This window comes from Saccostrea echinata, unplaced genomic scaffold, assembly GCF_033153115.1.
Source record: "Saccostrea echinata isolate AGI-Se365-2 ecotype Australia unplaced genomic scaffold, CSIRO_AGI_Sech_v1 ptg000001l, whole genome shotgun sequence".
NCBI classification, from domain to species: domain Eukaryota; kingdom Metazoa; phylum Mollusca; class Bivalvia; order Ostreida; family Ostreidae; genus Saccostrea; species Saccostrea echinata.
The window spans coordinates 52,565,169-52,637,257 of NW_026889750.1; the positions used below are offsets into that span (position 1 = coordinate 52,565,169).

Sequence of the window (72,089 nt, forward strand, 5' to 3'; positions counted from 1 at the left end):
ATTCTTACTTTACCAATCCCTAAGTCAGAATTTTTGAAGATGTTTGAGACAGAAATGTATTATTTTTTATGGGGTAGCAAAATTCATATGAAATTTCAATGGCTACAATTTCAACTATTACATAGAATCATTCCAACTAATTATTATCTATTTAGACTTAAATTGATTGATTCTCCAGCATGTACTTTCTGCAGAAGTGATATAGAAACAATTGATCATTTATTTGTAGAATGTTTTTATGTAAAAGAACTCTGGTGTACCATTGAAGAATGGATTTTCAACAAGTTTAACATCCATTGTAGTTTTGATAGACAAGCAATACTATTTGGTAAATTTGAAAATATGAATGTTTATAAATTTCAGAATCTTTTAATACTTATTGTAAAACAATTTATTTTTGCTAGTAAATATATGAAGGTCCCAAAAATAAATGTTGACGCTGTACTAAAGGGGATCACAGATAGAATTTTTATTGAAAAAGTTTTGTTGTTTAAAAGTTGTAGATATGAGGAATATGAAAGGCATTGGCAAAATATTTGTGATGCACTGTAATTAATACATATATTTATATTTCCTATTATTTCCTATTACCTATTTGATTTAGAAGAAAAAATTAGATTGATTATTTATCATTTTGTATTATTTGTAATATAGAATAATTGTTTTCTTTGCTGACCCCCCTTTTTTTTGTTTCTGTTTGTTTTTTTTTTCTCTCTCTCTAAACAACTTTCATAGTGTATAAAAGTTGATCTGTGTAAATATGATTAAAACAAGACAAAATATGTGTAATCAGATGTTAACTTGTACCAAATGATGAAATTTATGTTGTATACATATACCTATGAAAGTGTTATAACAATAAAAAAAATAAAAAAAAAAAATAGTGATATGATGAACTAATAAACACTACTCTTAGATAACCAGCAGACATCATGCAATAGCCAATTAGACTTGCATATTAACATAATTATACTAATGGAAATGTAAACAATAAAATCTGTATGTGCGCAGCCATATTGAAAATGCCCGTATGTAGAAAGTGCGGGAATCATGACTTTGAATCAACTGCTACCTGACTCAACTAAATATTATGCTATGAGTAACATTTTCTACATGTGTTTTATAAATCATGAACTAAAACATGAACAGGCATAAATGTATGAATTTTGGCTACTCCACTATAAACTGTTCAGCACGTGATCTTAAAGCACTTGGTTTTGCATTGATTGATTCGATAACAAAATATGCGCAATTAACCTCAAATGCATCTAAATGAACATGTACACAATTAGCAAAGTATCTAACATATCATCTCGTACAAAATCATTCAGATAAAATATAAAATAATCTGTTAATTACCTGGAAAAAGGAGGAGACAAAGTTAGCTGATGTTTGTTTATTGGCGCCGACTCTCGAATACAAAAATTAGGACGTACCAAGAATCGTCGACAACAATCCGACTGTACTGCAACATCGCTAAAGTGTTATACATAAAAAAATAGATGGTAACCTCTTATTTTCCATACTATCACATATATTGCTGCTGCATGAGTAAGGAAAGTTGGCGATTGAAAAGTTAGAGTAATCACGTTTATCATAAAGCTTGGTTGTTAGGTTTCCATTAACGTCTTTTACAAGTAAAATATCCAAATATGAAACAAATGTGTCAGACTCTGTGGTATCTTTTATTTCAAACTCACTGGGATATATCGTGTCGTCTGACACATCTGTTTTATATTTGGATATTTTACTTGAAAAAGACGTTAAGGGTGATCTAACAACCACGCTTTATCATAAACGTGATGACTTTAACTTTTCAATCGTCAACTTCCCTTGTAGCAATATACCTTCATCACCTGCATACGGGATTTTTATCTCTCAATTGATTCGATACGCAAGAGCATGTTCTACGTATGTACAATTTCTTAAACGAGGTAAATTATTGACAAACAAGTTGATGAAACATGAATATCAGGAGACTCGTTTAAAGTCATCAATTCGTAAGTTCTATAGTCGATACAATGACTTTGTCAGCAAATACAATTTATCATTGAGTCAAATGCTGACTGACTTTTTCATACTAATTGTTAGGCCATTATATTTACACACTGAATTGTAGACGAATGCCGACGGATTTTTCCGTTATTTCGCGATCATGACAAGGAGCATACGGCTGGTATGACCGGTCGGCAGTGGATGCTCACTCCTCCATGGCACCTTATCCCACCTCTGATGTTTTGGAGGTCCGTGTTTGCTCTGCTCCTATTTTGTAATGTTTTATGGACTTTGGGCTTGAATACTGTTCGTTATCTCCATATATTTCATGAATGGAAATAACTATTGTAAATGCATGATACATCGTCGATATATTTAAATGTCGAGTTGAAAGCCACAGCAAGAGATTTCTTTTTCTCATGTATAAGATTTTAAATAATTTCCGCTTCATATGAATACAAAAATAGGTCTGCTAACAACGGGGCGCCATTGATTATAAATATTAGTTATAAATATTAAGTTCAGGTCACTTCTTGTGCCTGAGTAAATAGTAATAAACAACAGTGAGTTCAGGTCACTACTTTTGTCTGAATGAAACTCGTAAAATTCAGAAACAAACAATAAAGGAATCAAAAGTTGCTAACAAATTCAGTGTTAGATTAGGAAAATTATAATTATCCATCTATACTCCTCAGTACCATGTTCTGTTAGCGTCATTTGACTAATTTATGTCTCCCAGAACCTTTCTGTTGTTGAGATTGCAGACTTCTGTCTGACATAGCCCGCGGAGTTCGTATTTAAACCTACCCCTCTATGACGTCTAATGTATGACGATTTGGAGCCATAACATCATATAGCCAGAAAACATCTAGCCTGGTTCCCGAGGCCTTCCGATGTGCACGCAAAGAAGGCCTGGCATGCACCTAGCAATGTCAGCGTCCTAAGTAACATCCAAGATGGCGGCCGATATGGTAAGTTTGTATGTAAATGATAAATCTTGCAGGATTAATCACATTTTTCACTGCGTCATGTCGATTTTTTTTCACTTATTTGATTAGAATTCAGTTCAATGAAATTATATAGACCGCCATTTGTCCACGAATCACCTGATTTGATCTGCCAACCTACCACATATTTGCCGACATTCATCGATCAGCTGTTCACTTGTAAACATGAATGACATATCATAACACACTCAGATTTAGCAAACCTCTGAACACTTCATCGAAAGCAGAAAGCAGCAACTTCTGATAAACAAGTATTTTCTCTATTTAGGACATTAGCAGTGATTAGTTGAACTGTAGAGTAAAAAAAAAAGAAAAGAAAAACCTACCGTTTCCTTCAATGTACAGTGTATGATATAACCTACATGATTTGATTTGCCAACCAACCTTATAAAGAAAAACTATGGTTTCCTTCAATATACATAACATTAGCATAATTAAGCACATTTGAAAAGAAATACCAAGTACAACTTTTCATCTTTTTTGCAAGTGAATTTACACACACACACACACACACACACACACACACACCCTCACATGCATCACCGACCATTCGAGGACTATGACACCCCACCTTCCTCCGAGGACTATACTTTCTAATTGAGATATTTTTTCAAGATTTGGTATATTTATAAGGTTTGGCACTAGTTACACGATGGGGGGTTGCATTATGTTGTATTTTGAAAATTAAAGCATGATTTTTTCACTATGCTTTAGAGGACGTTGTGTTAACGTGAGAGGACGGTGTGTTGACGTGAGAGGACGGTGTGTTAACCTTGCGAGGACGGTGTGTTAACCTTGCGAGGACGGTGTGTTAGCCGTGAGAGGACGGTGTGTTAACCTTGCGAGGACGGTGTGTTAACCTTGAGAGGACGGTGTGTTAACCGTGAGAGGACGGTGTGTTTAGCTTGAGAGGACTCTGTGTTAACCTTGCGAGGACGATGTGTTATCCGATAGAGGACGTTTTGCTTATCCCCCACAAAAGAGATGTAAACAAAGTTAGGAAACATTTTTTGTTTTCAATCATTCTTACGGTGCGCTGTATGAATGTGCGCCATGTTTGTTGACAATAAGGGTCATCATTCGTCATACACAGGCGGGGGGTGGGGGGGGGGGTGATAGCGTCGGACATAAATCTTAATTTACATAGTTTTAATCAAGACCTTCTTCGACCCTTCAAACACATAAAATATTCATGTAGACCTCAACATTGTTCCAACCAGCAAAAGTACCGACTTTGTACGGTAGACCCCCCCCCCCCCCCTCCCCCCTCAAGTATTTCCCTGGAAAATGGTTTTAGAGGGGGAGTCCCCCGGAAAAACTGGATCTAGAGAAGGATTTCTACTAAAGAAAGCCAATATTTTCGAGAGATCATACACAGCTTAAAAGCTATAAAGTGTGACTACCCCTCAAGCCAATTTTCTCTCCACCTAAAATTTAGTTTTCGGCTTTTTCTTTTATATTTTTCATAATTTTTGCCGATTAAGGAAAATAATAAAAGAACTTCAACACCCTTTTTTATCAACGCCGTTCCTTGATAGTACTACTTTAATAATAAGTGAACTTACAAAGGCTGATGATTTTAATGGCATTTGGCCCAACAAAAAGCATTATAGAACAGATATAAAGAGCTATAGGTTTCCACAGTGTTCTTTTTCTTCCTTTATTTACATTCATGAAAATAGATATTATTAGATATTATAATTCATTACATGCATTTTATAATACAAAAGCAAATCTTTGAAAAGAAAATATAAATCTTTTATGGACATGCACTGCCATGTTTATCCTCGCAACAAAAGTCCATACACAACTCCCCATGGCAGTACATTTTGTCATTACAAAAAGTACTTTATAACAATAACATAGGTTTCCATAGTTGAATGTATTTACAATGTAGAATTGTCATATAATTTAATGCGTTATATTTTCTCCTTTTCTATATAGATTACAAACCTTTCTACGCATAATTAAGAGAAATCATGTAAAACTGATTTATTAATTACTGGTTATCAAGTGACATGGATTGATTTTTACTCAAACTACACGTATACTTTGGCCCCATGTTTTTTGAGAATTTTCCATCTTTTAAGTTAGGATGAACTTTCCCTCAAAATGAATAAATTATAGTTAAATAAATAAAAAAAAAAAACACCAAGGAAAGAAAGAAATAAAAATTAACCCCCGCCCCACCCCAAAAAAGTCTTTCTTAATATTACATTATAGAAATTGATAATGTGATGATAAGAAGCGATGCGTAATAAACTTGTAATAGGCGTCAGAACCGGAGGGAGGGCTAGAGGGGGCAGCCTCCCAAACATATTTTTTCAAAGATAGACATAATATAGGCTTTGAAAATTGGGGCATAGTCCCCAAACGTTTTTTGGGGGGTGGGGGTTGGTTTAGCCCCCCTTTTCAATTTTTCAGTAAATATACTATTATTCTAATCTTAGTTTATTTTTCTTCATTGAAAAAAAAGAACAAGGCTTCAGTAAATATATTCTGAAATTAATATATGTATATATAATTTAGTATACAAATGATATAGAACGCTGTATATCACAATACAGAACTATACATGTACATGAATGTGGGGGTAATGTGGGCGTCAATATTCAAAATTACGTTCATTCATGCAGTTGCTACATATAAGAGATATTTCCATGCAGGTGCTAGATGCTAATTCCATGCAGGTGCTATGTGCTATTCTGAGTGCATATGCTACACTAACTTTTAAAAAAATCCAAAGATTAACAAATAAAACATGTGAATAAGTGCAAGCAAGGATGCATATTTATAAAATATGCCAAAGAAGATGCAAAAAAAAAAAAAAATAAAAAAAATAAATAAATAAATACATACTTTTGGAAGAAAGGCCTACATGTAGGTGTGAAATCATGTACCCCATAAAATTAGACAGAACGCCTCTTTCAAGGAAACTGAAATTTTAGCTTAAACTCAAAAAATTCATGTGACTGTATATTGAGTGTATATATGAAGAAAGAATAAGGAAAAATGACAAATGGTTAACAGAAATTAAGAATGCATTTGATCAACCTTGTTTATTTTTTTGTCAAAACTCCTATAGATTATGCTATAATCAAGCAAAGATTTTTTTTTAATGTGTACAGTCAAAACTCTTTAATAGTATCAAGCAAAAATGTTTCTGGCAGATTGAATTCTAAGAGAAATGTTATCCACCGGTCGTCACATACATGTACAGTATTCCTGGATCGAAAGTAAAACAAACAGAATCTGATGAAAGAAGAGGGAGGAAGAGTAAAGAAGTAGCCAAAGGCAGATCCAGCACATACTGGCGCGCGTCGGGCATCAACCCCCCCCCCCAACTTTGAGTTGTTCTTTTTTTCTTTTTGGCTTTCGTAAATTGTGTTTGCTTAACTTGTGTACACTTTTAATTTAACCACACGTAACGACCAGGCACATAGTTTCAGGACTAATGATGAGCTAGTATCCCTAACCCAGGAAATACGATTTTAGAGTTTGGACAATTTTTTTTCTTTTCTTTATTTTGTCAAAGAAAACTATCCGTGAACTGCTCTCCTCCTCCTTCCTTTCTAAAATTTTGGATCCGCCGCTGTTCACTTCTATCCTAAATTCATCTAAAATTTTGAGTAAATACGTAACAGCGCTGTCATGTAATTTGAATGATTCATACAGCTTTCCATCATCGCTAAAATTAAACAGTTCTGTATTGTTAATATTTTGTAGTTATTGTACAGTTTCTGCTCATTTACAAAATGAAACGACCACGAAGTGTTTGTATCGCAGTTATTGTATGTTACTTCAAAGGAAAACTCACTGAGTAATGTCAAAAGTCTATTATAATTATCATACATTATTGCTCATGTTGTGCAATTAAATTAAAAAATAACATCTCAAACGTTTTATTTTATTATACCTCTACTGATTTTTCCCTAAATAACATTAGATCATTAGATGTGACTAATTCCCTGGAAATCGTTATGAATGGACTAATCCCCGTGCGTTAGTCAAATGAGCTAATCCCTCCTTCGAAAGCTAATTCCCGGTTATCCGATATGATTTTACTTTTACATTGGTATGATATGTGAATGGACATATCTCCGTGTGTTAGTTCAGTGAGCTAATCCCTGCTTTGAAATCACACCATCCGAATCCTCTAAATTTTACGTTTGTATCGGTATAATAAATCAGTTAAAAGTATATCATTGAGGGAGTTAGCAAGATCCAGTTACCCTCGACCAGGACTATTTCCCTCGGCTTCGCCTCGGGAAATAGTCCTGGCCTTGGGGAACTGGAATCTTGCTAACTCTTTCAATGATGTACTTTAACAGGAATTTACCAACCGTGGCAGCATACTAATACTTATAGATTCAGTACTCACTAGGCAAAGGTGATTGGTGCATGCGGTGCATGTTACTTTGGATTGGTTAGCAAAAATTACAAGATGTTGCGCTTAACAACCCAAATCTTAATATAAATCAAACTATTCTTAAATACATTGATTTGATATAAACTGGGACAAGGACTGAGATATGAGCGCAACAATTTGAAAAATCTCCAAATTTAGTATTTAGAATTTCCTTATTTACTACGAAATATTAATTGCCGGCAGAACTTTAACACTTTTATTAATGTTCTGAACTAGATGTTTTTTTTTTTCCAATATCAAGCGATGAATGCAGTGCACATGTAATAAAAAAGGAAACATCATACAAGACTTTGTAAGGGACTAGAGAAATATTATACATGCATCTAAAAAGAATTGAGCATAAATCAAATGAATGATACAAAATTAACTAGAAAAGGGGTTACACTGACAGACCCCTTTCCTTCTTGTAAATGCATGTACATTTTATGAATTCCGAAAGCTCTGCGTTTCCTCTCCTTAGGGGGTTGGGGGGAAGGTTATTTGACTCTATAAAGCTTAAGACTGAAAATCCCAGGGGTAGGTGTACGGATTCCCTCATCAGCTCTAAATCCTAACTGACTATTGATCAACTAACTGATAACTAATTACAATGTAATTCCGAAACCAAAAGTAGATATAGTTGAACAGGAAGAAAAGAATTAATTTAGGTACGTGAAGATGAGTCAAAAATGAGATACTTAGCCCCCTCCATTTCCCGGATTTCATACAGGTATAAACTTTCATGTAATTTAATTTAGTCATTGAATATTTTTCAAGAATTAGATGAATTGTGTGCTGTTAAGGGGTTGAGATGATTAAAACCTCAGTGCATGTATGACGTAATGAACATTCGAAATTTGCAACCCACATAATTATATTGAGTGCAAAAATTAAAATTTTACATGCATTTAATCAGATTCTCTTTCGCATTCCCAAAAATCATGTAACAACCACTATTATAATGACGTATATTATTATTACATTTTATTCCATGCCTTTATATAATAAATACAGCATAGTTAATAAATCAAAACTGCACTATGTGAACACTTGGTTATATATAGTTGCAGACTCACGTCCCTAATCTCCTCCCTTCCTCCAAACATTTTGAATCTGTCGTAAAGCAGAGAGAGAGAGAGAGAGATCTAGAAGGAGAGAGATGTTGGTCAATTGGTGACAAATGATGGAGAAAAAAAACCTCACCCCCCCCCTTCTCTATTCTTCGAAGATATAAATTGAATTATTATGTTAATTCAATGTTAATTTAACGAAATGCTTAGCAATATAGGTGTCTCGTTCCTCCTAGTTAGTCTTTTAGCGTAGGCTTTTCCTCTCAAATCCCCCTCACCGCGGAAAACTGGCTCTAGAGTAGGAATCTCCCAAGAAAAAAATGACTATAGAGTTGTGGGATTTTCTCCACTGAAATAACTAGAATGGTAGGAATTCCTACACAGGATTCAATTTGCCACTCCTTCAACCTATTAAAATATTCATCTAACCAAAAGCGCATTATTGGCTAATTGAAATTTAAAAAATGCCACCTACAAATAATTTCGCTTTAAAAGTTCAATATTTTTTTTCTAATTTTGTTTTTTGATCAATCAGAGAGTTTAATTATTTTAGTCACTATATCTTCGAAGTTCTAATAGCTATCAAATAAATTTATCACACTTCATTTATGAAATCAATGTTATTGTAACATGATATCGACATATATACATGTAACAATAATTGATTTATTGTCTTTCCTAGAGTTTTTTTTTATTTTTTTTTATTTTAAATAAGTAAATGGGTTCCTATTACATGTAACTGAATGCCTGTAGGAACCTATCTATATTTGCAATTAAGAATAGAATTTTAAAATAGATATTTCCGATATATATATATATATATATATATATATATATATATATATATATATATATATATATATATATATATATATATATTTCTTGCACTTGGCGTCATAAATTTCTCTCTCTCTCTTTGTCTAGAATGGTATGTTTTTCTAGAGTTGCAGGCATGCTTTTGAAGCTTTCCTGGGACGAGCTTACGGCATATCATAGGGAAGAGAGAGATGGGGGGGGGGGGAGGGGGCAACGAAGCTATCCTATCTTAGGAGACTTCCTTATCTTTGCCCTAACTTCAAGACGACGATGTGCTTATCCTAAGACATATCTAAATGATATCAGAAGCGCTGTTGCCAGGAAAACAACTAGAATATTTTGAATTTACAGAGCTTATATAATTTAATCCAATAGTTTTTGTAAAAATATTAATTTCTTTTATGAATTAAATCAATTAAGTAGACACTGTGCCGTGTCACTGTATATGTATGCATTTAACCGTACAAATAGAAAAAGAGAAAGTGATAAATGTAAATACATTTATTAATTGATGAATGAAACATGTAGCAGGTTAAAACGTTCACAAGCGTGACTACGGCGCGGATGCAGACGGGCACTACCTCCAACCTTTCTACAGAGGGGGGGGGGGGGGGGGGGGAGTCTGTTACATCTGGGGACGAACAACCACAAGAAGTGATATTTTGAAAATAAATCTTATTACTAATCTCAATTGTTCTTTATATGTGAATTATAAATATATATCATAATGTTAATTTTTATTGTTTATCAAAAAGGGAATGCTTCAATTTTTTTTTTCAAATTGACTTATCCATTAATATAAATGTTTTAAAAAAAATGCATATAGATTTTCTTTTCTGTTTTTTAATTTTATTATATCTGTTACAGCTCAATACATGAAAACGGGATAAGAATGGACAAACCTGATAAAAAATTTGAAAAAAAAAATCGAGGAATAGCGATTATTTATAAAATTTCTGAAACATTTTATTATTACCAATACATATCAAGCGCGGATACAGGCATTTTCCGGAGGGGGAAGGAGGGTACACAGCTGCGCACTCAAAAAAAGAGGACTCAGACATTATTGTCAAGCAAGGATAAAAAACCATAAACTTATCCATACCTTATATAGCTATTTCGTTTTGGAGGGGGAGGGGGTGTTAAATCGCTTTGCCTTTATAGATATACAGACGATGTATAAATGTATGTGACTTTCTATGCCATTGTAACAGCTAGGGGTCCGTGTTTTCTAGAGGGATTGGGTTTACTATTAATATCATTTCAACAACTCTAAAAATCCCAAGGGGAACTGATCCCATGACCACGCCCCCCCCCCTCCCCAATTACGACATCTTAACTAAAGATATTCCTAAGATGCTTTTGTTTTACATCCAAGGACGTATCTTAAGATAGTCCTAAGATATGTACAAAGTATGCTGCTGATTCTGAGTTGGTTGGAGAAAAAGCTGCATATAATTTGGTGATAGAAAACGAATTCGTGTCGGACGTCTGAGAAAAATTGATTGCAATTCTAGCTTGAAGTTAATTTTCAATCCAAATTTGCTTTTCTCATACGCTTGATGCAGAAGACAAATAATAATTTCAATTTCCGAATAGGCTGAATTTAATTCAGATTAGAAACTTCTAACCAATCTATTCTTTTAAAGAAATCATCAATATCTTTTAGGGTACGACAATTTTCATTCTATGGGGGGGGGGGGGGGTAATTAAGAGGGGGACGCTGACAGATTTTGGAAATAAAGAATCTGTTCTTGAAAATACATGTATAAAAAATCTCTCCTCCAGTGACCGAAATCAGTGGTATTAAGCCGATATCCGTACCAGTAGGTACGCATACATGTATCCTCAGATGTCGAAAAGCTCCACAGCTTCGAGAGTTTACATCTCCCTTCAATCTGTTGGTGAATTAAAATGATTTGAATATATATACATATAGTCTTTAAACATAGCTTTATGCAGATTAATCCAGAAATGCAGAATAGATATTTAACGCGTAAATGGAAACCCTGATGAAAAAAAGATATATATGTACCATGTCATTTTGTGATCGAGTTACTGGATATGCGTTACATGAAATATAATCTCTCTCTCTCTTTCTCCAGAAAATAGAAATAATTGTTATCCGATTTGATGAGGAAACATTTTTTTTTCTATAAAGCAGAGAGAAATTTGCAACATATACCTTTATACGATACATTAAATCAAAGGAAATGATTATAGTGCTGAAAATCTGAATAATCACCAAAGAAAACCCAAAATTTCAAGAAAAAGAATATGGGTCACAATGTAATTAAATATTGGGACTTTATCAAAGATTTAAGCATACACTTCGATATTGTGGTAGGCGAAATAATGTACGGTCGAATCTCCAAATATGTTACGGCTCCTCGAATATATCTGTTTTTGCATCTCTTCGTAGCATACAAAAATGTATATAATTATTATTTTTGCCTCATTTCTAAACTGTTTTTACAATGTATGGATTATTTCCGTAATATATAGGGTGGAGACCGGTCCTTAGGATAAGACCGTATAAACCGAAGTCCCTTGTCGCAGTAGATGCTGGCACGAAAAAGGTCTCTCTCTGCTCAAAAGCCGCAAGTGTCGAATACAGGTCTAAATTTGCAGCCCCCACCAGCAAGTGTTGGCGTCTCAATATGATTGAAACATTCTCGAAGGGACGTTAAACAACTAAGCAAACAAACAAACAAACATTTTTATACATTGTATTTACCGGTACATGTAAAAGTATATGTATTCTTTCTCTACATAAGATTTGGATTTGGACCCATCCGTCTTTTGCAGATACACCTGTATGCATGGTATTATTTAAACTGAGACACCCCCCCCCCCCCCCAAACACACACTTTCCACACTTTTCTGTGGTAGCGTTGAACCGCTTGCACCGTATTGTAGAGATATTTCGTGCAGAAAAGAAAATGAGAGTATTACAACACCCCCTCCCCCTCCTTTCTCAGTTTTAAGAATTTAAGTTTTGTAAAATAGTCAACAGCCTATTTCCCTTTATTGCTTGTAAACATTTTGCTTTTTTAACATTTAAAAAAAATCCTGAATGTTTTCCTGTGGCTCAACCCCTCTCCACCTTAAAAAAAAAACATTGTTACAGACTTGAAACTACAAACTTTACTTTTCACGATTGAAAAGGTTCATTGTCGACGGATTTTTCCGTATTTCACGATCATGACAAGGAGCACACGGCGGGTATGACCTGTCGGCAGGGGATGCTCGCTCCTCCATGGCATCTGATCCCACCTCTGACATTTTAGAGGTGCGTGTTTGCTCTGCTCCCGATTTGTATTGTTTAATGGACATTTGAGCTTGAATACCGTTCGTTATCTACATATATTTCATTCATTGAAAGGGCAGCTCCCCCTTTTTTGTTGCAGTATAGTCAATTCAGGGTAATGTATTAATAAAATTTGGTACTGAAAGATGGAACACCTACCCTCCCCCACTTACACCTCCCACGAAATAGGATTTTCGAGTATGTTGAGTTTTTTTTCTCTTGCTGTCCCCCCCCCTTTTTTTTTTTTTTTTTACAAATATTTTTGATATAAACAACAAATTTAAGCATTTGCTGTTAATGTATATATAATATGAATGTGTAATAAAATATCTAAAGAAAACCTGGATAGACATTTAAATATTTTAAGTAAAAAATTTATTTATGAAAATAAAACACATTATTTGTGAATATTTTTTAAGCCTATGGATAAAATCTTCATAAAACTAGTCAGAACTATGGAGAACATGTTAGTCAGACATATTTGGGAAACTATTTTTTTTTCAATATTTAGACCAATCCCGATCAAAATTAACACAAAATAAATAAGATGAAATTATTGCCTTCTTTAAGTATTTACCACTAAGAAATTTATTTATTTATCAAGTTCAATTACGTTTTAACGCGTATTACACCTAAACAAACTTGTATTCCTTGTGAAAATATTATCTATTATCAATTATTATAAAATTCTGGTTGGGATCAGTTTAATTTCGATCGGGATCGGCTAAAATTTGTAAAAATAATTTCTCTAAAATTTCGCAATTTCGTTTCAATTTTTTTTTCAAATATGATTGTCTAACATATCCTTTGTAACTGTGACTTGTTTTTTGAATATATTATCCATGTGTTTTGAAGATATTCACAAATAATGTACTTTTTCAAAAAAAAAAAAATTTAGTAAAAGAATTAAAATGTCTATCTGGCTTTCCTTCACATATTTTATGAGATATTTACATTATGCATTCATTAACATCAAATTTTAAACTATAAAGCATCTTATTTGCAAATAAAACATTTTTTTTTTCATTTTCTATGAAAAATTGGAGAAAATTCTTATAAAATAATTAAGAGCTAGGCCTTTCAATGCTGAAACCATGACTTAAGGAAGCTCTAAACACTGCACACTAAAGAGTTCTATTCGTAGGGTATTTTTATTGAGTGATTTGCCCTTAGAAGAAAAATAGTATAAATGGGAATCTACAGTTAATGACACAATTTCTTATGAATTAAAGTATTCTTAATGTTATGTTAGACCAAGATTAAGTAATTGAATACATTATTTTCATTAATTTTCCTGATGCTAGTAAACAACAGTGATTTCTGTTCATAAATAGTTCATTGTCTTTGAACATTTTTTTCTGAAGAAATAAGGCAGGTACCCTATGTTGAAAATGAACTTGATACACTGAATATGTGCACCTTTATATGATATATTTTTCTCAAAGCCCAAAAAGCATTTTTCATTAGTGTTTAGAGCTTCCTTAACATGGATTTCTTAAGACCAATGGAATAAAATTTTGGTGTGGCATTCCTCCTTAAGAAAGTAATTATGGGTCCAGTTCCTAATGAATAGAAAGCCTCATTTGCATTTTGTATAAACAAGAGCATAAATTATCGATATAAAATTTTATTCAGAAGATAAATATCATCAATGTTCATTTTTGCATACTTAAACATACATCAATAAAAAGAATTGTTATTACTTTAAAAATATATAACTATATAAATCAATACTAAAAAAGTCTAACATTTCCAATGTTTTACTGAGCGTTCATAAAAAAAATGATGTTTGACTGCAGAGTGAGATATTGGACATTGGACTGCTTATGTCACAATGTTGGCAGGATCAGCTAAATCTTATTTTCATCTGTTGGTAAGCGACAGTAACAGAATTGACCAAGTTTAACGCAGTGCAGGTAAAGGAAATTAACATCATAGAAGCCAGCACGAGTACAGTCATAACTGAGGTAATGTGTAGTAGGCCTCTCGGAGCAAATAGAGAATAAGTATCAGCTGTCAACATGCAGTAGACCTGAAACAAAGTGAGAAAAATTATTACATCACTTATGTCAGCTAAAGGTACTGTGAGCAATTTCACAAAATAATAAGGTTATAACCCTGCTGCAATTCTTTTATTTAGAATGTGTAAATGTGACCTTGAACTTACCAAAATGACTTTGGTTAAAAAATGACAGATCTTTGGACATGAGTAATCTAAGAGTGAAATATGGACATCCAATTTTTCTCCATTAATACAAAATAATAGACTTGCATTTTTTTTCTGCCAGAGACCTTGAACTTGTCACAATGACCCTCAGGTCAAAAAAAATTTTTGTAGCAAATTAAAGCTCAGTAACAAAGTTATTGACTAGACAAGAATGTTATCTCTTATCTGCCAGTGACTTTGAACTTGCCAGAATGACCTTGGTCAAAGTCAAGACAAACTTCCAGGTCATAAACAATCTTTGTAGCAAGTAAGAGCTTCCAATGATTCTCCATTACAAAGTTACAGCCTACACAAGTGTTTTATACCTTTTTAAGCCAGTGACCTTGAACTTGCCAGAATTGCCATGGGCCAAGGTCATGACACACTCTCAGGTCTTCAATAATCTTTGTACCAAGAATGAGCATCAATGATTCTCCATTGCAAACTGATATCCTGGACAAGAAGTTTATATCTTTTCTGTCAGTGACCTTGAATTTTGACAGACTGTTTGATGGGATCCTGCCAATCAAGTCGGGTTCATCAGGACATTTGAGCAATATAAGCCTTAAAGATTCAACAAACTTTCATAAAATAATTATCGTTAATATTAATAAATTAGTTTAAAACTATACTAAACATAACTATTTACATCATATTGAAACACTGTACTGAACAAAAGTAGTTTTGACCTCGACTTGTTAATAACAGCTGTGGCTAAAAATAGTGATTGGGTCATGTGGGGATTTTTTCTTTACACAGCAATGACTGTTTACAATCTAACATATAAGAAAGGATAAGATAGGCTAAGATCCCTTTTTGGCCCCTGGTTTGGGGTGTCTTTTAGAATGTTGCAACAGTTTTTCAGTTAAAAACCTGATGTCACCCCTGCCATAAATTGAGTATTGTTTCTAAGTTATGGGATACACAGAGGCCACAGGAAGGTTAGGAAATATGTCAGTTTCCGAATTTTCTCATTTTATGCAAATTTTCATTGATTTTACAGCACATTTTGGTTCAGAAAACATAGAGCACAAGCTTGCCTATCTACCAAATTTATATATTTCATACACTAGTATCAGATGAATCTTATGTATAAAAATCTCAGATAGGCAGCCTTGTGCTCTATATTTCCCAAAGTGAAAAGTATCTCAAATTTGACGAAATGCGACCAGAATTGAGGAAATTCTGGAAAATAACCTACTTCTACACCCTCTTGTGGCCTCCATGTAAGCTTTGAATCAAAATTAGTGCTGGTTTTAAAACAAGCATTATTTTTAATTCTTACCTACAAACTATCACAATTTTAACTGTGTTCTGATTTTTACATCAAATAAGGGGCCAGATTCGGCCGTTACCATACCTTGTCCTTTCTTTGAAAGTTTTTAGATTATTTATTTGAAGGACTGAAATGGGGGTTCAACAGTTATTTTATCAATACGACCGATTGGTCTTTTACACGACTGGACCACTCATTTACTAGACTGGGTCAAACATGCCTTAGTGTCAAACCCTGTTGAACTAGCCGGAATGACCTTGGGTCAAGATCTTGACACACCAACAGGTCATAAACATTCTTTGTACCAAGTTTGAGCTTCCAATGACCAACAAGTTGGCACCGATAGACTGACAAGGTGATTCTTATATATTCCCCCAACCTTTATTGTGGGGGTAGAAGACCAGCATGATGAATATAAGACAGAACATTCAGGATCTAAATGAAAAATGGGGACTCCTGATACACGTATCAGAGTGGAAGGAGATGCTCAATACAAAAATGCCACCTTCAGTGCCATTGGGAAAACCCAATTCTAAGGTGCTACCCAAGTGACATATACTGTGTTCTTAGAGGAAGAATATTGTAGCAGTGTTCTATGGAAATAAATTTTGTAAGAAAGGTGAAAGCTGAGAAATAAAGGAAAGGAAGTTACCTGCCCAGCCATGAGGACTGCACTGTCACCATTCCTCCAAAGACAATGATTGTGGATGAGAAGAGATGGGCTGCAGAAAGTGAAAGTGAGCTGCAAAGTGATGACCATCCACTAGTCATCTTCTATTTCACCAGTGATGGTTAAGGTGCCACTCTATACGGATTATCTGAAAAACAAGGAAATTTCATTGAAAACCTAAAAGACTTGCTGCAATTCTTTGATTCTCAAAGAAAACAGACAGCTATGGCTTAATTAGCAGCCACACATTTCTGAGAAGAATAAAAGAATCCACACAAAGAAAACTTGCTGTTGACCTAAAGCTTCAATGCAAAACAGAGTAAAAAAAAAAATATCAGTACTATTAGCACTATTCCATGAGATTTACCTTTGATTACCGTATATACTCGCCTATAAGTCGGTCCGCCTATAAGTCGGTTGTATGTTTTTAGATTATTTTGGAGGGATTTGCCAATGACCCGCTTATAAGTCGGTACAACATTTTGCCAGAATCAGTTGACAGTTTCAAATCAATGCTCTAATGTTTTAACCGGGTTTCGATTAATATTTTTAGAAATGACGCCGATATTCATTTTTAAATCATTAAGAAAAATACATGATGCACAATTAAGATAAAAATAAAGTTATTAAAATAAGTAAATACTTGTACTTTATGTATAATCTTAGAATACATAAATGATATAATATATCCAGACTTTGTTCAACCATAATCATGGGACATGTTTATAAAATACTACATTTCACCGTCCAGAAAAATACTAATCTTTTTATGACTCGCCTATAAGTCGGACATAGAGTTTTGGACCAAAATTTATCTCCCAAAAAACCGACTTATAGGCGAGTATATACGGTAAGTGGGCCATGTCTTCTACCATCAATTCAATCATAAGCTGCTACCAGAAACAGTGTGGAAAGTCCTGTCAACTTACCGGTAATTCCTTTTCCTGTTGATGACTGAAAAGCAATGAGTAGAAATTTCAGTGTTGCCTAGTGACTATGAATTAAACATGACAGAAGAAAATGTTTGTTAGAAGATTATTGACTTGACTTTTAAGTCCAAATAATCTTGCTAGCTAAAATTAAAAGACTGTTCCAAGGAACACATGTGTCGCCTGATGAACAGCATCATTATTTAAGATTAAAAGAAAATCTAAGGGTGGTCAAATATTATTTGATACAAGCATTATGAGGGTTGTTAAGAGATTATTAGTACATAGTGTTTATTTTTCTTTCCAAGTAATGCCTTTTGGTGAAAAATGGCATATACGTTTGACAAACACTAAGAATTAATAAAAGCAACAAATATTTTACAAATATTTTATTTCTTCTTTTCAATGGTATATTAATGGGTAAATAGAAGGGGTACCCGGTGCCGTCACGAAATCATATATTGAAATATGTTATACCTATGTTCCAACTCCCAGTGGACCCATATACAGCAAGAGCGAAAATAATTCAAAATATATATCGGTATTTATTTTTTCAATTTCATTTCAATTCATTTTGTGCAAGCTTCTTAGAATTTCAATCAGAAATACGGAGATCATAAAAAAATCTAAGCTTGGTATAGATATCTGAATACATCAATAAAATAGATTTTGATGTCAACACGACACAGCAAGCATACCTAGAATTTTACGTAGCTCTGTGGAGAACTCTTTTCCAGACTAAAAGATCTTCTAAAACAATAACAACTAGTGCTAACTGTAACGGGAACTGTTTCAGATGTTCCCCAAACACTTCCCCATTCTCTTATGGGCCCCATTCATTACAGGCTTCATTTCATTATGCAATTCTTTTGTTTAATAAATCTATACTTTATTTTCAGTAGTATTTATTCGAAAAACAACACTGGTATAGTTATTCGAGTATTAACCAATTGGATTTCAGCGCATGCTAGGCCTGAGTATCGCAAACTACCTAACGATACGATACATATCATGATACGGTCATGTGATATACAACATGTACCATGATACAGCTGTCACCAATTGAATTAAGCTTTATCTAAACATATAATTCTTTGCTAACTCCACAGTTATAGAAAATATACAAAGAATATCTTGATAACCCTTATCAAAGTTAATAAAAGGTGGATTTATAGTCTTGATATTGTATTTTTTCTTTGCTACCTTTTTTAGCCATTTTAAAACATTAAAATTTGTTAGGTTTAATGTAGAAGTTACAAACAAAACAATGAAAATTATCTTCTACTGTATCACAATACATACATGGCAATACAATACGCGTATCGTCAGCCCTTGCGATCAATACGATCGATGTATTGCTGTATCGTTACACCTCTAGCGCATGCACATGCCCGTATTTTCTAAATATTTCATATTCCTTCCTCGTGAAGAGACTCACAATATATAGCTATGTAAGAAATCTAAAGATTTTCATTGAAAACTATGAGAGGTACAGCCATATAAGTATTAGCAAATCAGAATCCATGTTCTTGCATTCAATTTTCATAGTAGCACAATGTAGGAACCCATTACACCTATCTATATTCTGAATTCCATCCAGTTTTGTTAAAAACTAAGAAAGTTACTACTGTAACAGCCATTTAAAGTTTAAGCCAATCAAATTGCAGCACACTTGCATGAGCATGTTTTCACAATATCTCATACATTATATCAAAATGTAGAGCCTTGTTGTGTATGACTATGTTTTAAATTTCAAAGCATTTCATCAAAAAACACAAAGGTTACATGTATTGAGATTTTTTGTGTCAGTCAAACAGAGCAAAGCACACATGCATGCACAAGCTTTCTTGCTAATTCAACCACCTCTTCTTGTCTACACCACTAATATAAGTCTATACAATGAAGTTCAAAGCATATCATAAAAAAACAGGAAGGTTAATGGTGTTTCAATTGCTTCAGTAATTTCACTCCTTGCACGCGCACGCATGTGCATGTAAGTGTGGGTAAAATGACCTTCCTTCTGCACATCTACACAACATGCCTGTTAACCCTAAAAAGGTTTCATCTCAATCAGTTGATTAGTTTCTGTGATGACAGAGAAAGAAGCATTAAAGCTTCCAGACTGTCTCAACATGGTAAAGATCTATGGCTGGCATGAGATGAAAATGAAGAAGCAATGCTGCTTTAGGTCAATAGACATATGCAAGTTTATAATTCCATTGGGACATGTCTAATTATCCTATCAATTAGAAATTTTGCATAGCTGTTTTATTTGTTCTTGTTAAAATGTTGACAAATTTTCATGAATTTATGTCTTTCTTTTATGGAGTAAAAGTAAATGTCTCATTAATTTGGAAATAGCCCTTATATAGCAAAGAAAAAAAAAATCCACAAATAGTAAGAACAATACAGAATAGCATTTATCATATAAAATCTGACAATAGATATATGATTCCCCACCCTTCAAAGCTAAAGTGAATTATAAAATTGAAATTAACAAGAAGTCTGTGAGCCAATGTTCACTAGTAATACCCCTGCTTTGATGTGAATATACATTCTGATGTGAATATACACAAGTTCAGTTATGGACAGACACAAGGGTGAACAAGAAGTTGACATCGGATTCGTACAAAAATGAATCCCACCATATGACATGCCTAAACAAAGAATGTGCTAAAATTTCAAGCATCTGCAATCAGTAGTTGCTGAGAAAATTGGGACCAAAATTTGTTACGTATGGTACGGACAGACACACGGATAAACAGGAAGTTGACATCAGATTCGTACAAAAATGAATCCCAACATATGACATGCCTAAACAAAGAGTGTGCTAAAATTTCAAGCATCTGCAATCAGTAGTTGCTGAGAAAACTGCAACCAAAATTTGTTATGTATGGTACGGACAGATGCACGGATAAACAAGAAGTTGACATTGGATTCATACAAATATAAATCCTACCATATGGCATGCCTAAACAAAGAATGTGCTAAAATTTCAAACATCTGCAATTAGTAGTTGCTGAGAAAACTGCAACCAAAATTTGTTATGTATGGTACAGATGCACGGATAAACAGGAAGTTGAAATCAGATTCGTACAAAAATGAATCCCACCATATGGCATACCTCAACAAAGTGTGTGCTAAAATTTCAAACATCTGCAATTAGTAGTTGCTGAGAAAACTGCAACCAAAATTTGTTATGTATGGTACAGACAGATGCACGGATAAACAGGAAGTTGAAATCAGATTCGTACAAAAATGAATCCCACCATATGGCATACCTCAACAAAGTGTGTGCTAAAATTTCAAGCATCTGCGATGAGTAGTTGCTGAGAAAACTGTGACGAAATATTTGTTACGGACAGACAGACAGACACACAGACAGACAGACACACTAGGGTAAAACAGTATACCCCCCTCTCCTTCGGAGTGGGGGTATAATTAAAATAATTATTTTTAATAAATATATCTTTATCCCAGATGTCTTCCAAAAGAGATTTCAGTCTCTCTTCAGTCTGTATCGATACTTTTGGTATACCCATCCTGATGTCTTTTCATTGTATTTAAATTTCAGTTTGTGTGGTTATATTGCATACAGTTTCAAAGTACAGTGTCATGAGCTCATATACAGTAACATGTGATATAAATGCTAATTATCAAAATCCTGCCTCTCAAAATCAAAAAAAAAAAATAATAATAATAATAATAATAATAATTCATTCAACCGCCAGAGTGATTTTATAAAGCCAAAGGTCAAGGTCAACTGAATTGTAATGTAACGAACTCACTTGCATTGAACTCTCTTTGTTTGAAAAATCAGTTTGTTTGAAATGAATTTGGTTTCTCCTAAAATGCTGGTGCAGTTTCTTTGCAATAAATACTCGTTTAGATTGAAATCGGTTAACTTGAAAAACTCTGTTAATTTGAAGTGATTTTGGGGTCCACTGAACACAAAGCTTATAGCAGTTTTGATAACGGGTACATTGAAGTTGCCAATTGCGACGAGTGGACTCGGGTGACTGACTATATACGACTAGCACGTGTTAATTTTTCAAAGGTGATTTGATGTTGGTGGACCTGTACAAATTTAATTATGTGTTGTATAGATAAAACAATAATCATTGAGCATTTCTCACCGGAACATATTAGTCGCCATTTTTATTTTCTAACTATGGCATTTAGACTGACATGGATAAAATATGCAGGGGTGTCATGTGTAAATTGGTGTGTGGAGAATAGGGCTGTGTATTGACCAAAATATTTCGATAAGATATTTTATAAAGCAATACTTTTTTCGTGTATAAATAGTCTTGATAGTTTTCTAACACAAATCAAAAAAAAAAAAAAAAATAAAACAGTAAAAAAAATTTAGGACTTTTTTGAAAAATAGAGATAAGTACATTTCTGAAACACTGCATGTAATGTTATGTAAAAATATGAATTCTCACATGTATATTTTTTTTTACTGTACAGTCAAGCCTCGTTACCTTGAACTTGAAGGGACCGAGAAAAAACTTCGAGATATCTGAGGATTCGAGATATCGAGGGTAAAATATTTAAAGAATAAGTGGTTGGGACAGCAAATCACTTTGACATATCCATGGTATTCAAGATTAATAGAATCATTCATTACTACGAGTGTGGGATAGTGAAATTCCACCAAGGGGACAAGATTCACGGTCTAGGACGAGGCTTTGCCGAGTCCTAGACCGTGAAACTTGGCCCCGAGGTGGAATTTCACTATTCCCACACGAGTATGTAATGAATGATTTTTTTTCTCGCATTATTTTATCCAAAATAACGGCCTTCAATGACGTCGCCATAATAGGGCTAAAAATATATTCTTTTAATTTTCCATCTAATTAAAAATCTAAATACACCATCGGAGAGAGCGTACCTGAAAATGGTTTACACATAGTGTAAACTGATAAAATGAATTTCAGTCCATGTAAATTAATTAGATAGATAAAAACTGGGAATAAAAAAACTTATCTATCCGATAGCGTACACATTCATTCAAGAAGAATCCTTCCGCGATCTAAAAATAGTGCCATTTAAAAAGTGAAAATACGACAATATTTTGAATGAAAATAAGTTTATCTTAATAAGTTAAATGACAACATTTTAAGTATATGTAATATTTTTTTAACATTGTTACAATTTCTTTATATAAAGACGGAATGTTTACGTTATCGTTCGCGGCGTAGTAATACACAGTGTAAGACAGAAAAATCTCACACTGCTGTCTCACACCAGACAAGTCAATCTCACACTGGTAATTATGCGAGAAATCAGTGTTCCAGATAACGAAGTTCAACTGTATCTACATTTTTTATGTAATTCATAGCACACAGATATAATGAAATTCGGTTAATTTGAAATAAATCTCAAAGTCCCTTAAATTTCAATGTAAACGAGTTTGACTGTATATGGTATTTTACAAAAGCAAAAGTGCCAAGCAATGCAAGTGCAAAGTATCAAATCCATTCCTCTTACAGTTCTCAGGATCTAGGGTATGACAGACAGACAGACACCATGTAAAGTGATCTCTAAGTGTCGCTTTTACCAAAATTTTTTTTTCATAATTTGTTTTCTTACCTCTCTGAAGAGCATGACAAAGGTTACATAGGTGATAGGTAGAAATACATGCATTAGATGTATTGGTATAATCCTTTTAGTGAGTAGATTGCATCATGCATTGTTTACCTGCCATTGCTGATCTTTAACAAGGGAGACTTCTCCTGAAATAAGAAAAATTCAAAAGTGAAATTACCTGTTACTCTTAAAGGGACATAGACACAGATTCGACATTTTGAAATATTTTCTCAAATTGTCTGTATTATATCATGACATATATGTGGCTATAGCATTTCACATGGAAATATAATAAAAAACTTATTTTATCTGTGAATTATTGAAACTATGAATTTCGGGATGCGTTTGATTGACATATCACATAAGGATGAAGTTTACTTTGTGAAAGTGCAAGGATGTGTCAATCAAATGCATCCCTAAATTCGTAGTTTCAATAATTTCCAGGTAAAATAAGTTTTTTTATGATATTTCCCTGTGAAATACTATAGCCACACATATGTCATGATCTAGTCGAAAATTTGAGAAAATATTAACTTCAAATCTGAGTCTATGCCCCTTTAAAGTTCATACACAAGGAAATAATTTCACTACATTTTACTATAAAGCCTTGATTAAATTAATCAATTAATATGACCCTCACTAGATAAAAGATGAACTTCAAGAAAAAATGAATGATGCTTGGACAAAAATTTGAGATAAGAAATAAAATATATTCCTTATGCAGCTTTTAATAGAAAAAATTGATATTATTGATAGGTAAGATACCTTCAATCATGTGGATTTCACATGCTGATAAACAGTTTACACACCATCCAGGAAGTTGCATCATGAACACCTAAATAAAGAGTATTCCTTAAATTCATTGATTGCCCACAAGTATAATATTCCTAATATTTGAGTCAAAAATAAATACTGTAGGCCTAAAATGAGAAACCGAAAAAGAAAACCTGAAAAAAAATTCTCTTTCTACAAACAACAACAACTGACTAAGTTCATTTTGATTTGCTATTCCTGGCTCTAAGCTAAGCATGGCATAACAAGGGTCTACTGGAAAGAAAGGGTAAATTATTCATATGGTAAAAAATTAACAAATCAAACTTTGTAAATAAATACCCAAGCATTTGGTTTTGTCTTTGATTTCGACAAAATGTTATTGATCTCCAAAAATTTCTGTTTATGTGTGCTGAGCCACAGTAAAATTTTAAATGTTGTAGAACTGTACATGTGTATCCATATCTAGATTCAGTAAGAAATTTCTAGTCATTTGACAAGTTAATTTCAAAGTTATACCAAAGTTTGATTAACAATGTTATGGTTAATAAAATATTATCCAATTTATGCTTATAATTATATTATCAAAGTGCAATTTGTCAAAGTAAAAGAACAAGTGGCCATGGGCAACAATGCTCACCAGAGTCACTATGGCCTTGCTGTTCTACTTTTCTTTTTACTACACATGATGATGTATATTTATTCATATGTAAAAATTTGATTGTCCATTGTGGCCCCACCCTACCCTGGGGGGTCATGATTTAAACAAACCTGAATGTACACTAAGTAATGAAGCTTTCAGAGAATTTTCATTATCTGGCCCACAGTAATGAAGCTTTAAAATTCACAGAAATTTCATTTTCTGGTCCACTGATTCTTGAGAAGAAATTTTTTTAAAGATGCCATTAAATTTACAACAATTCTTAATTATTTCCCCTTGAAAGAGGGTGTAGCCCTTCATATGAACAAACTTGAATTTCCTTTACCCAAGGATGCTCTGTGGCAAGTTTGGTTTAAATTGGCAAAGTGGTTCTGGAGAAAAAGATGAAAATGTGAAAAGTTTATGTGGCCGCCTCCAACAACAACAGTGACAGACAACAGACAAATTTTGATCAGAAAACCTCTCTTAAGCCTTTGGCTCAGGTGCGCTAACATAAAAGATGGAGAAATAAAATTTATTGTTAATGACAGTTTCACTTATGTATTTTAAAACTCTTTCTCAAATACCATGGATATGTCTAAGTGCTCAAGTTCAGTGAGTTTATGAACTTTACCCTCTATTCTTGAAACCTCAATTATCTGTTTCTCAAAGGGTTTTTTTTTTTCAGTCCCATCTATTGCCATAATAGGCTTATCTCCAGGGGGTCCTCATGACTAGCAATTACATAAGCAATAAGGTTTTTGGATATAAATATATTAAAATAAATAAAACTGAATAATTAAATGACAAGATATGCATTCGACATTGGGTGACACAATTAGGGAAAATATTCTGGCATGTTACCCTCGAAGTAAGTGATGTGAAATTTACTTGTCTGAACATAACTTTTACTTGTATGAAAATATTTCATAAAAGACCTATTTAACAATTTGAAAAAATATTGTTACAGTACATTACAATAGTCTATAATACATTCATGGAGTCTGTTTTTGAGATTTCGAGTGGACACATCTATTGCAAATTACTAAACTGTATCATCCTATCCTAAAGTAGATGTAAATCATGTTATATAATTACATGTATGAAAGAAAAATAGTAACAACAAGAAATAGCTGACTATATGACTTCAAATTTTTCTTTGCCTTCTTTTGCTTATCCTTTGTAGCCTAAATTGTCTTTTGCTAAAGCTCTCCTGCCAGATAATAAAAACCCAAATTTCCTTCAGTAAAAGTACACATTTCAAAGTTACTGTAGTTCTAAGTAGTCAACTTCATGGTACTTAAAATATTAAAATTAAAATTGTGACAAATGCCTGAAAAACATCAGATATTTCAAACAAGTTTCATAGTAACATTGTTCCTGATCAAGTTTGACAACCAGGGCCATCATTATTACAAGCAGGATCAACATTTAACTATTTACAACCACATGCATGGCATGTTTTCATTTTGAACCTCCAATAAAAAGTTGACAACAAATTTTAATTCTTTAAGTTTTCATGCTCAGCTATAAAAAATTCTTCCTAGAAAAATATCCCTTGTCAAATCGGACAAGTGGTCAGCAATTATCACTTGTTCATGAAAAATTTTACTGGTACATGTACTGGACAAGTGGATGAGCGTACAATGTCGAGCCCTGGAACTATGCCCCATTTTTTGTTTACATTTGCTTAGCAACCAACAGCATTAAATCTCGAACCCGAGCTATTATAATATGTAGCATAAAAGCACATGAGGATGATCAAGAGGGTGTTACAACTGTTTCTGTTTTGTTGTATTTGTTTCTGGCATTTGTTATTAACTGTTTCTGATGTGATGTGAATTCTTCATGGTATATATAGTGAAACTATATTTGTGATAAAAACATGATAAAAAAAATTATTAAAAAATGTATTTCAAAAATGTAATTACTAAATGATACTAGTAGTATAAAAAATCATTTTTAAGCATTTCAGTGTAGATTATAAACATCGCACCTAATGGGTCCTAGAAAAAACTTTGTGATATCCTACAATTCAAGATACTGAAGTTAAAATATGTACTTGAAGCATAGCATAAATTTTCCATCTTTAACGCTCAGTTATACCTTGATAAATATTGCTAATGAGAGGAGGAGTGCAATTAATATTTCTATCTTCATGATAACACAAATCTAAATAAGTCAGTTAATTTTATAGCTAATTTAGCCTTCATTAAGTTCAACAAATTTCTTTAAATCTGTTCAGAATCAGACAAGTAAAAAATATTTATGCATTCGGACACAGGGTTTAACATTTATAAGGCATGTCTGATCGACACTGACTAGTAAAAGTTTGGTCCTGTCTTAAAATTGAGTGTACGTCTGACATGTAAATATAACAAGTGTGCAGCATGTATGTTTTATTCATCTGCTCTCATGTACACACAGGATTCGAAATACCCCAAACTGTAGGGGTCTACAAATACAGTCATGACTTTAATGATTTTGGGTTAAAATCAAAAACAAGTAATTGTAATTGGAAGTATTCTATCAATACTAATATGTCAAGTTTCATCTACCAATATAATGCTACGACATTGACGAGAAAATACCATGCGTTTTCTACATGGGCATTTCTTCAATCAATTTGTTTATGTACCAGTATAAATTTATAAGAATCTTCTTGGGTTTTAATGTGATGAAGGAGGGTGCATTTAGTCACCAGGATGTTGTAACACGGTCTTAAAACTCTTTAATAGCTTTGGGGCATGAACTACTTTTAAATTAGTTAAATAACCTAACTGCGTCTCCAGACGAGCTCTCACCACACCTCTCTTAAACCGGGTCTGAAACACATTATTATTTTAATGATTAGAAAATTCTATCTACAACTACTTCCTCTTCCAGATGACTCCAGTCTATTGCAGTGCAAACAAAAAATGAGTTTTTATATTTTTTGGTTTTGGTGTTTGGTATCTCCACTGCTTTACTGTTGTTACAAGGATTACAGCAAGTTAAACTATGAATTAAATTTTTTATTTTATACATACATGTGTACCATGCATGTTCATGACTTGTTGGTTGTCAAATGTGTGGATATGTCATGCGAGGAACAGACGTAACTGTGCAAGGTAAAATACCATTAGTCGTGAAGCGCGGGTTTGTGACATTCGGAATACAGATGTATTTCTGCTGTTTGAGTAACCATACACCACTTTGTGTGCGGTTAGGCATGGATAAGTATGATTACTTCACATTGTGCTGAATAATTACCAATCAATTATCAAGTTTACCTGAACTGATCTTCTTTGTTAATCATTCAAGAAGTAACTGTTTGGTCACAAATTAACTGAGTGTTGTATATAGCCCTAAAACTTTTATAACTTTGAGTGCAATTGCGCAGAGAAAGACACATTTTCAAGAGAAATTTTTTCATGAACATGATGAATTGTTTTCAGACGAGCTAAAAGTTGAAAATTATCACTGCACGAAAGTGCGATTTTCTGCACATCTTGAGAAAAAAGCTAATTAAAGAAATAAGTTTCATTTAGTAATTAAATAAAACTACTTCAGGTAGGTAAATAAAGCTATGTAGGTAATTCAAGCTACGTAGCTAAAACTAGTGATTGTACCAGCTAAATGACTGTGTATCAGTGTATCGTCCAAGTGTAGAATTGTAGATATCTTTTCACTAAAACTTTGAATTTGATAGATTTGAACTTAGGCGACTAACCGTATGTTTCTTACACATTCTTCTAATACTTCCACAACAAAACACTCGCCGCAACCATTCTTATTAGTCATCCTAAGCTTCCTCAGTCCTCGGTCGGAGCCTGTACTGCCATTTTGGTTGGCTAAATAACCCGACCCACTATTGTTTCGTAAATTGCCAACCCGTTTTTTTTTTTTTTTTTTAAATACAGAACATTTAATTCTAATAAATCAGATCTTATTTCCTCTGGTAATCCATCACATTTTTTCAGACCAGCTGTACAGCATTTGAAGACAGAATAAAAAGATAAATATTTATTTATAATTGCCATGTCGAACCTCGTATTAGTCGATGCTGAAGAAAGAAGGTGATGAGGACGGAAATGCACAATTCATTTATTTTATTGATTAATCCTATTGCAAGTAATTTATGATAGTATCGTCATGATTTTTTCATAAATATGCAATACAGAATTAAAAAGTTTTGAAATTATTGGTAAATAAACATGATAAATGGCAATATTGATAATGTATTTTTTATCACCCTGTACACATACTGAGTTAGATATGGCAAGAAATTGGTACTGCGTTTTTAGGTGATACTTTTGTACCCTAGGGTACACCCTTATGAAATGTATGGACAAAAGGTTACAAAAAGGGTACACTATTAAGTCCTACTGAAATCGAAAGTAGATGTTCCACAGTAGTGTGTAAGAAATAGATACAAAGGTTTAAAAGACTGAAATTTTCTAAGTTAAAATTCCAAATAATTGAGCTGATGCTCAGGGTACAGTGGTTACACAGGGTACACTTGGGTACAGCAGGTTACAACACTGTAAGAAATGGATACAAGGGTAGATTTTCAGAAACGCAGCTGAAGCTCAGGGTACAGTGGTTACAAAGGGTACACTTGGGTACAGCAGGTTACAACACTATAAGAAATGGATACAAAGGTTTAGAGGACTGAAATTTTCTAAGTTAAAATTCCAAATAATTGAGCTGATGCTCAGGGTACATTGGTTACACAGGGTACACTTGGGTACAGCAGGTTACAACACTGTAAGAAATGGATACAAGGGTAGATTTTCAGAAACGCAGCTGAAGCTCAGGGTACAGTGGTTACAAAGGGTACACTTGGGTACAGCAGGTTACGACACTATAAGAAAAGGATACAAGGGTTTAGAAGCTGACATATTCTAAGTTAAAATTCCAAATAATTGAGCCGATGCTCAGGGTACAGTGGTTACACAGGGTACACTTGGGTACAGCAGGTTACAACACTATAAGAAAGGATACAAGGGTTTAGAAGCCGAAATATTCTAAGTTAAAATTCCAAATAATTGAGCCGATGCTCAGGGTACAGTGGTTACAAAGGGTACACTTGGGAACAGCAGGTTACAACACTGTAAGAAATGGATACAAGGGTAGATTTTCAGAAACACAGCTGAAGCTCAGGGTACAGTGGTTACAAAGGGTACACTTGGGTACAGCAGGTTACGACACTATAAGAAAAGGACACAAGGGTTTAGAAGCTGACATATTCTAAGTTAAAATTCCAAATAATTGAGCCGATGCTCAGGGTACAGTGGTTACACGGGGTACACATGGGTACAGCAGGTTACAACACTGTAAGAAATGGATACAAGGGTTTAGAAGCTGAAATTTTCTAAGTTAGATTTTCAGAAACACCGCTGAAGCTTGGGGGTACAGTGGTTACAATGGGTACACATGGGTACAGCAGGTTACAACACTATAAGAAATGGATACAAGGGTTTAGAAGCTGAAATTTTCTAAGTTAAAATTCCAAATAATTGAGCCGATGCTCAGGGTACAGTGGTTACAAAGGGTACACATGGGTACAGCAGGTTACAATACTATAAGAAAGGATACAAGGGTTTAGAAGCTGAAATATTCCAAGTTAAAATTCCAAATAATTGAGCCGATGCTCAGGGTACAGTGGTTACACAGGGTACACTTGGGTACAGCAGGTTACAACACTATAAGAAATGGATACAAAGGTTTAGAGGACTGAAATTTTCTAAGTTAAAATTCCAAATAATTGAGCTGATGCTCAGGGTACAGTGGTTACAAAGGGTACACTTGGGTACAGCAGGTTACAACACTGTAAGAAATGGATACAAGGGTTTAGAAGCTGAAAATTTCTAAGTTAGATTTTCAGAAACACAGCTGAAGCTTAGGGGTACAGTGGTTACAATGGGTACACATGGGTACAGCAGGTTACAACACTATAAGAAATGGATACAAGGGTTTAGAAGCTGAAATTTTCTAAGTTACAATTCCAAATAATTGAGCCGATGCTCAGGGTACAGTGATTACACAGGGTACACTTGGGTACAGCAGGTTACAACACTATAAGAAAAGGATACAAGGGTTTAGAAGCTGAAATATTCCAAGTTAAAATTCCAAATAATTGAGCCGATGCTCAGGGTACAGTGGTTACAAAGGGTACACTTGGGTACAGCAGGTTACAACACTTTAAGAAATGGATACAATGGATTAGAAGACTGAAATTTTCTAAGTTAAAATTCCAAACAATTGAGCTGATGCTCAGGGTACAGTGGTTACACAGGGTACACATGGGTACAGCAGGTTACAACACTATAAGAAATGGATACAAGGGTTTAGAAGCTGAAATTTTCTAAGTTAAAATTCCAAATAATTGAGCCGATGCTCAGGGTACAGTGGTTACACAGGGTACACTTGGGTACAGCAGGTTACAACACTGTAAGAAATGGATACAAGGGTTTAGAAGCTGAAATTTTCTAAGTTAGATTTTCAGAAACACAGCTGAAGCTTGGGGGTACAGTGGTTACAATGGGTACACATGGGTACAGCAGGTTACAACACTATAAGAAATGGATACAAGGGTTTAGAAGCTGAAATTTTCTAAGTTACAATTCCAAATAATTGAGCCGATGCTCAGGGTACAGTGATTACACAGGGTACACTTGGGTACAGCAGGTTACAACACTATAAGAAAAGGATACAAGGGTTTAGAAGCTGAAATATTCCAAGTTAAAATTCCAAATAATTGAGCCGATGCTCAGGGTACAGTGGTTACGAAGGGTACACTTGGGTACAGCAGGTTACAACACTTTAAGAAATGGATACAATGGATTAGAAGACTGAAATTTGTAAGTTAAAATTCCAAACAATTGAGCTGATGCTCAGGGTACAGTGGTTACACAGGGTACACTTGGGTACAGCAGGTTACAACACTATGAGAAAAGGATACAAGGGTTTAGAAGCTGAAATTTTCTAAGTTAGATTTTCATAAACACAGCTAAAGCTTAGGGGTACAGTGGTTACAATGGGTACAGCAGGTTACAATACTATAAGAAAAGGATACAAGGGTTTAGAAGACTGAAATATTCTGTTAGATTTTTCAGAAATACAGCTGATGCTCAGGGTACAGTGGTTACACAGGGTACACTTGGGTACAGCATGTTAGAACTCCGTAAAAAATGGATACAAGACTTAATTTGAGTTTGATTTTCATAAACACAGCTTAAGCTAAGGGGTACAGTGGTTACAATGGGTACAAATGGGCACAGCAGGTTACAACGCTATATTAATATTCATCAATGTTTTGGATTGCTTGGTAATACTTGAAATGGACTGTATAGGAAACAATTTTTTTAAAGCTATTGGGCAAAGAAAAAAAAAAAGAAAAAAAAAAAGAACCAGATTATTTAGTAAGCCATATTGAGAATGTTTGCCGGTATCCATTTATTATGAAAAATTACTAAAAAATTATTGATACCGTTGCCCAGCTCTTGCCACGTGGAGGCCTTCTCATCAAGAGCCATAATTTTGAATGAAAAATTTAAACCCAAACTACCTAGAATTATGCTTTAAAAAAATTGCTCATTGAGTTAAATAAACCAAATGATATCGAAAAATATAATGAATAAAAAAAATTATAAAAAATGAAAAATTTAGAATTAAAAAAATAAAACTGTTTGGTCTATTAAGGCAAAGTGAAATTTAGTTAATTTAAAAAAAATAATTAAAATCCAATTATATTTATAATTTTAAAAAAAAATGTTTGGCCTATTTAATAAAGGAAAGTGAAATATTGATAATTAGACAAAAAAATCCTGGAAAAAAAACTGTGTTATTGATCAAGAGCACAATTACAAACCAATAAAATCTCTGAAGGCAATGTTCTACCGTTCCTTACTTTTAAAGTTAAAAAATTACATAGATATGATTTGAAAAGGAAAATATGTAACAAAGTTAAATGAACCATGCATGCAAAAAATAGTAATGAATCTAAGTAAACTAGTATATTTACATATTTACAAAAAGAATGCCAAAAATAATATCTTAGCTGTCAGGTTTGCATGCTGCACAATGCCACACTGAGTCTTCCTTCAGCTGGAAATACTCCTTGTTGGTCATACTGGTGCATTTTCGATGAAACCATTTCCCACAGGAGTCACACCCAATCCAATGCAAGTATTTGCTGCCCACTTTCTTGCATTTGAAGCATGTCTCTGTCTGGAAGTAATAATTATATTAGCATGTCAATAAAAATCAAAGAAAAAAAATTCTGTGATTTATCGGGACATTTTATCATAGTGGATAATTTAATAAATATGATACCTCTGATTGGGATTTCCTGACTGGAAAGGGTAGCTGTGGAGATGGTTTGCAAGTTGGGACTGCTGTAATTTAGATACGTTAAGATAAATGTAGTTTAGTTTAAAAAAAACAAAACAAGTATGAATTATTCTTTTATCTTTTATCAAGTATGAATTATTCTTTTATCAAGTATGAATTATTCTTTTATCAAGTATGAATTATTCTTTTATCTTCTAAACAAACAATATGTGAATTATGTTTTACCATCACAAGTTGTTGGAACTGGTGGGGTGTTGTCTTGTTCCTCTGTTGCCTCTACAGATGATGGAGTTGGGAGGGCTGAAATAGTTGTTTCTTATAATTTAATACCTGGGAATTTGCAATTTGGAGATTCTGAATCAGACATAGGAAATTGAAGTGGTACCTGCAGGTGTGTCTGGTACAGTTGGGGAAGATACCTCCATCTCATCATCTGTATGAAGAGCTGGTGGATTTGTTAGAGCTGCAATGAATTTTACTATGCTTTTAGACTTTTCTCTGATTATAAAGTTTCCCAGGCTACCAAATCATTGTATCTGATTATTATTTTTTTCCCTTTTAATGATTAAATTGTCTGAAAATGCATGGTACCTGGGGAGGACTTTGGTGCACAGGCCAAGGACCAAAGGGTTTCAGTGCCACAAGGGGTTGCAGATTCAAGGATATTTAGTTCCATTTGTTCCTCTGCCTGAAGAGCCGGTAGTCCAGAGGGAGCTGAAATTATTTTTAATTTTTCCACTGTGATAAAATCTTAGCAAATGAGATCAATATACATGGAAAATCTAAACTCTTTTAGTCATATATTTTGCTAATTTTAAAGTATTTAATTTAAACTATTACATAATCATTCAGAATGAAATATGGAACATTTAAAAGTTAGTGTGTTACCAAAGGCAGATGGCTCATCTATGGTTTCTTCTCTAAGGGATGATGGATCTTTAGAAGCTGAAATGAATGAGATTTAGTTGAGTACAATTGTGTTCTTGTCATCTCAAGTTTTTTTCTATACTATCTTATTCTCTATAACTTTAACTGAGAAGTGGTATACCTGCAGAAGTTTTTAAACCAGTTGGGGTGGTCAATTCCATCTCTTCTGTTGCATCATCTGGAGTGGTCAGAGCTGAAAGAAATTCATTTAAGACTAAGATTGTCGTACTACTTCTAATGCACAAGTGCAAGGGAAATAAAATCATACTCATTGGTCTACCTTCTCTTAGTATGGCAGCTGCCACAGTCTTCCACTGCTCAGTTGACATGACCCTCTTTGGAAGGAAAAGGCACTTCTTTGGTTTTCCATTCAGCCTGACACTGTGGTTTGTTTTCCCCCCAAGCTTGACCACTTCCTCCCTCACAGTTTTCTGCTTCACCTGGTCTGCCCTGACTGCCACATGGGAGTTAGTAACTATCGTTGCCACCTGATCCTCATGCTAAAAAGTGATTAAAGTGTAGATTGAAACAAAAAAGAACCAAAAAAAAAATTCTTTTCATAGTAAATTTTAAATCTAGGATTAAAGATTACTGTTTGTTATCTTCCCCCTTTTTAACCAAGTACTTTGTATATGTTCTCTGTCATTAAAATAAACTATTCTTAATATAAGGGGAGATTATATAATTCCATGAAGAAGATTTTTCTGTAGATTTTTTTTATGAAGAATTTGTCAAACACATACCTGGGAGTTGCACACTTCTAAAATGGTTGAAAATGCAGAATCCCCCAATGTCATGGTTTCTGCCCTGGTGACCTCTGCGCAGGTAGGCATCAGACTCTCCTGATAATATGGGATGAGGACCTCTTTGATGTAGCTGAGGACAGTCTTCATCAGATCATACCGCTGAGCAGCATTTAGGAGCTAAAACAATTATATAAACGTAAAAAAAATTAGGAGGATAGGATAACTGATTATAGTCTATATGAACTTTTAAAGAGTTCCATTTACTTGTAATGAATGATTATTATTTAAACAAATCATACCATCCTTGCTAGGACCATTGGCAGGGCAATTCCTTCAAGGATCCTGATGTCCATCTTTAGAAGAGACCGCAGGTTCGCCACCTCTTTGTTAACATCAGCAGCTCTCACTGAGTTGAGACTGCACAATACCACTGGGAGGGCTGAAGAGGCATCCCTGGCAGCATCTTCAAGGACTCTAGCATCCCCAGTGTTCTTCTGGTGTTTTGTCTTCTCTATCTTCATCACAAACAATCTGCTGAAGTACCTAAAGAAAGTGTACAAACATTAAATTAAAACTGATTTTTTGGTTTAAGGAAGTCTGATCCTCAGGTTCATAAATTAATAGTTAATTAGTCAAATATGCTCATAAAAATATCTGTAAATCAATAAAGTAATGTTAATTTACCCACAGTATTTCTGTAGTTAAACATTTATTTAATCATATTATATAGGAAAAATTGTCAAATTCATGAAAATCCTATTTCTCTAAAACTGTGTCTATTTTTCCTAAAAATGTCAGCTTTAATGAGACCCTTTATAAGACTTCTTAAAACTTAAAATCATATTAAGATGCATAGAATGAATATTGTTGCATGAAAATATATTAATTTCAAGCTGCATGTTGATGCTATTTAATTAGATAATATTTTTTGGAGTTATCCTTCCTGGCTGAGGATCAGATACCCGTAAGAGTTAAAATCCTTACTTATATGCAGCACTCAAATCAAAGTTTGCCGTCACAAGACAACCAGTAAGCGGCTTCCTGGTTTCGTCATTGGCCTTCCCTCGCACCTGTAAAGGGAAATAAAATAAAATTTGTATACATGAAGTTATAGATATTTTTGCATTTCATTTTTGTATGGAATAGGATACAACAAACACTTGTTTTACAGCATTTGTAAGGTTAATAGAACAAAAAATACTAGTAACTTGGAATAGGATACAACTGACACTTCTTTGACAGCATTTGTAAGGTGAACAAAATTAAAATTACTTACAGCCCCATTGCCAAGATCAATGGCCAACTGCGAAACCTCGTCAGTGGATGTTGGATCATCCCACACAAAGGGCAGACTACTTGATGTGAGCCAGGATGTTACAAATGCCAATGTACATCTGCCAGGAACAAGAACAAATGTATAAAAGTATGTTTTCACTTAACACCTAACAAAGGACAATAACTTTACCATTTAATATTTGTTTTGTTTTTTTTCGTTTTGGGATTGTTTTCTGTTCAGATAGCATTGTAACTACCTTGAAGCAATATGCAGCTCACTGCATCCATTCAGCCAGGCCGCACACTGTGCAATCAAAGTCTTTCCTGCCGTTGGAGGCCCATACAGGACGGGCAAGTTGAAATGCCGGAGTTCCTCCATCCACTTGGTGTACAGGTTTAGCCCATACATTGATGCCCAGGAAAGAATGGCTGGCCCTATGTTCTCGTGCAGAATGTCTTCAGCCCTGCCAAGGAACTCATGCAGAGCTTCTAATCCAGTGGGGACCTGGATGAGGTGGGCCAAATCCAGCTTTGGGCCCTTCAGCTGGCAGAGGTCACCTCTCAGCCATATGAGACTACAGTCCATGGGATGAATCTGAAAAAAAAATGATTCCATTACTAGTTGTATTGCTATAAGAAATCCCACTCTTTTAACATTTATCTGTGTGTATGAGTTCTTTTGTACTCCATGTCAAGATTAAAAAAGAAAATTTAAACACCTAATTTACACCAAAAATGAGAGTATAATGTTACCAAAGACCCTGTGGCAAGGTCAAGGATTTGAGTAGGGCTAAGGAATATAAGGGATGTTCCTTCCTGTCTTCCGGCATTGGCAACCATCTTCCTCCTGTAGGTGACAGATTGGGTCCTTCTCCTTGCCTCTAAGGCCAGATGTGCAACCAGCTGCAGGAGCTCAGACTGCTTAAAATGGCAAAGAAGGGTGCCAATACGGAAAGTTCTATTCAAAGCCGTCTGAAAGTCCTTAGGATTGTGTAGGTCCCCTGCCTTGAAGAATGCTTCCCTAAAAATTTTCAAAATTAACACCATTATATATGCGAAAGATTGAAATTTCAGTATGATTTATTAATAATTTTTAACCTTGGTTGAAGAAATATTACAAATCTCATTTTTACACTTTAAAGGAACAAGATATATAACTGTTTTAGGTAAACTATTAATAAAGATATTGGCAGTAAAAAATATTCGTAACATAGTTCAGATTTGAATAAGTTGACTAATAATGGTCCTCAGTATAAAAGAACAAGGTTCACTTAGGGCCTTTTTTTGCCCTGTGAATTTCTGAAAAACTGAAACTGCTTAGTTTTAGTTGACAATGCATTAAATTTCATTTAGACCTTTGGCGATTGCAAATCTACCAAAAATGACGTAATTTTCTGGCTAGTCAATGCATTATGACGTCATGAAATGCGTCATTTTCCTCATATCCTGAACAATTCTACAAAAACAGCCAATTTTTAAAGCTATTTTTCGATATTTAATATAGAGCGCAATCTCTGATCTAAAATATGCAATTATTTACTGATAGAACCGTTTCTGAGGTTTACAAAACATGATTTATTTTTTAGATCAGAGGGTGCGCTCATATTATTTTTCTTCTTTGAAAATACTTAAATATACCTGTTTTCCTTAAAATTCAAGAACATTGCAATTCCATAAAGCTTGTTTTCCAAGACCTGGACTTTAAGAAGAAAAATTTTAATAGGAAATGAAAGCACTAAGTCTCTACTTTATCTTGATGTTTGAAATGGAACATAGGGTTATAGTCAATAAATAGGTATATCTACAGGGCCATTTTATGCCTAAAGTGAACCTAGCTCTTCTGGCAAGACAATTCATGGGATAATTTGGAATAATTTTCTTGGAAGAGTTATCTCTCTTATTGGAGGGATATTAAACCTTAAGAACATAGCTTTTAATCATTCCTCTGGTTTGAGAACAGTGTGTGGCACTATTATTCAAGGAGCATATTGACATTGATTTAGATTCTATAAACTTTCAGTATTTTATCAAGTAGCAAAAAAAAAAACCACACACATACCCTTTTTGCCCATTGTCTGTTGTGACATCCACCACATAAATGGAATCTTGTGGGTGGGCAACCTCATACAAGATGCTGAACACAAAATTGGACCTCATGTGCCATCTTTTTCCAACCTTCACGTGCCACTGCCCGTCCGTGATTTTGATGTTTTCCATATTCCTGAAATATACTGTGTCTTTAGTGAGGACTGCAATGTGGTCTCAAGTCACTTATTCAAACATGAATATAATTTCAATATGCTATATATTTAATTCAAGAGCATAGACAATCAATTTTTAATAAAAATTCTCATAAACATTTCGGAGAATCTAGGGCAATTTCAAAAGTGGGTACCAGATACCCACTTTTAACTCAAAGACCTTAGATTCTCCAAAAAACCTTTATGGGGTTAAAAATTTTATTTCTGAAGTTATCTAAAGGTTCTTTATATCATTTCCTTCGTCTTTTCGAGACGAGAAAGGATATGTAATAAGATTTTTTGTAGGGTACATAATAAAAATTTCAACCCCTAAACTCCTTTGAATTTGGTCTTAGAAAATTTTCAGTGCGCTAATTAAAGTGCTTTTTGGGGCTGTTTTCTTTAAATTTCAAGCAGTATAAACATACTTTATATCATTATTTTCATCTTACAGAGCAGAAAACAATAATACCAAAGATATTATCATATCTTAATTTAAAGGGAGGTTTAGCCCATATTAGAAGTTTTCGGAGCACGTTAAAAAATTCTAAGTCCAAATTTCAGTTTTAAGGGTATAAAATTCTTAAAAGATGTTATAAGATTAAATTGATTACATATTCTTTCTCGTCTCATTGAGACAAAGAAAATGATGTAAAACACATGGGGATAGCTCTACATAGCTCTACTCCAAAATTGTAATTTTTCTGGCATTAAAAATTTAACAAGCAATAAAATCATTTGAAAGTAATGACATTTTTCTGAGTTTAAGCAGAATGGTTAAAATTATCTTGTTTATTCAGAAAATAAACTTAAAAGTGGGGGTCTGTGATGATAATTTTTATATATAACTAAAATAGTGCTAATTTTTAGCCTAAAATGGGCTATTTTTTCCCCAGGACTTTCACAATTGTCCAATATGATGACAGAATTCATGATGGTTAATTTAATATATTATCAGTGGATGACCTCTACGAACTAATTGGTTAAATACCTGTATATCAAGCACCTGCCTATTTATGTATGTCACATGTAAAATACAGAATCAACATTTTTAATATTATGGACATGCTCAAAACATGTTAATTTTAAAAATTCCCATACTCTCCAATACCAGTGTATTGGATTGCTCTCTGAACAACGTTGTTAGACACGCTTTGTTTATTTACATACATAGTCAGTCTTGTATATATGTTTGTTATGACTGACTTACAAGTACTTGTTCTTGTAACAAGCCCTAGTTCATTATTCTCTGTTTACTATCTGTTTTTTATTTTGATTACATCTACAATAGGTTTCAGCTTTTCTAGACAATATCAATATTTATATGTTTGCAAGCTACAACGTTGCTGTTTTTTTTGCTGCTTTATTTTATTTTCCCTCACCAACCCAAAACACTAGTTATTACCGATCATGGGTAATACTCTTGATCAACATCGAGCCGCAATAAGAATTTTTTTACCTCCGAAATAGATGCACAATCAAATCCATGACTTATTGTTTTTTCAGATTTATACATTTATTATCCTTGTTGTTAAAAGTGTACCAATGTTGTAAACAAAAATTCAAGGTTTGCATGAAATACGCAGTATATTTTCAGCATGTCAATTTTCTTTTTCAACTTATAAGCATTTTACTACTGTTGTCTGGGGATATTGAATCAAACCCTGGGCCTACAAATAACATAGTCCGTACTTTAGATATTTTTCATATAAACATAAGAAGTATAAGAAACAAAATTGAAAATTTAATATCATTTGTCAGTGATTATCACATTTTGTGTTTTACAGAAACACATTTAGATGCAAATATTGATGACAGTGCTATTTCAATTGAGGGGTTTTCTAAAAATTTTCGCAAAGATCAAAACTCATATGGGGGCGGTACACTTATTTATGTATCCGACTCACTTAGAGCTTTAAGACGTGCCGACCTTGAACCTTTGAACACTGAATGTATATGGATAGAAGTAAGCGATCCTATAAGTAATATTTACCTCTGTTGTCTGTATCGGCCTCCGAATTCTGACAAATCCTTAACATAATGTGGTCCATTGAAAAAGTTTCTGATATATCCAACAAAATAATAATCCTTGGAGACTTAAATGTAGATTTTTTAGATATCCCACGCACTCACATAGTTAACGAAATTTTGACTCAACATAGCCTTTGTAATATCATCAACGAAGCAACGAGAGTCATGAGTAGTTCGAGCACGCTTATTGACCCAATTCTAGTTAGCTCAGACATCAGAGTGCTTCACTCCGGAACTGTTCAGGTTGATAATTTTATAAGTGATCATAAAGGAACATATGTTTATGTTAAGTCAGATGTTATTCAAAATCAATCATACGAAAGAAAAGTTTGGTTATATAAACATGCAGATATGGATAAATTGAATTCTCTTATTGAAAATACTGACTGGAACACACTTATTAGTGAAGCACCGGATATAGATCAAGCAACAAATAATTTTACATCAACATTTTTGAATATTGTGAAGGAATGTATTCCTGAAAAATCGGTCGTAATTCGTCCAAAAGACAAACCTTGGTTTGATTCGGCTTTGCGTAAAACACATAGAACTAAAAAAAAGGTTATTTAATAGGGCTCAAAGAACAAAAAGAAACTCTGACTGGGAAAAATATAAAAAATGTAGGAACAATTTTAACAATATGAAAAAAATTGCGATCGAAAATTATTATAATAGCATAGAACACTACATTACAGATGCAAGTAAAAATAATTCGAAAATGTACTGGAAATTATTGAGAGATATATTTAAAGTTAAATCAACTACAGACATTCCCCCTCTACAGTATACTTCTATTAATGGTGATGCATCTATTGCTTTTTCAAATGAAGAGAAAATAGATGTTTTAAATGATTATTTTGCTTCTATTACTTGTATTGATGATAGCGATGTTGTGTTACCGGATTTTTTTTCTGCTTGCAATAGCACATTTGATAACATCTGTATTTGTGAACAAGAAATCATAGATATTATTTCAATTCTCCCTGTAAATAAAGCAATAGGCCCAGACAATATTAGTCACAAGATGTTGAAATCCACAATGTATACTATTGTAAAACTGTTATGTTTATTGTTTAACAGGTCATTAGTTGATTGTATTTTTCCTTGTAAATGGAAAGTTGCTAATGTTCTCCCTTTATTCAAGAAGGATGATCCTTCTGTTATGTCTAATTATAGACCTGTGTCATTGTTAAGTTGTATTGGTAAAGTAATAGAACGAATCATATTTAAACACTTGTATAATCACTTTCATGATAACAAACTTTTTTATAAATACCAAGCTGGATTTCTACCAGGTCACGTACTCCACTGTATATCAACTGATAGAAACATATGATACTATTGTTAAAGCTATTGACAACGGTGAACATTGTTGCATGATATTTTGTGATCTTTCTAAAGCTTTTGATCGTGTATGGCATAAGGGTCTCTTGTTTAAACTCAGAACTTATGGTATAGAAGGAAATTTGTTTCAATGGATAAAGAGTTACATAGAGGGTAGATCACAATGAGTTTTATACAGAAACTTATTATCTGACAAAAAACCTTTATATGCGGGTGTCCCTCAAGGCTCAGTGTTAGGACCTCTATTATTTCTTATATATGTAAATGACAAGTTTTTGTAGACTATTTGCAGATGATAACTCCCTTCAGCAGTCATCTAAAAATGTCAATACTATCGAAAACAAACTGAATTATGATCTTAACAAGCTAGAAATTTGGTCGAAAAAATGGCTTCTTAAATTCAACTCTTCTAAAACTAAAGCAATATTTTTCAACTTGAGAGGAAATGTTAATTATCCTAAACTCTTCTTCCAGTAGAGTCAGCTAGAATTTGTCTCTTCGCATAAACATTTAGGGATTTTTTTCTCACATGATCTTAGTTGGTCTACACATATTGATGCTATTCTAACTAATGCGTATAAAAAATTGGGCTTATTAAAAAAACTTAAATTTGTAGTAAACTCTTTTACTCATGTACACAACCTTTATTAGGCCACAATTAGAATATGCTTCCCTGGTGTGGGGTGAGTGTAATGTAGGTGATAGCGAAAAATTAGAAAAATTACAATTATGTGCTGCTAGAATTGTCACAGGCTTAACTCTGCACTTTATTTTGAAACTGGATGGGAACCATTACATGAAAGAAGGAAAAATACTAGATTAACTACAATGTACAAAATTTATAATAATCAAGTTCCTGAGTATCTGACTGATATAATCCCAAATTTGCGTTGTAATTCATCAAGTTACAGTACGAGAAATGCACATAACTATAACATACCCAAATGTAGATTACAAACCTATAAGTCAACTTTCATTCCCCTTGTTATTGATGAATGGAACTCATTACCTCTTGCTGTAAGAAATTCTTCCTCATTATCTATTTTTAAAAAATTTCTTATAATAAAACTATGCCACCCTCTTACTTCAGTTACGGAAATCGACGCTTAAATATATTACATACAAGGCTTCGACACAACTGTGTACTTAATAGCGATCTTTTTCGATGTAATATAATTTTGAGTCCTTTATGTTCCTGTGGAAGAGTGGAGGACTCTCATCATTATTTCTTCTCGTGCAAAAAATATACAGAAGCCAGAAAAGAATTTTTCGATAAATTTCTGCGAATGGGAAAATTACATACTGTCGATACTCATACATTACTCTGGGGAGATGAAACGTTAAACGATGTTGAAAATGAATACTTATTTTCTATTGTACAAATATTTATTAAAAAGTCAGGTCGTTTTGGTTGATGCAATAATTACTTCTTGCAAATTCTATACAGCTTGTGTATTGTATAATGTTTCTCTGATTATTATGCTTTTCTGTATTTTATTCATTTTAAGCTGAAACCCATATATGTAAATATGTTTGGTATAATTCATATGTAGGGAGAGGGCGTATTAAGTTTTAAGAAATTTTGCCCAATCCCAGTTGTAAAGTTTATAGACAATAAAATATGTTCAAACCACAGATGACAACTCAGGTGTGAAAATCCCAATTTTGGCTAAATGGGAATAAGAAATTTGAAATTTTTGCGAGGTGGGAATAAACCCAATAAATTATGTCCTATTTTTTAAATATCAAATATAAAAATTTATTATAAATTTAAAGACTATTTCTAATGCCTGTGTGGAAGAAATTACATATAAATGCATGTGCATATAAGTATACAATCACAACCACATTGTACCTTTATCTCAATCAAGAATTTATATTTTAACACAAGTGGTTATTAATTACTACAAGTATTTCTGCAAAATAAAATAAACAATTATTTTCATTCGTTTCATCTCTCTATTTTCATCAGTTAAGTATTAATCCAAATACATTCAATTGTTTATTACCAAAAAATTATTTATTCCCATGCATGTTGATGAATGAATTATTTATTCATCAATAAAAATTGTTCTTAACATTGTCTGTTTTTTTCCAAAATGTGATTTTTTTTTGTTTAAAAAATATTGATACATGCATGTGTATGTGTTTTAAAATTATTAATATGTAGAACATGATTAATTAATATCTTACAAAAAAATATTTATAATATGCATTATGATAATGATCTTGTGCACCACAGGTAATTATTACAGGTAATAAGCCTAAAACAGACTATACACAGATGACAACTCAGGTGTGAAAATCCCAATTTTGGCTAAATGGGAATAAGAAATTTGAAATTTTGGCTAGGTAGGAATAAACCAACACACAACCTGTATATTCCATGTAAGTTGTAGTGCTCAGTATAACAATGGGCACTAATTACCTATTGTTCCTCCGGGGCCATCACTTATTGAAATGTAATAAACAAATTTCCCCCTTTGCCAATCTGAGCAATTCTTCATGGATGCACCCCCTATCCCAAAAAAGTATTAATTTTTCAATAATATGGAAAATAAATAAATATAAATGGTAAAAGTTTAATACTTCAATAATATAGAAAATAAATGATATAGGTAAAAGTTTTTTTTTAATTTTTAACTATCAGTTTTCTCCAGTTACACATTTTGGAGAACAAGTTCTGTTCAACAGTACAGTTTTCTGTTCATTTTTTCTGTCACAGTTGGGCATGCTACATGTAACTCTTGATTCCCACCTACATTTTTCACCCATTGGACTCAAAACTTAATCAAATGCAAAGAAAGGTTTATTTAATTTAGCAATTGATTGATAATTTTTGTTTAACGCCAAGTCGGCAATATTTTAGCCATATTCAGCGATGAAATTCAATTGACTGATAAATTTAAAATCAGTTACATGATCTTAAATATAGTAATTTTTAGTCGGGAGGTAAAAATTTTATTTCGAATTTATTTGAAATATAAGGCATGGAAATGGATAAATTAACGTTTGTGATGCTTAATTATGTAAAATTCATGATCAGTAAAGTGCTTGTTTTAAAATGTGTACTATCATGTGAAATTGGTAATAAAATTAAATGACCGCTTCTAGATGTATGCTGATTTTGCTAACTCATTGCATAAGACACCTTTGAAAATGGACTTGGCAGCACAAAACTATCATCCTAGTTGTAATTTTTTTCCCCAGAGATATAAATTACCATTCACATATCATTATAATTCTGTGAAGTGTTGTCTGTAAATCTTTTGGTTTAAAGTTATTCGATAAAGAATTAAAATTTGGATTAAATAAAATTCTATCCAAAATAAAATTCTATCCAAAATATACAACACACCAAGGTGAGTTTTTTTTTTTTTCAAAAATCAAAAATATTATTCATTGTTTTCAGATGTCTGAAAGGTCACAAATTAAATAACAAAATATGCTCTATAGCATGCATATGTGTAAAGATACATAAATAATTACAATTATAGATGTACGAGGAGCATGTTTTATTCATACTTATTGTGTTGAAAAAAGTACTGCAAGTCATTTTAATAAATTAAAAATAAATAGAATATGACATATTTTGTCCTTGTCTAACACAATTTTTCAAAATCAGTAACCTTTTTTTCATAAGGCTTAAGCTATTCTTGATTTGATAATAAAAAAAAATTGTAATATCATTGTCTATATTACCATTAACATTGATTGCACTGGAGTTTAAGTGTTCCTTCATTTAAGCCAAAACAACAAGATGACATATTTTGTCCTTGTCTAACACCAATACAACTTCACAATGATACAGATCTTTAATTACACATGATGGATGGATAATCTTTCTTAAATTGAGGGAGAACATTAGCAACTGTCCATTACAAGGAAAAATATTATCAGCTAGTGAGCTAGCTATTCAACAACATAATGGTTTTACAATAGTATACATTGTAGATTTCAACATCTTGTGACTTATGTTGTCTGGGCCTATTGCTTTATGTACAGGAAGAATTGAAATAAGATCTATAATTTCTTGTTCACAAATACCAGTACAGATAGCAACAAATGTGCTATTGCACAGGGGGAAAAAAACAGGTAACACAGCGTCGCTATCGTCAATACAAGTAAAAGAGGCAAAATAATCATTTAAAACATCTACCGGTATTTTCTCTTCCTTTGAAAAGGCAACAGATGCAACACCTTTGATAGAGGTATACTGTAGGGAATGTCTGTAGTTGATTTTACTTTAAGGACCCTCTCTACACTCAACGAAAAAGTTTTTTGGACATTGAGAAAAATATGTTGTATAAAGGTATAAACATTGAGCTTATTGATATCATTTTCAACATAAGTGCCAGGCTTTTACCCCCAGGAAAAATGTTCAAAGTCAGCAAAGTTTACATGAACAGAAATCACTGTTGCTTACCTAAGTAGGGAAAAAGCATGCAGATGAGGTGCTCAATTAATTTATATTGGCCTATCAAAATGTTAAGAATGCTTGAGTTGATTAGAAATTGATTGATAAACTGTAGATTTCAATTTATTTTATTTTAGATCTAAGGGCATATTACTCTACCTACGTAAAAATACCACAGAATCAGAACTCTCTAGTGTGCAGTGTAGAGAGGGTTCTTAAATATATCTCTCAATAATTTTCAGTAAAGTTTGGAATTATTTTTACTTGCATCTAGTTCTGTAATGTGGTGTCAAAACAAATTACTATCAAAAAATAAAAATTCTATACAAATTCTCATCAATAAAATTTCACAAGTTGACAATTTTGATATTATTAGTACAATAATACAGAACAATGTATAAGGACATATTTTGTAAAAAAAAAAAAAAAAAAAAAAAAAAAAAAAAAAAACCTTGACAATTATTATTCTCACAGACCTAATGTTATTAAATTCATTGAACTAATGTCAACCAAAAACGAAAAAATTCTGAAAAAAACTATGTATGTTTATCATAAAAATTTATGATGCTGTCTGCCCTCCTTGATATATTTTCTCCTCTCTTATCTATTTATCAATATTTTGGTTTGGGTGAATAAATTGAACTTGAACTTATACTTTTTCCTTCGTTTAAATGAAATTGAAATGAATTTAATGTATTAATCTGATTAATTAAATATTACTTATCCTGGTAATTAGGGGTAAATTAAATTTACATGTATGTTGTGTAAATAAATAGTTAACTATATCAACATATATAAGTACTGTATAAATGGGGATTATATTATGACCATCTTGAGATAGAGGACAAATACATTTTTAAATTATAAAGACCTTTCACTACTATTTGATAGACAAATTGGAGATAATATATTATTAAATATTCACCTAATTATCTAATTAAATAATGTGAAGAACATGTGAAGAGATTTCTTCCCACTTAGCGAACACTTATGAAAATACAGGTTAATCTGTCTAAAGTGGGAATGGTGTGCATACATGTTTATAGGTAGGGAATAGATTATTCCACATCCGGTAGTTTGTAGTCTGTTTTAATAAGATAAAATGTTTGTTTCACATACATATATTATTTCATCTAGCATAATTTATAAAATGTACATTTTAGTGTTTCAGATGGAACCCCCCCCCCCCCCAAAAAAAAAAAATATGCTCATCTTATTTTTTCTTGTCTAGCCAGAACACAAAATGAAAATGTGAAGAACAGATAAATGTAGTAATGTCTGTTTAACATTAACTACATGCAAATGAAGATTCAGCTGTTCATGAAATACTCTAAATATACTTATATACAAACTCTCAAATATTTCTGCTACTCTGCTAAAGCATTTGCAATCATGGTAATAGGCATATGTAGAATGAAAAGTGATTGCATTGATATTCTTCAGATTTGTCTAAATTTGTTTAATTATATGGGACCATACATGATAATCAACAGGATCTGATAAATCTTACACAATTACATTGGAACGTAAACAAGGAAATAAATTATAAAACACATAGTTGGACCCATGCTTTTTCTGTGTATATTAATGATCTAGAAAATCACCCTGTTGATACAAAATATTATTGTTTACAAGCTTACTACTTGAACAGAAAAATAAATTAGGTATGTTTTTGAAACTATTTCAACTTAAGCTAAGAGACTGTCATTATAGCAGAAACTTCTGATGTTCCATGTGATTTTTTGAATGCTACGTCAGAGTGGGGATGGCAAGATAATAGAGTGTCTTTACTGTCAAATCTGGATTTCTACAGTTGTAATATTCAAGCAAAAATTGCAGGATCAATTTTTACAATAACACCAAGTATAAAAATTTGTTTTGCCACTTAAAGGACTATATTTGGTAAAGACCAATATCTTCCCCCGATATCAAACTCTGATACATTCAATTTAAAATATGATTCTTATTTAGAAAAAAATAATACACTGGTTTATTGGAAATAGTATTTTACTAATATTTTTTATACTCTCTTTCTTAAAAAAATACTTCATTAATTAATCTACTAAAATTAATCTAGTAATTATCTCAAGTACATTTCCTGATGTGTTCTGTAAAAAACACAACAATTCTTCGTAGGCAAGCCTTACATGAAATCATTACTTTACCCAATTATTATTTTTTTAAAATGTGGAACTCATATACCAGTACTAAATCTATTAATCTGTAAATAAAGAACTTACTGTCTCTGAAGTCTTCAAATGATTGATAGAAAGACAATTTTCGTTCCCCTTTTTATATCAATGCAGTGGGAGTTAAGATGTCAGAATTGGTTTACTGTCAAAACCCATCTTCATAGTATACATTCAGGTTTTGGATTGCTGTAAAAACAAGAGGGTTGTAGTTTCCTTGAAGAAGGTTGACAGGAAGGAGTTTACTCCCAATATCTTTACACAGAATTTGTAGACAGCTATACCTGTTTATGGTTTCTTTTGTTAATTTGTTGAAGACAAATTGCTTTTTCAATGTATTCCCCATCACTTCTGTCTTATTCAAATTTCATATGCAATTATCTTGAACAGTAGTTTTGGATTATTTGGGTATTTTTCCTAAATTCTTTATTAAATACACAATCTGATATAGTACGCATTATAAAAACCTTAACATTTTTACAGACTCTGAAGTTCGATCGAGAGAGAGAGAGAAAGAGAGATGACATGTTATCATATATTTCATTGAAAGGAATAAGCTTGATTTTCATATTATAAGAAATTTTGATTTAACAATTGATTCCATTCATTAGATGTCAAAAACCCCTGTCTCCATTTTGTCAAAAACCCTGTATCCATTTTTACATGCTAAGTATTTTTGAGTTTCATAAAAAGTTTCATATGTGAAGTTGCAAGTCTGACTTTTAATCTTTTTCCTAGTTTATTCTACCTATTGCCACTTATTGAAAATCAGGTAGGAAAAGGTAAGAATTAAGTGGGAATACCGGTAGGTGGAATTTTTGTGAAAACAAATAATTAATTGTATAAACATATAATATAAACAGTAATTATTGAACACCTGTTGGAATAGAGTATGGAAATTGGCTTTTTAAATTTTATATACATGTAAATCAGACTTTTACAAATATTTGAAAGGAAGATTTTTAAGTGAATTAAAGCATGTTTTTCCCAATAATCTATTTATTGTATTTTCTAAAATTCAGCTATTTAAATGCATTTTTTCATGAATTTATGTATTTTATGTTAAAAAAAAAAAATCAAGATATCAAACTATTTTTTAATCACTTTTTTTAATTTCTAAAATATATTAAGTTGAAATAAATCATTTATTCATAAACCTATTTATTTTTTGTTTTAAAATGTACAAAATACAGGTAAATCTAAGATGGGATGTAATTAGTCTAATTACTATAAAAACAAATTAACTGGTATCTAGACATCTATTGTTATTTGCAAGTTGGAATAGGTGGAATTGAGATTTTTAAAAAAGTGGGAATAGGTAGAATATCTCATTGTTTGGATATAGTATTTTATCCAAGAGGAAAACAAATGTTGAATATCTTTCTTTTCCCAAGAAATCTCAAAATAAAACTTAGCATTTGATGGAAGTCACACACCCCTATCATTTGCACACACAATTTTTGAAAGGAAAAAATCTACACATAATCCCATAAAACATTAGCTGACAATTTTTTTTTTAAGAAACCCAGAATTGAATAATTCTTTTTATCAATTATATTGGTATTGAGAGAAAAATCCCAAAGGGACTATAAAAGCAGCCATGAATAGGACAGAAAAAGGTTGGAGTACTTGTCTTAAGTATTGAAGACCTCAACATTCCAAGTTGGTCAGATGGTGGTGGTTTGGGAGGAGGAGGGGGGGTTATACAGCTATACAGAAGACCTGGGAACTGTAGTAGGTCAATTATCTAATCAGTAATTCATATCCTTATTATCCAGTGCTAAATATTCTTGTGTATTAATTTATTAAACCTCAATATCAATGAAGCTCCAAGTGCAGCTTTCCAATTCTATGGTAATTTTATGCAATTAGAGTGATCTCCCTTTGAAGTTAGAAAAGTTCCTGTACAGATTATTCTTTTTAAATGTGTTTTTAAAAAAGCTTTAGTTCCACGAGAAAGAGAATGAGAAAGAGAGAGAGAAATATAATTATCTTCAAAGGGTAACACAATTTGAGCGAGATTAAAGTAAATTAAACATTATATAACTTAATTTTCTTTGGATTTTTACACAGAGAAAATGTGGCAGTTACCAAATGTTGAAAATGTATTAAGTAAGCCCAGAATCTTCACCCTTATTCTCAATGTAATAGTTTTTTAGGGATAAATAACACAAACAAACTTTTTTAGAAATTAGCAGTATTTCTCATAGATTTATATTCAAATAGGTAACCTGAATAATGTTTAATAGCCAGAGTTAAAGTGGGAGAATTTTGTAAGATTTTGTCAAACTGTCAAAAATGATATAAATCAATCCATGCATCAAATTTTGTTTGTGTTTTGTATCCCTTAATGTTTAGAGCTTCATTAAAGTGAAAATACTAATAAAAAAACAACAACTATAATTTAACTCACATTAGAACATGTTTTTTATTTACTTCAAACAATCTAATAAGTATTTACATTTCCTCGTCAATATATTATGTATCTGTGGAGCGGCCGGTTACCGCCCCCGAAGTAACACTCCAACATGGGATAAACATTTCAAAACTACAGTTCTCTAGTTAAGGCATGAAACTTTATAAAAATGCTTAATAACATTAGGTAACATTTAATAATGGTGGACATGTGGAGCGGCCAGTTGCCACCCCCGATGTAACACTCCAACATGGGATAAACATTTCAAAACTACAGTTCTCTAGTTAAGACATGAAACTTTATACAAAAGCTTAATAACGTCAGTTAACTGTTAATAATAAGGAGCAGTCAGTTGCCGCACCCATCACATAACACCCCAATTTGGATAACAATCACAATTCTACAATATTGTACAGTTAGATGTCCTGCATTTCACATTTGTAACCATAACTCTATGGTTTGAGTTGAAGCATATTCTGCATAGAATGACACTACGAAAGTTTTGTCAGGAGTTTGGAATTGATTCCTGGGAGGACAGGTTCCTTGCCTTTCCTTCTGCACTTTGCGGTGTAGGCATTTCGACGTTTAATGTTCCTATGGATAAAGAACAAATGATGGGTCTGGGACATGGAATTTGCTATTTTCTTGAAGCGGGAAAACCAAGAAAATGTTTGTTCTGCAACCATGGTGTTGTAACCAGGAGGGAGGGCTTGGTCAGCACTGTACGATTCTTTACACTTTGGATTTTTATGGTTGGCCAAATGTAGTCTGTCAATAATTTTTGTGATGTTTCTCCACATCGTGTGAAATGGGGGAGGCAAGGGCAAGTCCTCTTTTGCTGCTTTTAAGGAGTCTAGTTGACACATATTGTCATAGCACAGAATGTAGTTCTCCATTGCTTCCTCTAGATCCTCTTCTGGAACGTCTTTCAGTTCTAAGTACATTAGGCGCACTACCTGCATGAAGATCTGTGAGGGACTCTCAGACCTGAAAAAAAATTATACAGAATTTTATTATTTTATATCATCTTTTGGTTCTGTTTTCATTAACTAATGTATAGAGATTAATAACACCCTAACTTAAAATTAAGAAAATGCAAATGATAAAAAGTAGGTTTATTATCTCAAGTACTGTTTTTAAGAGTAAAAATATACATTGTCACATTTATAAATTCATATCCATTCTGCAAATCTATTTCTACCCTGCAGGAAATATATCAGATCAGTTGTTAAAACTTTGTTTATATCAGGCATATTGCATATGCAAGAAACCTTTTTTATTACTAAATATGTAATGCAGTTAATGGTTGATATAATATACATGTAATCATATGATATGTTAATAATTCAGTTAATATTCAGCATAGTTTGTTACAGAATAATGACATAAGGTTCTAATCATTAAAACAAGATTTGTTTGTTGAGAAGAGATCATGCCTGGACACTAATAGATAAGAACAAAACAATTACATTTTCTAAGAGTGGGGAGATGAATATGGAATATAAGTAATGTAATAAAAAAAATGATTTAGATCTGTATTTATTTGTGCACTGCTTGGTATAAAATACTTGTGAAGGATTTCCCCTTTTAGTTATTTCCCATTGGACACTGTATTGGAGGTCAAACTCAAGTGTTCTCCTCTTTGAGTAACCAAAATTAAAAAAAAAATGAATGGCAGAAATTAAAGGATAAAAATATTTAAAATACTAAAATTAAGAATTAATAGAAGCTTTGTAAATATATAATTCCTAAACAATAAAAAAAGGTGTTATCTTTACTTTATTGCCCAGTGCAAGTTTATATGGGTTGAATAATGAAGGAATCTGGGCTTGTTGACCTTAGATTTGGTGACCAATGGGAAATAATTCTTGAGAAAATTGTATCTACCAAAAGCTATCTATTAATTACTATGCCAGGACTCTAGATTTTGTAAAAGTGCAATCTGTTTTCTTACTTGAAAATTGGGTCAAAGTAAGTAATGTGTCCTCCCCCAGTAACGCACAGAAAATGCCCTCTAGATCTCTGACGAAGACGTGCTTTCTCCCCAGTGTCTTTGTTGCATGCTTCGTCTTTCTTTGCATTGTCTTCCCAGGAATTGACACTCATGCTTGCAACTATTTCATCTGTTCCTGAAGAAAAAAAATATCTTATAATAATTTTCTATACAGTGTGTTCTGATAGAAAGGATCTGATTTTTTTTGTAAATTACTAGCATCAGGTGATAAAACCAGTAGACAATGTGGGTTTTTTTTTTTTTTTACTTACAGCCATTTAAAAAAAAAATATACCCAAGCTTCATAAAGAATGTGCAGGTTTTATTTTTTATTATTGTTATTATTATCTTTGTACATGATTGTACAGGTATTTTCCAGTCTTGATCCTGTATCAGTTTACAGTACCTATATTTTGGTTTGAATTCATACCTTGGTAATTCAATGCTGATAATCCCAGTGCCTTCCCAGTTGAATCACTTTCATATAATTGGGATGCAAATTCCAGCAGCTTTTCATCAACCTTTCTGATGTCATTGGCAGACTTTGGGTGAACTGTAAATAAACAGAACAAGTTTTAAGTGCTGTTGTACAGATTGAACAAGATTTTCTTTTTTTTTAGCTGGCTATAATCTTCTTTTTCATTGAAAAGACGAAAATGTCAGTACAGTAACTACTTTTGTCCTTGTAGGTGGAATAATATAGGGTTATTGAACTTATATTGGTGAAAATTGGCATGAGTTGGCTGTACCAATACGAGCTTGCAAGTGCATTTGTGGCAGCCAATGAGTTCAATAACAGTCAGTCTCCTTTATTATAAAGCTAATTTAAAAACATTTCCCATTGATCTGTGTCAATTATTTCAATCAAATAACTCAATATTAATGAGAATTGTTCAGTATCCGTATTTAAAATAACACTGTTTAATTTTAGCATCTGTCCTGTAAGTATTCAGATTGCAACATTCCACTGACCTTACCAAGCATTATGTTTGCTTATTGGGGTTTTATTGAAGCTAATAGGTTCTAAATTATGAATTAATAATTTCAATTTTGTGCGAAATTAGCCCCCACCTTACCCATCATAAATATTGCTGTTGAGAAGTTTTTGTTTACGATAGGTATAGCTGGATATTGAATGCTCGATTCAGAATGTTTCGGGGCATTTTTGTATATGCACAAAATATGTATTGCAAACTCAGTGTTCAACAAAGTGCTGAGATGTTCAATGGTAAAATTCGCTAAACTTTTAGTAGTTAATTAAATAGACTATTTATTAGCTCTATAATAAAAGGATACATGGAACTCTTATTCATCTTTTTATATATATATGAATACATGTATAAAGGTATATTTACCTGCACATCCTAGGAATTTTAGAAAATCCTCTTTTTTGGTTGGAATTTGGTGTTTTTCCAAGAGCTGGTGGTGTTCATCACAAAACACTGACCCCGCCTTTGGCTCTACAGTGCATACGTTGGGAAATGTTAATAATGGATAACCATCAACTTCCATTGGAACAGCAAACATGCAGTGGCACATGCACACTTTCCAGCAGCTGTCAATCACTCGCAGATTGCTGCAACCTTTGCTCTTGCACAAAGGTGAACAGTCCTCCTCTTTATGCTCGTAAAGTTCTCTTTTCCGCAGACAGTCAATTTCTTTCATGACTTCTTCCTTGGTCCTGGTGTTATTAAAGAACACTTGAAGGTCACGCTCTTGTAATTCGTTCTCTAATTCCCCCGTGAAATAGACTGCTGTCGCATTTTTTCTCGTCATGTTCACTTGTAGAGAACTGTCATCATCAGTGGCTGAAAAAATATTTTTAAAATTCTGGTAACTATTGTAATTATCAAAATATGCTTCAAAAAACACCAAAACTTTATAACTTGAATGCTAGGTGTGATAGGCCATTCCAAGTTTTTTCTATGATTAGCATCTAACCATCTTCCAAAAACCTACCCACCTACTCTCAAAAAACACACAGACCAAAGAAGTAAAACACAGACCTTAAGGACAGATCATACAAAAAAAAAAAAAAAAAAAGGATGCCTGGATTGGTATATTTCTTTGGTCAAATTTCTAAATTATTAAGAAATTGTAAACTTCCTATGATGTTCAAAATTCAACGTTTCTGCAACCATCCTTTTAATTCTATACAATTTTTTGTCAATTTAAATCCCATTATTGTTAAAATTAGAATGAAAAAGTAAATTCAATTTGGTTAAACTTTTTCACTTTAGTTATATAAACATGGCTCAAGTTGTTATTTTCAATTTTTTTTGCAACAATTTTCATTTTATGCATCTCAATATGATTTAAGGTTCTCTGGAGTCTTAGCAATGATATTTTAAAAAGTTGACATTGTACCCCACAAAAGCACAAAAATAAATTCATTTTTAGAGAAATCAAATTCCCTCTAATTTAGCATTGGATCCCAGTGCTTATAGCATGATATGAAATTAGAAGTGATCTGGGATGTCTTGCAAACTCCTACACTATGTATTTTATAAGAAATGAAGTAAATAGAAGAACTAAAATATTGTGTAAGTGTGCAAAACATATAATTTTTCCAAATGCATGGATACCTATAATTTTGAATCCAAAAATATATTTCTTGATCAGTTTTCAATTAGAAAATCCATAGCTGATGTATTTATTTGCATTTACTGAAAATATATTTGAGATTTATTTGATAACTCTCCCTATATAATATGAATAACTTTATTGATGAACTTTGAAGAAATACCAAGGGTAAATACACATTATTCTGTGAAATCAAAGACATTTTTGTGAGCATTTTCAATTAGTGAAAAGCTGATTTTCAGAACCTGAGGATCGGACTACCTTAAATTGAGCATAACTTCAAAACAAACATGATCAGTTGAGACAAAGGTGATCATTAATATTTGATTGACAGATAATTTAGATAAGCCTTCTAAATTTTCTGCAGCAAGCAAAATTATTAATTAATCCCACTGGATTAATTGTACTTCTCTCATCCTTTTTTTTCTTCAAAATTTACAGTAGGAACTTTTTCAGCAATGATAGAATGAGGTTATTATCCGACTACCTGTTTAAATGAATAGTATTCGTGAATTTACATAAGACACGAAAAAAAAAAAGATAAATAAAACAGAAATAAAAAAAAATATCTTGTTTTTAAAATAATAAAAAAAATCATAAATTGAAATCATAGAAATAAAAAAATATATATCTATCTATATCTTGTTTTTAGAATTCAATAAAATCATAACTAATTATGTAACAGTATTTTAACCAAAATAAATCAGGAACATTATCTAAATCCACATTTCAGAGAATAAACACAGAATTCAGTGTTGACCTTAACCCTTAGCTTCAAAACAATCTCCTCAGAGGAGGTAATTAATCTCAAAGACAAATAAAAATAATGCTTTGGATTTTCTTCAAAAGGAAAGCTAATTGATCCCAAGGGACTCATTGCAGCTTTCATAGTTTACAAGGGGAACATTCTCAGCAGTTTTTTTTCTCTTTTCTCATTCATTACGAATCTATTATCTATCCCACTACCCAGCTCCAAACCAGAAGACAAAGAGAAACACACCTAGCATCAAATAATGTCTACTGCGTATTCAACCAACATACCAAATTTGAACTTAATTGGTCAACCATAAAAAAAAGTTATTAGGAAAAAAACCCAAGAAATTTGAAGACGGAAGAATGACAGACAGACGGACAGATCAACGGACAGACAGAGTGTTTACTATAGGGCACCCACAAATCCTTGCAAGGTTTTAATTATTAAAACATTTTAATCCTTTTTCATTTTCTTTCTTTATTGGAGGGGGGGGGGGGGATTACTTGAACTAACAAGAAAGTGCAATACATTATATTAATTGACAAATGCATGGACAATGGCATAGAATGTACAGAACAGTCAGTTACCTCATTATTGAATAAACTAATTTACAAGTTAGAATTCATTGTCGGGAAAAAAAAAACAAGCATGACCAAATAATTACATTAATTTAAGGCTAATAGAAAGAGTGTACTTCCATTTCATATGTTAAAATTTTTTATACATACAAGGCATATTCAAATGTAAGTGTAAATTTGACTGTGTGATGTATATTCCTCTGTAAAAAATTTAGAGGAGTAATTGCCCATTGTGGCCCCATCCAACCCACAGGGGGTCATGAGTTAAACAAAACCTGAATCTGTAAAAGCTGGGAATTCCTCCATATAATTATGACTAAACAAGCCATTGTTGTTCTTTAGAACATTTTAACAGAGTTTTTACTTTCAAAATATTCCCTCGGTCAAACTTACAGCCCATTTTGACTCCTGTCACCCAAGATCTGATGGTCTGAGAATGCATGCTTCTGTATTCCGGTAAATATCAATGATTAGCCATGGATTTGCAGGACTTGGAATGGAGAATTTACAGATTTGTTCTTATATGTCCATATGCTAACCTGTAATGCAACTTTCTAATAACTCTCATCTGTACTGTTCCAGTGGTTATTGAGAAGATTTTCAAATGGTTCTACTGAACTAATTCTCAATTATTTCCCGTGGAATGAGGGTGTGGGCATTCATTTCATTTCAGTAAACTTTAATTCCTTTCACTCAAGGATGAATTGTGGCAAGTTTTGTTAAAATGTCAGCTCATGGTTCTTGAGAAAGTCAGATGATACTAATATGTTACTTATGTCAGGGATCCCTTTTTCTATGACAAATTATTGTAAATCAAGGATGATTTTGATAGTTTTCAAACAAGAGTGAATAAAAATCACATCTTATGAGCAGTTTTCAATAGTTCAGCGGATACTTTTTAATGATGAAAAACAGCATTATCATTGATTTCTTATAAAATTTGTCCTGGTTTGTGACCATTTGAAGATGAAAAAATGGGTGGATCTTTAAGTCACTAAGTGTATTCATCTGGACGGGTGATAATACCGGTATTGTTGGGAAAAGTCACGCAAGTTCACATCAGGTAAATAACAATTATTCATAATTAATAGGGAAGGCCATTTGTACTTTTGAATGTTTTTTATCACATGTATTAAGTGCATTGAGGTATTTATTTCCTCCTTTTGGGTATATTATAAGTAGATTTTACTAAACTTAATGGAGATTGAGAATTGAGCAGTCAACAAAAAATTGTACCTAAAGCACTCATTATAAGGTACCTAATGCACTAATTAGTTCTAATTAACTTTAAAAAGTGGAGTGGGGCAAAAAATCAAAGGGATCGAATCGGATGTAAACAATGTACTCCTACATGAAATTAAGTTATATTTGTTACAAATACAATGTGTTCCTATTTTCAGTAAAAGTAGTACTCCATGGATGTACATATATCAAACATTAAGTACACATACCGGCAAAACATTAGTTGTGAAATTAAGGTTTTTATTTTTTGTCAATCTACCAAGGGGCCATTTGGCACATCATACACAGGAAAGATGGACACCATATGGTTCTCTGTTTAATATATCAATGGTTAGTTAATTGATGATCAACTACATGTAACATGAAAGAAAGTTGGACATTATTCACAAAGGCAAGTACAGCCAGTTATCCAGAACAACAACTTCAAATCCGCATCACAACATTCATAGGTTGGATTTGTGGTCCTGCACACTAATGTTATAACATGCACATTAAACGTAACATCAACTTTCCCATTTCTTAAAAAAAAAAACTGTTACTTAATAGGGAAAACTATTTGGAAACATATATGAAATACATGCAGCTATCCTGTACCTTTGAAAAATATAGACCCTAATATTATTAATCGAGTTTAAGAAAATTAACTTAATTTAAGAGTCTTTGTTTGCATATCAACAAAAAAAAATGTAAAAAGTGAAAGTAATGATAATTTATATTCCATAGATAACTATGAAGCAAATTTCCCAGCCCTGCATTTTTTGAGAATAATCATGTAAAAGTTAAATAAACAGAAGTATATGTCAGCACAAGAAACATAAACATTTTTAGTAAATAATGTAATAAAAAATTAAGTACAAACTGGTTAAATAAATAATTCTGATGATGAAAGTTCCAAAATAATTGTTTCTTCATTAATATGTTTGATTTGTGATTATCAGGGAATCTATTTTTACTATTTAATCGTGTATTTTAAAAAGCAGTCTTTCAAAAGAATTTTTTCTATTGGCTATGAATTTAATTTAATGACAGGTTTTGCAAAATCTTATGACATCACAGGATTTCATTTTTAAAAGTTTACTCTACAAAAATGCATGCTTAAAATTGGGGTTAATAAAACTATTTAATTAATCAAGAATTAAGCCTTAGTATAAAGAAGGAAACTTCCAATAAATCTCTAGGAATTTCTTGCTAGTCAGTTTTCAATGTAAAAGCTATGATATAAATTTTATAAGGGAATTTATGATTGCAGATGTTATTGTATTTTATGGATGATGCAGTTACAATTTTTCACCTGAACTATTAGAGATTCAAACCATTCCTTTTTTCATTTGTAAAAATAAAGTAATGCAAATGCAAGACATTATCAAATATTTTCTGTTCTTTAAGGCCAGGACCCATGAGAAATACAATATTTACTCTGAAATAGATATAGGTATTTTTCAAAAGGATGTAAATAAATGGAGTTGATTCCTTTGAGGGTGTACAAAAGCAGCTCTTATATTCAACTGCCGTTCTAAATACTTGAAGTCATTTTAATTCCTAGTCCTAATGAAGAATTACATATGTATATTTTGCTTATTAAATTAGTTTATTAACCTTCAGGCTGAGATTGTCACCACTGATGTATAGGACAACATATATCTAATTAATTTTCTAAGCTAATTGTGTCCATATTCATTTTTAATTTTTAATGATCAATTCAATAAAAATAAATTAATAATAAATAAAATAATAGATAGATAAAAAGTTTTCTTCAGCTGAGTATATTATGATTATATTATTAATTCTTTTTGCCAGACTTTGCAATTATTTCACATTTTTATGGAAAATACACAGGCTTGTAAATATTCTTGTATATATTCTATGTGAATTGCAAGGTGTTCTTCTTTCACACCTTTCTGAATAGGTAAACAATAGCTTCAAAGACACCTTCATGATTGATTCCTAATGTGTATGATCTACCTGTATAATTCTTGTATATTCCATGTTATTTGCAAGGATTCACAGTTTCACACCTGTCTTTGTAATACAAACATCAAAGACATACTGTTGACAACACCTGCAATTAGTCTAATAAGATATTCTATTCATATTGAAATGTATAATTCTTTTAATTCCTCTCTTTGGATACACATACATGTAATTGCTTTTCTAACTATACAATTTTAGAGATTGTGGATATGAATAAATGGTCCTGACAAAAATTTCTTGATGGACTGTCTTTAATCTTTCTGAAAAATTTCCTTTTTAAACAAATATCTAACTTCTAAACATCTGACTTCTTCGTAATGAAAAATGAAAGCTGTAAACAACCTTAAGGAATATACTGGTTGTTTAAGTCCCTGGTGAAAGACACCTTACTCAATAATGTATTTTTTGAAACACAAATCTCTTGTTGACTTGTTCATGAGAAGTTATTGAACTGATTTCAAGGTAATGTGATTAAACACATTTGAATATAAGTAGAACTAATATTATTGGTTTATATATGGATTCATGTTTTCCAGTCAGTCTTAATCTACTTTACTACTACTTTTCTACTAAAATCACTTAATCTACAATATCTACTACATTTTCATGACTTGCCGAAGCGAAAAGGTACATATTTTAGACGAAGACTACCTCAAAAAATGTATTTTATAGAAATCTGTAAAACAGCTAGCTTAAGTACATGCTTCATCGTTGCTACAACAGACATAATATGGTGAAATTCCTCAATCAAATCAGCAATATTTCTGATGAACGAGTAAGAAAATTTAACCAACTTTGGTATTTCATTATATCATATGTTATAAAGTTTGCTGTAACAAAAGTGAACACTGTAGAGTTTTGTACAACTGTGCATTCATTATGAACTCACTCAACTCAGCCTAAACATGCTAAAAAAAAGTAAATTATCAACAGCATGAGTAGCATTTCTATTTCAATTTGTTTTCTTTTGTTTTTTTAATGGTCCATGGTGTGTTTTTCAGAAAGAACATAAAGAATAAGGCCATTCCAAGTTTTGTAGCATCTGCAGATCCACAGACTGGTTTTGAGGTTATGAAATTAAAAACAAACACAGCTAATTAAAAAAATCAATAAAGATTTGTGAAACACAATTTACTGTTTAGGGATTTTCATCTCTCTTTTTTTAAAGTGTAATACCAAAAGTTTTTATTTTAAAAAAACAAATAGTTTAACTTAGTTACACTGCAATAAAAATTCTAAAATGATGAAGAGAAATTTTTCTTATTTTTTCCTTCATTCTGTGTTTTTCCAGGATAGAACAATAGGTTTTCTTCTTTAGAGGGATGCTAATTGAGGCAATTGGGATTGGCTTAAAATTATTATAACCTTTATCAAAATTGTCTGTGAAAGATTTTATGAGCTTAAATGTATAATGAAGGGATGGTTAAACAATTTTAGAATTTTTTAAACAAGTTAAATATTTTACTTGATAACAGTGACAGTGAATTAAGGTAACAATTTACATGATCTATAATTATTTCCAAAGCCCTATAATTATTTCCAAAGCCAGCGGCCATCTAAAAAGAAAAAGTGAAGATTTATTTGTCCTTGATGAAAAGGGGGAAATTGTAAATTTTTCAGAATAACTGTGGTAGATGTTTCTTTTATTTCATATTTAAATTAATTGAAAGATTGAACAATTTTGAATCAAAATTTTACTGGATAACATTGACAGTGAAGATAACTTAATTCAACTTAATTCAGTGAAGATAACTTAATTCACGTGATTGATAATTATTTAAAAATCCAATGACCATCTCACAAAAAAAGGAAAATAACAATGCAAGGGAAGGTAACTTAATTCACATGATCTATAATTATTTCAAAAGCCAGTGGCCATCTAAAAATAAGTGAAGATTTATTTGTCCTTGATGAAAAAGGGGGAAATTGTAAATTTTTTTGACAAGGGGGGAATTGTAAATTTTTTTGACAATGGGGAAATTGTTAATTTTTCAGAATATTTGTGGTAGATGTTTCTTTATTTTTATATTTTAATTACTTAAGTTTTTATTTACCCCAAGAACTAACATATCTACAAGAATTCGAAGTAGCAAAAACTTACCCATGAGAATTAAATCCAGGTATTCACAACAGATATTCACTATGAAAACGTCAGGTAAACACTATGAAAACAACAGTCAATCACAATAACAGCAACAGTTAATCACTATAAAAACAAAACTTATCACTATGAAAACAGCAGGTAGCAAAGCAGTAGCAAGTATCCTCTAGACAGACTGCAGGTAAATGATTCCTTATTGACAGGTAATGAGTGGGCGTGTACCTGTCTGTTATTAGCCAATGAAAGCAATCCACCTGTCTCCACTGTACCCACTGTACCTTGATGACCTAGAGGTACCTTGGATAATTTGTTACTTTCATTTTCCAATGGTTTTGTGCTGTACCCTTTTTGTAACCTTTTGTCCATACATTTCATAAGGGTGTACCCTAGGGTACAAAAGTATCACCTAAAAACGTAGTACCAATTTCTTGCCATATATGTACTGAGTGTAGGGCACTGTATTACAGTGTATCTGGTAGAGTTTGAAATGACATTTGTTTAATCATAAAATATACTCTTAAAGTGAAGAAATTGCATGCGTCTAATTAAATAAACGAGAAAACTATATGCATGGGTCCCAACTTGCATTTCATTCTGTGTTGGGGGTCTCTTAGCAATACCCAGAGACCTTATATATAGTAATATACTAACAAAATATTACATAATTTATTCGATATATACGCACCATCTTGTAAAATATTGTATCGTGTCATAGGAGTTGTTCTATTGCACACCTTAAACATATACATAGCCCAATCACCCTGTTGTATGTGTTAAATGTTTATGCATATTTATGTGTTATGTGATTTACATTTGTTGTGCAGTACTTATACATTGTTTAAAAGAATTTTTAATTATTTTAAAGATAAAGTCTTGGGTCCCTGTATTTATTTTGGGGCAGACAATAGTCACTAATTTAATTTAGGGTACATGTACATCAGAAATTCAATTTGTGTCTAGTGATTTAGTTGCTTTCAAATTGGCTTTTAGATCAGTCTCTACTCCAGTGGAGAGGATGATTCCTCTTGATTCTGGAGTCAAAAGGTCAAAGTTATGATTGCGGGGTATGGATATGGAATGAAAAAGAGAAGATAATGAACAGTGATCTATTTCATAAAAATTATAAACAATACAAATCTTTGAACACTGCATAAACACAGACCCCCTGAAATTCCAGAGGTGGGATCACGTGCCAAGGAGGATTAAGCATCCCCTGTTGACCGGCCACACCCACTGTGAGCCCTATATATTGATCAAGTAGATGGAACATTCGATAGTCAAATTTAGCATATAAACAAAGGCCTAACAATTGGTATGAAGCAAGTCAGCCAAAATACAACCCAGTGATAGGTTATATTTGCTAACAGGTAAATCTTTGTACACCCTTGATTAAACCTGGATAACAAATCTTTATTTCCTATATAACCTAATAATTTCTCTGTAAACCCAATTCCACTAATATTTTAAACTATTGATTTACTACATGCTTCAATACATCGTGACATCATGTTGTATGGTGTTTATTTGATATAGAAACTATTCTTTTTGATGTCACATTATTTAACCCCATCCCAGCTTTAGCTGGGTGTAAGGAAATTTACACCCCGCTTGCTAACCAATCAGATCTCGTGTTTTAAGATACATAGGAAATAATTAAGGACTTTTATTGAAGGATATATAAAGATTTTTCAATCCAAAGAAACATGAATTATATCAATTGAGGCAATGAAATTATAATTATTTTACCAAACTTTTTCATTATTTCATAAATATCTCTAAAGCTTTTGAATATGGTCCATGTATACTGCCCTACTCATCTGCAAAAATGGGTACAAAACTGGTTGTTACAAAGAAACTTGGAAGAACGTGCACATGGACTACTTGGGAGCTACTTCACAGTTAGATTACTTTTTCTGTTTAACACGACAAAATGCTATAATGGTTACAACCAAGAGATTTACTTGAAATACTTCACTTATATAGTAGCATTTATTATCTTGATACATCAGCTTTGTATATTTATTAGTATGATTGCAAATAGAGGAACAGGCAGGCACATATGCTAAAGTGTTCCTTCACTTTGATTTTTTAATTATTTTAATAGATACTACATATTTTTGAAACATATTTTCTGATCTGTTCCTAGAACGAATCATAAAATTTATAAATGAATGAACTTCTTTTCTACAATTTCAGTACTGTCCAGTAAATGAAGCCAGGTTTCTCAAACTTTCCATTTTGACATTTCTGATCAATTTAAATTTATTTAAATTATGTATATAATATCTTGTAGTTGAATACATAAAAAGAGTTGGTAAAATGTATATAATTATGAACTTTTAACTAATTGTTAATTTATTTTATTTAAATTATATGTAGTAATTGATTAATGAGTGGTTGGTTGTTTAGAACTATAAAAGTTTGCATCAAAATGTGAAAACTTGTTGGTGATTCATATGAAATTCATCAAATGCTAAATAAGAAACATGCACAGTCAAACCTCATTATCTTAAAATAGATGGAACTGAAAAAACTTAGAGATATAGGAGTATTCAAGATATTGAGTGTTAATTTCTTAAAAAATAAGTGGTTCGGACTTCCAGTTAACTTTGACATATCCATGGCATTCAAGTTATCAGTGCTTGAGATACCAAAGTTCAACTGTATTTAAATTTTCAGTGACTGAAAACTTTTGGAATGCATCTGATACACCTGCACAAACAAAAGTTTCTAGAAAATAAACACTTATTTAAAATTGCAGTGCTTTCTCCTGAGAAATATTAGGATTCAAGGAGACTCATTTATAACTATGAATGACTAAAAAGGGTCAATAGTTCAATGCTGTAGTTCCTTATTCTAGCTTGACATTTGATTTTTGTTGTTGTTGTTGTTGTTTAACATCCCTCTCGAGAATTTTTCACTCAATGACATATGGAAATGCTACCACTTGCTGGTGGAGAGTTGCAAATTTTGACTTGTACTCGGCACTCGGGGCCATTGAGCAGTGAGGGATCTTTTTCGTGCCAGCACCTACTGCGACACTGGACCTCGATATATATGGTCTCATCCGAAGGACCGGTCTCCATGTCCTACAGTGGGATTCGAACCGACGGCATAAGGATAAACTCCTTACTCCGCAACTCTAGAGCAAATGCTCTAACCACTGCGCCACACAGGTGACGCTTGACATTTGAAATTCAAAGTAAAAACATTAATGTTTTATACACAATTTATAATACTCTAATGCTTCATATATGGGCAAAATGTAACATGAAAAAGTATAATATTTTATCATCTATGGGATTATAGTCATATGTTGTTACCTACCATAAAGCCCTTTGGAATCCATGGGATTTGATCACATGACCAACCTGTATCTATAGCCCCCTGGTAATTTTAAAGGGGATAGAATAAATGTGTCGGAAATACTTAAGCTTGTCCCTTAATAACCAGTCCTTTGGCTATAATATCTAAGTTTTCTTAGCTTTAAATCAAAAGAAATTTAACTGAAAAATCCAGCTGTTTTACAAAAATTATACAGTCATGTATCTTTATAACCAAGTTGATTTGTAAAGGCAAAAAAATCAAAAATGTGCAGATAGTGAAAACAATTACAGGGTATGCGATATATGGTATAGGTCTAATTGGCGACTAATTAAGTCGCCATAGCACCTAAAAATTATGATTGATGCCTAAAAATTTTCTAGAATTCGCCAAATTGGCGACCATTTTAAATTGGCTTGGTGATCATAAAATTACTGAACTATAAACATTTTCAATTTTTTTTTATAAAGAGCCGAAAAGAAGCAATAGACATGTCTCTAATATTGACTAATATCAGTTTTTAGATTTGTGCCTAAGAAAAATTTACCTGGCGGCTGAAAATTTGCATTTGTGACTAAATTTTTTTTTCATAAGGAGCCAGTTGGTGCCTAAATTTTAGAGTTCACATTGAGGCCTGTGGTAGAGTCAACATATTTAGTGCATGTTTATCAATTTACCAGTCGCCACGTGGCATAGAGTATAGAGCTTTTGCTCCAGAGTTGCAAAGTAAGGAGTTGGTCCTTACTTCATGGGTTTTAATCCCATTGTGGGACCTGAAAACCGGTCCTTTGGATGAAACCGTATAAGGTAGGTTCTTTGTTGCAGTAGGTGTTTGCACAAAATATCCCTTACTGCTAATATAAATGGCCATAAGTGCTGAGTTCAGGTCTAATTTTGCAGCCCTCCACAGGGAAGTGGTGGCTTCTTAACATGAGTAAAAAATTCTCGAAGGGACGTTAAATAAACTACAGTAAAAAATCATTTTACCAAGGAGAGAAATCAATTGTTAATAAAGAGAATATCATGTTTGACATAAACAAAATAAAATATGAAATCTAATTCAATTTGAGCAATATTTTTCAAATCTAAGAATTGTCGAAACTTCCTGAGGTATTGATTATTTTTAACTCTTTGAATGAATGGGATGTTTGAAATTCTTTGGAATCTTGACTTATTTTAAGTGCATTATAGAAGACTTATAAACTATGTCTCAAAGAGCAGCAGTATTTGGTTTATGTGACTACATAGGTAGTGCATATAGTCAGTGACAATTACTCCTATAAGAGGCTATCAAGTCATTTCCTCTGAGGCATGGAGATCAAAGTCACCTGCATGGTGCAATGGTTAGAGCATTTGCTTTAGAGTCAAGGAGTAAGATGATCCTTACATTGTGGATTCAAATAGCAGAACATGGAGACCAGTCTTTGGAGGAGACCTTATAAACTGAAGTCCTGTGTCGCAGTAAGTGCTGGCATGAAAAAGATCCCTCTGCTCAAAAGCCATAAGTACTGAGTACAGTTTTAAATTTGCAGCCCTCCACCAGCAAGTGGTGGCCTTTTAATATGAGTGAAAAAACATGGAGATCAGTTTTGTGTTTTGAAGATGAAAGGTAAGGAACATTAAATGAATTGAAGTGTGCAAAAGTATTTATACTAATCTCGAGTTTTACAACAACAAACATAAACAAAATCCATTACCTTAATATTCCATTTATAAGTTTCTGAAAGTTTGTTAAGTTATAAATACTGAGTACGGTTGGTCTTGTTTTCTTGTTCACCACTGCTTTTCAGACCCATAAAACCTAACCATGATTTTCCAAAAGAATAGAATATTTTTTTTTTAAATTTTGCTTTTCCATAAATTAAAGATTTGCATGCATGCTACTTTTTTAACAAGTTAATCTACTGCTCCATTTCTGAAAACTATGTCAAAGGAACTATACAAAAGAATAGGAACTATACAAAAGAATAGAATATTTTTTTTTTAAAATTTTGCTTTTCCATAAATTAAAGATTTGCATGCATGCTACTTTTTTAACAAGTTAATCTACTGCTCCATTTCTGAAAACTATGTCAAAGGAACTATACATTGTTTTCGATTCCAAATAAAAAGTCTCTACAATGAAAAAGTGAGGAATCTAAGATTGTCATGTGAAGATAAATGATCGAAATTTTAGTTTCCCTTTTCAGTAATTTTGGCTCTTCCCTCTGTAAATTCTAAATTTACAAACTGCCATTTTTAATAATCCTACCTTAATTCGTGTGAATTAATTTAACAAGTGCCATGTATCATTGCTTGTACAAGTGTTTTGTCATTAAAAAAAAATCTTGGGGGGAGGGGGGGGGGTGTTAATTATAAGCAAGCGTTTTGTCAACAAGTTAATGTCACCTAAAAACCTGAAAGGCTTATAGAAATGAACATGGTATAAACATATGTTTTCCGTTCTTATCATTTCCCCTTCTTCATTGGCAGTTTTCCTCAATTACACGATTTTAAGTAGTCAAATGAGATCTATCATTTATCTGTTTATGTCTTTTCCTATTAATGTTCGTATATGTCCTATCTGTTTACATCTACATGTAAGTACAGATACTAGCATTAAAATTCTTTGTTAAATGTCTGTTTTTATCTAAGATTATTTATTTTTCATTAATGAAAACAACGTTTAGTAAATATACTGTGAATACTTACATATTGAGACGTAAAAGTCAAGACCTTTCATCATTTCCGCCATTCCTATGCGCATGCATCAGTGCGCATCGGAAATATCCTGTTTGGATGCGCGCGCATCAGCGCGCGTCTAAAATATCAAATGTGTGTTATGGCAGACGATAAAAGTGTGTGATGGTGTAACACAATTTCACATCTTACTATTCTTCTGAGGACTTTCACCAAATTTCACCACGTGATGTAGTTCGATATTTTGTGACGATACAAGCAATTTTTTTCCGAGGACGTGGAAAAAGTCCTCGGAAGAAATTTACGTCCTCGGAGTAAAGGTGTTTTTTCACACCATAGTCCTCGGGAGATCGGTGAAACCAACACACCCTCACACACACACACACACACATACACACACACACACACACACACACACACACACACACACATATATATATATATATATATATATATATATATATATATATATATATATATATATATATATATATATATATATATAGGATCTCATGATTTGTAGTTGGATATGATTTTTATCCAACGAGTTGTATGTTTTTTATCCCCGAGCCCTGGCGAGGGGATAAAAATCATATCCAACTAAAATCATGGGAGATTCTTTTTCGCCCATGTTTAATACTTCACAACCAATGTTTCACACTGTTTTATATAGGACTCCACTTTAGTTTACTTCATCACTCTAACGCAAAAACCGTTGTGACGTTACAGCTGCACTAACTGTGGGTTATGAAAAAAATATCCAATGAGTCATATCCACGGGATAAAGGGGTAAACATGGGATATATATATATATATATATATATATATATATATATATATATATATATATATATATATATATATATATATATATATATGTGTGTGTGTGTGTGTGTGTGTGTGTGTGTGTGTGTGTGTGTGTGTGAATTTAATAGCTACCCAATTTATATAAACTGTGTTAGGGCAGTTACGCTTATAAACTGAAGTGGTTACATATATTATATATATCTGTCTAAATAAATAAGTAATGTTTCAAGAACCTATTTTTTTCAATGAAATATACAGTGAAAAAAAAAACACAAAAAAATTATGACTGACGTATGGAATTATGGCCACATACTAAAAGGAATAAATGAAGATTGTTACACCTTTAATAATTGTTTACTATATATACAATTCTATATTTAAAAAAGTCTAACATTTCCAATGTTTTTCTGAGCGGTCATAAAAAATCGATGTTTGACCGCAGAACGAGATATTTGACCTGTCAATGAGATATTGGACCAATTACGTCACATTGTGGGCGGGGTCAGCTGCATCTTATTTGCATTCATTGGAATTCGACAGAACTTTACGGAATTGACCAAGTTTATACCGCAGTGCGGGTAAACAAAATTTACATCATGTTATTTCAAAATAAAAAGTAAAAGGTATAACAAAACATTTATTGACTGTGTTCTCGGGCAAAATGCGTTTTGTCGACCCCTCGAACCAAACTGTTTGCCTTCAGCCTAACGGCCTCAGGCAAACAGTTTGGTTCTTGGGTCTTACAAAATGCATGTTGCCCTCAAATCCAGTCAATAAATGTATAATATATCATATATAACAATATACAATAAGTGACATATTGTTTCATGTAAGAGTCATCATCAACCCTTGCAAATGATGATTTGGTATATATTTTTATCTTACATTTCATCATCAGTTTATTTAATTCAATTTTCTTAATTCTAATAGCCATTTGAACATGAGTATGCCCGGGAAACAAAATAGGAAATGAAAAAGGAAAGGGGTCCTTCATTCATGATGCATTCATATGCAAAGAGCCAGTTAACCCCCCCCCCCCCCCCCAAATCAAAGGCATCCAAAAGATGCAGAGGAACGCCTTCTGGGGAAACACCTATCCAACCAGCAAAACTTCAGTGTCAGGTATTTATTGTAATTGTAGAGAACAACCATAGTCATAAGTACTGAGATGTAACTATAATATTATTGTACACACTTTTATTATTCAAAACATTCACAACAAGATAAAAACAAACAAAAGCAACCAAGTGTACATGAACCAGTATATCCATGTGGTACACCATACATGTAAACACAATCACTTGATGTGATTATTTTCAGTTTCTGTGATTTTTTCAATGTTTTTAGTCAGTCGGTTCAAAATGGGAGAGTACTGAGATAGAATTTTTGAAAACATTTCTGGAAATGTCAATATCAAATGAGTATTGGCGTTCCTTAGCATCGAGACTTAATGACACTTTTGGAACATCCAGAACAGGTTTGCAATGAGACTGAAGTTTAAACTAAATATTCTGGTACATCAGTATCTGCTCAGAATATCAAATAATTGTTTGATGCATGTGCTCAGAATATCAATTGTTTGATGCATATAACTCAGAATATCAAATAAATTGTTTGATGCATGTAACAGCTAGAATATCAATTGTATGATGCATATACTCAGAATATCAATTGTTAATCAAATAATGGTTTGATGCATATACCCTTTAAAGGTGTGTCCTGCAGGTGTTTTTATGCCAGACTCTTAAAGTCAACAAGAGATACATCAGCTGATGTACAATCAAAGAATATGACTGTGGACCAGTCATGTCAAACAGACTTAAGTATTCCTCCACTTCAAAGGTATAATTCACAAACTCTTATTTTAATTGCTTTACCAAGTGTTTGTGTCAAAGAAAATATAAAATAGCATATATAACTCAATATCTAAATTTGCTATGTTTTTTCTACTAAGAAAACTGTGAAATTGATTTGAATGCCATTTTCATTTATACTACATGCGTAGAAATATGCACGGAGAAACTTGCGCTAAATGACGTCACAGTGAGCTACAGAGTCATTAATAAAAATGTAATGATAAAGGGCAGTGAATAATTCAAACATTGAGTATATCTTGGGTGCTTTTGAACATGTAAAATGTAAATATAAGGAATGTTTTTAAGCTTAGTGTGAATTATTGGTGGGTAAATCATATATAGGCATATTTTTCATGAAGAGGTAGCGCGCTTCATGAAATATGCGTATGTGACAAGTCTGTGTGATTTACACACCAATAACTCACACAAAACTTAAAAAACATTCCTTAAATGCATGTACTTGTATTTTAATAGTAGACAATCGGTTTCCAGTCAACATGAGAGACTCGAAGGTGACTCTTTGGACCCTTCAGACAGTCAGAAGATGCTTCACTATCTGAGAAGTGCCAGAAACAACAAATCCAACCAAGAACAGAAACAGTATTTTTTTTTGAAAATGATGCTCTTGAAACACACTTAGTACTTGACATTATAAAAAAAAATTTGCACCGGAAGTTCATCTATTGACATTGCAAAGCAAATAATGAATATTAAATGTCTAAAGGAAAGTCTCTGGTCTCTTTTCATGTTAGAAATTGAAGCCAGCACCAAGTATATGGCATGTAAAAAGCAGATTTACTTAGGTAGAGTTACATATGTTGACCTCAGGTGCTTTACATGGGAAAACATTATTGAAGAAATGTTTCTTTATCAGCCAAGGTTTTTGCAGATCCTCATTACCATCTCAACAGGAGAAAACAAAGTTACAGATGAATGCCATTACATGTCTGCAGCAAGAGAAATTGGACTGATGTATGGAATACTGATGAAAAGGAGAAGTCATATCCTTTCTCGGGTCCAGAGAATGATTGCTATAGCAATTGCTCAGGAGAATGTTCATCAAAAGGTGAAAAAATAAAGCTTTTTTTGCTGTTAGATTTATCTTAACATTATTTTGATTCTTCAAGTACGAATACAATATTTGAAAAAAAATGGAAACTGAAAGGCAATTTGAATTTATCTGCATTGTGGAATAGTACTGGAGGAAAATATAACTTTCTGTGACCATTTGGCGTTTTTGAGATTTGTTTTCAGTCAATTTAGCTAAAATATAGATCTAAAAACAAGCTAATTGCAACAGAAATTATTTTGTGATAAATGAAATCTAGGTAGAGTCATGCACAATATATATGAATTACAAAGTCTAAAAAAGTCTAATGAAGGGAAAGCATATGATTTTAATTACCTAGGAAAAAAATTACTATATAAAAGGGGCATAAGTCTGTGTATCTTGCAAGTTTTTGCTCTATTGACAAGAATTAGGCCCCTTTTGTATAGTAATTGTCATAGCCCAAAGTAATGCTTTCCACTCATCTGATTTCTTTTACCAATTTGTGCATTCTATACTTTATTTATTACACATAAAC

General features: G+C 32.5%; 2 protein-coding genes and 4 long non-coding RNA genes across 6 annotated transcripts; 2 read left to right on the forward strand and 4 right to left on the reverse strand.

The window, feature by feature from the left end:
• Nucleotides 1-14,217: 14,217 nt before the first annotated feature.
• On the reverse strand, nucleotides 14,218-17,000 carry LOC133180766 (uncharacterized). Its single transcript, XR_009720374.1, has 2 exons — nucleotides 16,741-17,000; nucleotides 14,218-14,638 (listed from the first exon to the last, which is right to left on the reverse strand). It is a non-coding gene; the product is annotated as an uncharacterized LOC133180766 (long non-coding RNA).
• Nucleotides 17,001-23,393: 6,393 nt separating this feature from the next.
• LOC133180773 (uncharacterized) lies at nucleotides 23,394-28,543 on the reverse strand. The gene is made up of 3 exons (XR_009720381.1): nucleotides 28,406-28,543; nucleotides 24,048-24,117; nucleotides 23,394-23,428 (listed from the first exon to the last, which is right to left on the reverse strand). It is a non-coding gene; the product is annotated as an uncharacterized LOC133180773 (long non-coding RNA).
• Nucleotides 28,544-29,109: 566 nt separating this feature from the next.
• On the forward strand, nucleotides 29,110-29,368 carry LOC133180781 (uncharacterized). The gene is made up of 2 exons (XR_009720382.1): nucleotides 29,110-29,207; nucleotides 29,307-29,368. It is a non-coding gene; the product is annotated as an uncharacterized LOC133180781 (long non-coding RNA).
• A 508-nt stretch (nucleotides 29,369-29,876) lies between these two features.
• LOC133180786 (uncharacterized) lies at nucleotides 29,877-31,054 on the forward strand. The gene is made up of 3 exons (XR_009720385.1): nucleotides 29,877-30,000; nucleotides 30,125-30,248; nucleotides 30,621-31,054. It is a non-coding gene; the product is annotated as an uncharacterized LOC133180786 (long non-coding RNA).
• Nucleotides 31,055-32,733: 1,679 nt separating this feature from the next.
• On the reverse strand, nucleotides 32,734-40,257 carry LOC133198484 (uncharacterized). Its single transcript, XM_061334574.1, has 16 exons — nucleotides 40,212-40,257; nucleotides 38,038-38,227; nucleotides 36,732-36,768; nucleotides 36,236-36,573; nucleotides 35,980-36,097; nucleotides 35,688-35,773; nucleotides 35,003-35,246; nucleotides 34,701-34,880; nucleotides 34,238-34,457; nucleotides 34,079-34,150; nucleotides 33,919-33,975; nucleotides 33,622-33,744; nucleotides 33,416-33,493; nucleotides 33,256-33,330; nucleotides 33,013-33,074; nucleotides 32,734-32,907 (listed from the first exon to the last, which is right to left on the reverse strand). The coding sequence occupies exons 1-16, from the start codon at nucleotides 40,255-40,257 to the stop codon at nucleotides 32,734-32,736; spliced, it is 2,100 nt and encodes a 699-aa protein (XP_061190558.1).
• A 10,849-nt stretch (nucleotides 40,258-51,106) lies between these two features.
• On the reverse strand, nucleotides 51,107-54,406 carry LOC133198495 (uncharacterized). Its single transcript, XM_061334583.1, has 4 exons — nucleotides 53,964-54,406; nucleotides 53,039-53,161; nucleotides 52,570-52,744; nucleotides 51,107-51,602 (listed from the first exon to the last, which is right to left on the reverse strand). Exons 1-4 carry the CDS (start codon nucleotides 54,382-54,384, stop codon nucleotides 51,107-51,109), a joined length of 1,215 nt encoding a protein of 404 aa, XP_061190567.1. The 5' UTR covers nucleotides 54,385-54,406.
• Nucleotides 54,407-72,089: the final 17,683 nt, after the last annotated feature.

Coding starts and splice junctions, on each gene's coding strand:
- LOC133198495 (XM_061334583.1), bottom strand. CDS start 54,384: ATGACGAGAAAAAATGCGACAGCAGTCTATTTCACGGGGGAATTAGAG. Junction 53,162..53,963: donor AAAATTCCTAGGATGTGCAG/GTAAATATACCT, acceptor GTTTATTTACAG/TTCACCCAAAGTCTGCCAAT. Junction 52,745..53,038: donor ATCAGCATTGAATTACCAAG/GTATGAATTCAA, acceptor TTTTTTCTTCAG/GAACAGATGAAATAGTTGCA.
- LOC133198484 (XM_061334574.1), bottom strand. CDS start 40,257: ATGTTAAGGATTTGTCAGAATTCGGAGGCCGATACAGACAACAGAG. Junction 34,151..34,237: donor AGCTGCCATACTAAGAGAAG/GTAGACCAATGA, acceptor AATTTCTTTCAG/CTCTGACCACTCCAGATGAT. Junction 33,976..34,078: donor TGGTTTAAAAACTTCTGCAG/GTATACCACTTC, acceptor CATTCATTTCAG/CTTCTAAAGATCCATCATCC.